Raw genomic sequence first — 61,668 nt, 5'->3', positions numbered from 1 at the left:
TTTATTTTTATTTGAAGCTTCTGAATAATTTCCTTATTGTCTGTCCATATCTGAGAAATATTTACTTATGCCATCACTTCGATAATGTCCCAGTCAAATTCTTTCTGCAATTTTTTAAAGCCAAATAGTAGACAGGAGTATTATAAAACATTTATTATTGATTGACAATTTTTCAAACTCACTACATTTCTGTAACAAACTATACTTAAGCATTTTAAGGGGTAAAAGAATGTTTGCTTTATACCTTTAATGGGAACAATAATATCATCCTACATAATAAAAAATGTTCTTCATGTCATGTTATGGTATAAAATAAAAGTGTAATGTTTGAAAGGTTTGTAAAACATTCAGCTGTATTGTTATAGTCTTATGTAATTTTAGGATTATTTTGCTACCATGTACTGAAAGTTGTGATACAATATTGCTGTTAAAGTGCTTTATCATGTTTATGATTAATTAAAGATACTCATGATTGTGAATAGTCCTATTACTTATTAAATGAGTAGGTCCAGTAAGGGCCGATTTCAGCCTCAATTTTTATATTTCATCTAATGAAACATTTTAGACACTTTTTAAACATTTAAGTGTCTATTTAAAATGATTCAATAATTTTTATGTGAAAGATTTTAACTGATTAAGTCATTAAAAACGCTCCGATTCAAGCTTAAATATGGAAAATTTATCAAATATGCCAAAAATCGTCACTTTTCAGATGGTTTTTGTCAAAAATGAAAGTGGGCCGCATCCTTGTTCATCCTCAACTTCATATATATTATGTATTTTCATCAAATACAACTTATATTTCAATATTATGAATGAACATGAATGCGGCCACTTTCATTTAAAGCGGAAACCGTCTAAAATTTAACTAAAATGCTAAAATTGGGAAGATTTCAGTAATTTAGCATGACTTAATGATGCTAGTACTTGATATATGTGCATTGTATTCTCAAACACAGCCCATATTTATGAAGTGGATGCATTTTACTTTCTAATAAATATTGTTACGATTACATTTTCACAATTTTCTAAAACTACTATATTTTGGGGCCAAAAAGGGGTCTTACTGAACCTACTCCTTTAAGTACTGATACATTATGTTTTCCAGTCTGTCTGCACCATATAAAGGATAAAGTTTTGGATTTATGTTATTTATGATGAAATTGTGGTCACATCAACTTAAAACTGAGTATTACTTGATTTATTTCACTTGAATTGGCAGGGTTTAACCAGTTTGCTTATTTAAAACCAGTCTATCTATAGTCAGGTGTGTCGGAATAAACTCACCAGAAAAGTGTCCAGTTATTTGTCCTATATCATACACTCAGTTCATTTGTATATATCTGTTTAGTGACACTGATAGAAATCAATTATAATTATAACAGCCATCATCCTTATCACGCATATCTTGAAATAGACTGTTCGTATGCAAATTAAAACATATTAAGCTCAGCTGGATCAGTTGAAATAACATTGGTAATACACATTATGATGTTTGTGTGAACTTATAAATTATGCAAAATAAGGGATATAACACATATTTTCACAGTTCATTGAACATGTAAATGTCTTAGTGCTGTATATATTGTAAATGTGTATGAATTTACAATTTATGAAACAAAGGAGTGTTTTTGTCAGATTTTCAAATACTGTAAGTATTAGACCAACTACATTTGGAGTATAAAATGATTGTAAGATTATAGGTAAAAATGGAAATAACTTGGTTAAATTAGTAATTTAAAAAAAAAATTGACTATAAACCAGTTTGATGTAGATAAACAGTAGGTAGATTACAATATTCTGAAGATTGTGCCCCTGTCAAATCTTATATGGGTTTTCAAAACAAAACTTGCATTTTACCCCTATGTTCTATTTCAGCCATATTGGCCTGGTTGGTAAGCAGGCAGTCATTGGACATTTTTTTTAAACAAGATAAGATTGGCCCAATAATGATTGTGGCCAAGGTATTAATTTATTCAGATCAAATTTTTGTTAATTTAATGATGACAACAGATGATTGACCCCAAGTGATGACAAAAACTGACTTGACCCTTTGAACTAGCTGTCAAAAACTGTTAGTACATGAGTGCTTGAAGATATTGATTCATTATTTGGTATATGGTTTTATTGTCGAGCCTGCAACTTTTGTTTCAGAAAGCTCGACATAGGGATAGTGATCCCGCATCTGCGTTAGGTAACTTCTTAAAGCTTTATATTTTAGAAGGTGGAAGACCTGGATGCTTTATACATTGTATATAGATGCCTCATGTTACGAAGTTTTTGTCAGTCACATGTCCAATGTCCTTGACCTCATTTTCATGGTTCAGTGACCACTTGAAAAACCAGATGCTCCGCAGGGCGTAGCTTTATACGACCGCAGAGGTTGAACCCTGAACGGTTGGGACAAGTATGGACACAACATTCAAGCTGGATTCAGCTCTAAATTTGGATTGTGATTAAATAGTTGACACAGCACAGGTTTCTGACACAGAATGAATGTGTTCTTATGAACTTAATTTTTTTGTTTTCTCTTAGAGCAATTCACTATGCTGTTGAATATTAATCCTCTCAAAAAAATGTTCGAAGAAATTTTCTTTTTATTTATGAAATTTTAAATGAGAAAAATTGAAGCCAATTTTTTAATCACATCCCCCTTTCCCTTATTCCAAAACTAATCTCAATTAAAATATTCAAATGGAGTTTGCAACAATAACTACTCATTTAAATACATCATAAAATATTAAGATGTAAAAAAAATGCTTGTTATCACTGAATGGTAAAGATTATTTAAATTTATCAGTTGGTAGTAAAAAGTGAATATACATTGTATATTGTATATAACAAAGATTTAAGTTGATTCTGGACAAAGAAAGATAACTCCAATTAAAAAAAAATCTTGCTATTGCACAATATTGTGCAATGAGATATTTCTTGCTTACTATTCTGGACAAAGAAAGATAACTCTAATTAAAAAAAAAATTGCTATTACACAATATTGTGCAATTAAATATTTCTTGCTATTGCACAATACTGTGCAATTGAAAAGACTTGCTATTGCACAATACTTAATATAATAATTTTAGATCCTGATTTGGACCAACTTGAAAACTGGGCCCATAATCAAAAATCTAAGTATATGTTTAGATTCAGCATATCAAAGAGGCCCAAGAATTTATTTTTTGTTAAAATCAAACTTAGTTTAATTTTGGACCCTTTGGACTTTAATGTAGACCAATTTGAAAACAGGACCAAAAATGAAGAATCTACATACACAGTTAGATTTGGCATATCAAAGAACCCCATTTATTCAATTTTTGATGAAATCAAACAAAGTTTAATTTTGGACCCCGATTTGGACCAACTTGAAAACTGGGCCAATAATCAAGAATCTAAGTACATTTTTAGATTCAACATATCAAAGAACCCAACCGATTCATTTTTTATCAAAATCAAACTAAGTTTAATTTTGGACCCTTTGGACCTTAATGTAGACCAATTTGAAAACGGGACCAAAAGTTAAGAATCTACATACACAGTTAGATTCGGCATATCAAAGAACCCCAATTATTCAATTTTGATGAAATCAAACAAAGTTTAATTTAAGACCCTTTGGGCCCCTTTTTCCTAAACTGTTGGGACCAAAACTCCCAAAATCAATACCAACCTTCCTTTTATGGTCATAAACCTTGTGTTTAAATTTCATAGATTTCTATTTACTTATACTAACGCTATGGTGCGAAAACCAAGAAAAATGCTTATTTGGGTCCCTTTTTGGCCCCTAATACCTAAACTGTTCGGACCTTAACTCCCAAAATCAATACCAACCTTCCTTTTGTGGTCATAAACATTGTGTCTAAATTTCATTGATTTCTATTTACTTAAACTAAAGTTATTGTGCGAAAACCAAGAATAATGCTTATTTGGGCCCTTTATTGGCCCCTTATTCCTAAACTGTTGAAACCAAAGCTCCCAAAATCATTCCCAACCTTTCTTTTGTGGTCATAAACCTTGTGTCAAAATTTCATAGATTTTTATTAACCTAAACTAAAGTTATAGTGCGAAAACCAAGAAAATGCTTATTTGGGCCCTTTTTGGCCCCTAATTCCTAAAATGATGGGACCAAAACTCCCAAAATCAATACCAACCTTCCTTTTATGGTCATAAACCTTGTGTTAAAATTTCATAGATTTCTATTCACTTTTACTAAAGTTAGAGTGCGAAAACTAAAAGTATTCGGACGACGACGCATACGACGACGCCAACGTGATAGCAATATACGACGAAATTTTTTTCAAAATTTGCGGTCGTATAAAAAGTTCAGTTTTTGTAATGTTGAATTCTCTCTCATTATAAGTAATAGGATAACTATATTTGGTATGTGCGTACCTTGCAAGGTCCTCATGCCCTTCAGACAGTTTTCACTTGACCTCGACCTCATTTCATGGATAAGTGAACAAGGTTAAGTTTTGATGGTCAAGTCCATATCTCAGATACTATAAGCAATAGGGCTAGTATATTTGGTGTATGGAAGGACTGTAAGGTGTACATGTTCAACTGGCAGGTGTCATCTGACCTTGACCTCATTTTCATGGTTCAGTGGTTATAGTTAAGTTTTTGTGTTTTGGTCTGTTTTTCTCATACTTTACGCAATAGGTCTACTATATTTGTTGTATGGAATGATTGTAAGGTGTACATGTCTAGCTGGCAGATGTCATCTGACCTTGACCTCATTTTCATGGTTCAGTGGTCAAAGTTAAGATTTTGAGTTTTGGTCTTTTTATCTAATATTATATGCCAAAAGTCAACTATATTTGGTGTATGGAAATATTTTATGATCTCTATGTAAGTCCTGCAGGTTTTATTTGACCATGACCTTAATTTCACGATTCATTGCACAGTGTTAAGTTTTTGTGTTTTGGTCTATTTTTCTTAAACTATAAGTAATAGGTCAACTATATTTGATGTATGAAAGCATTGTTATCTGTACATGCCTGCCTGGCATGGTTCATCTGACCTTGACCTCATTTTCATGGTTCATTGGTCTTTCTTTAGCTATATTGGTTAATGTTAAGTTTATGTGGCAGTTGTAATAAAGCTTTATACTTAGGACTATCAACATAATATCAATGATTAATTAAGAAGGTGATACATTTCAGTGTGTGCACTCTTGTCTTGCTTTGCTACAGTTACAGTTTGAATTTTGTTCCTGTGTGATAATTTGTGCAGTTATGGTCCTTGGACTTTTAACCTTCACTCACATATTAAGTTTTCTGCACTTCTTTGACATGCTTGAAGATTTTTATTAAATAATTGAGTTCCGGTATGGTTATTTTGTGCAGAGTTTAGGTCCGTGGATTTATAAGATTCACTCAAATAATTAGTTTTCCACACTTTTTTTCTTCATGCTTGAAGCTATTGATTTGATAATTGGTATATAGTATTATTATGACAAGTTACAGACCAAGTTAGAATTTTGTTTTGACCTGATGATTTTGTGCAGAAAAATGGTACAATGTATTTAGACTTAAAAAAATCACTTAAAAATCAAGTTTTCCACACTTTATTTTTGCAATGCATGACAATATTGACTTGATATTTATTCTATAGTTTACACCTTGACAAGCTATAGAATAAGTTAGCATTTTGTTTCAGTACAATTAATGTTTAACCATTAGGGCCTTTGTATTGTAATGCGATACTCTCAAAATTCTTCAACTTGCTATAGTTTAGTCTTATATTCTGTTACACCACTGTCTTAGGTAAGAGTAGGTGTTTGTGGCCAGCAAACAAGTTTTTTGTATGTGCCTGTCCAAAGTCAGGAGCATATAATTCAGTGGTTGTTATTTCATGCTGTATATCATGTTTGTTTGTTTCCTTCATTGTTTTGTACATATATCAGGACGTTAGTTTTCTCCTTTGATTTTACATTCATCATTTTAGGGCCTTTTAAATCTTATTAAGAAGTATAGGTTTTGCTGATTGTTGAAGGCTGTATGATGACCTATAATTGTTGACTTCTTTGTCATTTGATTTCTGATGGAGAGTTATCTCATAGGCAATCATACCAAATCTTATTGTCTTAATAAAATCAAGTTTGTTAACAGTTCCACAGAATTCTGTGTCTTGTCTGTATTTGTTGCTGTCAGTGTAAAAGAAAATTTTGGCTTCCAAAAAGTAATAACGTCGAACAAAGAAATTGATGTCACAGAAATTGAATTCCAGACTTTCTAAATGTTGACTCTCATAATTTTGTTCTCTACACATATTCTGTATAAAAAAGACTTCTGTCCATGTTTAATAACAATCCATCAAACAGCTACAAAGTCATTGATTTAAAAAAAATCTGTAACCACAGACTGAACCAACTCTATATTGACCACACCAACAATTGAATGTAGGGTCACTTTGTCTCACAAGCTCAACACAATCAGTGATAAAAAATATTCAGGATTTTACTACAACTTTGAATTGATGACATGAAAGAATAAGTTTATTGAAAGGAACAGTAAATCTCTATAAATTTTTCTTTATTTGCAAGCTTCAATATCATAATAAAATTTAAGGTGGTACTAAACACCTTGACTAAAATTTATTTGGCTCATTTAATTTTCATAAAATTTTGACGTAATATTTACTTTTATTTGACAAAACTATAAAAATTTCAACTTGAACCACACACTTAAAAAAAAAATTCAATGGACATATGGCAGTTTGACTAACACTAATTTTGATCATTGAGAAGCCTTATATTACCTTTTAACAATACAATGTAATTAAAACATTAAGCTGATGTTTGCAGAGTTATCCCCCCCCCTGTAGTGTTATGTACCATCTTAAAAATGCTGTTGTAATAAGATTTCTACAGGTCAAGCCAAATTTCCAAATCAAATCTTTGTATCAATGAAAGAATTTAGTAGTTTTAAACAAATTAGTTGTTAGGAAACCCCTGACTTAACAAGTTTTCAGTCATGACAATTATATTGGAATTATACTTTTTTGAAATCTAAAACTACAGACAAGGACATAGTGAACAAGAATGGTATAAATACACTATGGTACATAGACCATGATTAAATCACCTTCAAAAAAGAAAATTGACAAAAGGGAAAGACAACTTTTCTCTTTGCATCACTTAAAATATACTGTACTGTAGACTTGGTAGAGGAGTAGTCTAAAAACAATGATAGTTTATATATGAAATTAGAACATTTAATTCTGGTAATAGAAATGTATATAATTAGCAAGCTTAGGCGCTGCATTATCTTAAAATGTTACTTTTTTCTACATCAAGGATATCATGAAACAACAACATTTTACGAATAAATTTGTACATGCTTGATTGCAATAAATGTCAGAATGACAAGTTCATGTTACACAGTAACTGTTTGTATAACAGAATGGTAAAAAGCAGGAGAATAACACAGAAATGGAATGGTAAAGTATATAATACTGATCTTAAAATACGTTCATCAATCAAAACAATTTTCAGCTCTTCATACACTTTCCTCGACACAATCAGCTTCGTCAATTTTCAATGAAGGTACAGTTATAATTTGAGTATTATCAGTAATCTCATGGTCATGTGACAATAACTGTGTTTCATCAGTACTGTCTTCGTTAGCACCTTGTAGAGATTGTTCAGCAGCCAGAAGTAAGTTTGCTAGTTCCTGAGGTAGAATTGTGGGATCACCATTAGCCGATTGTTCAATGACATAATGTATTGTATCAGCTCCTTTAGATACTTCAAAGAATAACGACTGTGCTCCATTTTCTTCAGACAGAATTTGATTTTCTTTTATTTCAACATTAACAATATTGCCAACTTCTTCAGTCTATAAAATAAAAATACATTTTACTACAATCTCAATGTTTATCTAATTATGCATAAATTGTTTTTTTTTTTTTTTTTTTTTTTAAAGGTTGTATGATTGTTAGTGACTTACATGTAGTATATATGATATCTAAAATGAGACACTATAATCATTTCTTTAATAGGTCAATGTAACATGATAAGTAGGTCACAGTGACATAATTTATATGAGGATGTGAAACTAAATACAATACAAATCCCTGTCCTTATCGTAAAGATGTGACATGTCATTTCTTTGCTTTCATCCTAATTAGTTAATCAAATTTAGTTATCCTGTCATGCCTGTAATGCCTGCTATCAGTTATTTGTTTGAAAATCAATTAAGATTTAGAATTGCATATTTAAGAGAAATCTAAGATTAAATATCATTAATAATTACTAAGGCACATGAACTTAGTCGTAACATTGTTACTTAATCATAAGTAATTCATTCTACAATGAATATAATGAATGGAATCAATTATATATATACATGTATAACAATGTGCTTTTCACCCAATGGCCAGGTTAGGTTTTACCAGATGCATTCATGTATGTAGACCAAATTATATGGCTGCTATTTATTTGTTTCTGAGAGACAATTGAACAATATATTGAATCTTGTGAGTGGTTGTAGCTGTCCACTTTTATGAGTTATTTTGTCCATCATATCCATTACAAATTTGATTTTGGTGTAAGATCCTTGATATTTATTGGTTAACGTAATTCATCTCGTTATCATACAGACAAAAACAACATTGAATCTTTCTACTCTGATATATATTTGTTTGAAATAACTATGTTGAGAATTTTGGACACTATTTTAGCTATAAATACCTTCTCAATTACAACAGGTTGAGGTAAATTAAACGATTCTACTTCCAAGTCTTTCTTTTGTCCATTGATATCAATGGTTACCATCTGAAACCTATTTTTTTCCTCCTCCAGAGTTTCACCGGCAGGCAATATCTCATTATGTGCCATTAGCAAATGGTGACTAAGAAAAGATTTCTCTAAAAATCCTTGATTACAGTGGGTACACATGTATGGAAAATCTTCTCCATGAGCAGAATGCATATGTTCAACCATTTTAGTCTTATAACAAAAACTTAAACTACAGTGTGAACAATAAAACAAATCCTCTTCTGTTTTTCCATACTTGAAATGTCTTACATTCGTCTTTAAAGAATCACAGTCTACTACTGCATGTTCTTTCATCATATGCAGGCGATATAATTTTGACCGTTTAAAACCAACATTACAATCAATACACCGATAAGGAAAGATATTAAAGTGGACTTGTTGTACATGTGTCACCATGGCAGACTTCATATTAAAACCTTTACCACAGTATGAACAGTGGAAGTTTTCTTCATGAGGGCCATGTATAATTTTAATGTGTCTCTGTAAGTTGTGTTCATACCAGAAACCTCTTCCGCAATGCTTGCAACATAATCTTTTTGATTGGTCAACTCCATGTATACGCATGTGACGATTTAACAGATTTTGACGAGGGAATTTCTTTCCACAATGTTTACAAACTGCCTTCATTTTCCCTTCATGGATCTCCTCAATGTGTTGTTTTAGTGTTGTTGACCACTTAAATTTAGCTGCACAAAGATGACAAGCAAATGGCTGACCTATTACACTATGAACAGCTTTAATGTGATTTTTCAAACTTTGCACATTTTTGTAGATTTTGTTACACTTAAAACATTTGACTGATGCATTTTCTAAATGTGTTCTCTTTTCATGTTCGATTAAGTGATATCTGTTATTAAAGGTTTTGTTGCATAGTTCACACTTTTCAATTCGTAAATCTTTTAATTCTTCCAAGTAGATTTGAACATCAAGCTCTTTCATATGGTACTTTCTGACATGTTCTTCAACCCCAATATAATGATAGAAAAGTTTTTTACAATATTTGCATCCTTTGTTTTTTAAAAATCTAGTTTTTGGTTTATATTTTGGAATATTTACATCACCAATGTCAATTTTAACTCTTTTTCTCTGTCTATTCTTATTAACTAGAGAACCAAATTTCCTTTTTATATTTACAGGTTCAAATTCCTCATCTTCAGATATATATCCAACATAATCATTCACTATGTAATCAGCATCCTTATCATCATCAACAACATTTTCATCGTCACCTACATCAGTTTTTTCTCTGTGAATTTCTTCATTATTTGTGCTGACATCAACATTTTCCGCTGCCTGACCTGATTGTACCAGATTTTTAGATTCTTCTTGGATATCACTACATTTGTTAGTGTTTAAAGATTCCTTTTCTCTATAAGCTGATCCCATTTCTGCCCTCATTACAGCCTGTGATAATTTTACTCCTCTCAATCCATATTTTTTTGGTTCATTGTCAATCCCAGAATTATGAGAGACTTCAGCGTTCAAAGTTGTTTTGTCGTTTTCAAATGATTTACCCAACGGTAATTTTTTTGTTGTTCCTTTTGGTCGACCTCTTTTTCTTTTAGCAGCACCTAGCTGATTAATAATTTCACCATCAGCAGTTTGAATAGGTTGTTCTTTTTCTTCAATCGTCTTTTCAGCGCCATCCCAATCCAAGCATTGAGTTGATTCAATGTCTGCAATAGTGCAGGACAACTGACATCCTTTTAATGCTATATTTGTGTTCCTTATCAGGACTTTAAATCTGTTTTCACAAATCTGGGTACTAAATATGCATGAGGTATCACTCTCAAAACACTGGCCTTTCCAGTACAGATGGGTAACCTTAAAAATAAAATAATAAAATACTAAGAGATTGTCATACTACTCAGTGCTGAAAAGAAAAAGTGAAAATCTAGTTATGAACAAACCCTCTATACATGTACATGCTAGAGGTATAGGGGGAGGGTTGAGATCTCATAAACATGTTTAGCCCCGTTGCATTTTTGCACCTGTCCCAAGTCAGGAGCCTCTGGCCTTTGTTAGTCTTGTATTATTTTAATTTTAGTTTCTTGTGTACAATTTGGAAATTAGTATGGTGTTCATTATCACTGAACTAGTATATATATATAGTATATATATTTGTTTAGGGGCCAGCTGCAGGACCCCTTCGGGTGTGGGAATTTCTCGCTACATTGAAGACCTGTTAGTGACCTTCTGCTGTTGTTTTTTCTATGGTCAGGTTGTTGTCTCTTTGACACATTCCCGATTTCAATACTCAATTTTATGTATGGTATGTATATGGTGATTATATATGTATATGGTGATTATACCTGTATAGAGTGATTAAATGGGGTAGAAAAATTAATCTTTGTTTTTATTTTTTTAAATCGGGAAAATTTCCTGAATTTTTTATTCTACTAATGAACTCAAAATTGTATAACTTTTTTTTCAGATCTACTTTCTTATTCGGTCTGCATCTGCACACAAATGTTGTTTGCATGAGACTTTGAATAAAATGTTTAATTATCAACATATCAACAAATATAGGAAGGAATTCAACACCCAATCATTTTTAATAATTGTTTGATATAAAAAAAAAAAACTTTACCTGGATAACAGCGTTTCTTTGTTTACATAGAATATGACATCATAACTTAAATAACGTCACAACTAAATCTCTAACAACAGACTCAATATCGGAAATGTTATGGTATTTGCGTTTCTTTAATCAACATATTTGAATTTTTAAAAAAAATAATAGACTCCACGCCCATTCACAGATAATGCCTGCCTCATATTAAAATAAAGTGTGACAATGCAGCCAAGAATTTTATTTAATTAATATAAAGGAGTAAGTTCGGTAAGGGCCATATTTGGCCCCAATTATAAAGTTCATAGTTACAAGACAATAAATGTTTTAAGTTGCCTTAAAGACATGTTAGAAAGTTAAACAAAACTGTTTTTGTCAAAGTTTAATTCTTACACGTTGATTTTTACATCCAAAAAAGGTCAAAATAAGGGATTTTGGTGAAATTTGACAAAATCAGCTAGATTTCAACCAAATGAAGGACCAAGAAACATAGAGCGCAGGCGTCGACATGCTTAAGATTCAAATAAGACATGTGAAATGTCTTCACAAACATTATTTTAAAAGATCTTTGTTGTCGACGCATGCGCTCTATGTTTCCTGTCCAATAGACCACTTTCGAGTTCATCCGTCACCGTCAAAAACTCGTCAATTATACACGCCTTCATGACGTCATTTACCAGATAGAGGGGCTCGCCTGTATCCCTGCACTATTTACGTTCATCAAGCGTCTTAGTGATCGTCTTTGTGCAGGATAAACTAGAAATAATGGTTGCTCTGTAGGTACTTACTGACAATTCCCTAATGACAGCAGTGTTGATTGTCAATTTTGAGAATTCAATTTGCCGAATAATTCGTACAATATAAAATTATAGTTTTCCAACCACTCACTCAACATTGGAAGGAAGTGACGACGCCCCTAAACGCACAAATGACGATGATAAAGGCGCGTATAATTGACGAGTTTTTTCCGGTGACGGATGAACTCGAAAGTGGTCTATTATCTATGGAAATTTACCCATTTTCATTGGTTTTTCGTGAAAAATCAATATGAGTACGACTTGTGACGTCATAATGAAAAGCAGAAACGTAAAATGTTCAACAAAATGGTTTATATCCTAGCTAGTCAATGTATTAGCTGTAATTTATCGTGATATTGGTCGACAAATCTGAATTTGAAATTTACGCCAAAAAAGGGGGCCATTCTAGGACCTTATCGAACATACTCCTTTGGCAAATGTTCTGTAATTAACTTTTAATATACATAAATTTTAATATATATATTTATATTTCGTTCATAAATGCATTTACATTTTTGTACTATTGTGCACTAGTCACAAGGAGGTTGAGAGGGTATCTAAAATTCCACTTAATACTAACATGTCCAAGTGAATTTGCCCTTGGTCTCTTTTCCATTTAAGTGACTTGTACTATTTATTCCTTCAACTTATTTTTATGGATAAGAGACGAGGTGGACCTCTGTTAGCAAACTATTTCCATTCTCAATTTAATATGGGGACAAAGTCCTCAATAACAGTAGAAAAATCAATAAAAAAAAAAAATAGGGAAAATTTTCATTTAAGAATTGAATGCTTCTTTTTGTAAATTTATTGGGGTGTAAAAGCGTTGACCGAAGTACATTTTGTATGAAGCGCGGAAGCACTTCATTCTAAAAATGTATGCACAGTCAACGCTTTTACAACCCTATAAAGTTACAAAAAGAAGCATTCAATACTTATAATTACATTTTTTAGCTAGGATCATGAAAACACAATTTTTATCCAGTTTTATTTAATTCACCTGTGCACTTTATTGTGGGACCTTGTGTCATCATGCATGATAAATGTTATTGTCTCATGCAACTGTTTAAGGAATAACATGTGATGTGCTGTTAGCCAATCAGAATAACGTATTATAATGAAACATACAACTAATGTAATTGTTGTACTAATGAACTCAAAATCGCTCAATTTTTTTTATGCCATATTTTGCCTGCCTCATATTATGGTGAATTAATAAATTATTAATCTATTTTTGCTGGCACTCTGGCATGGCAGAAAAAATCAAAGATATGAAACTTTGAGAGAACTAAAATAACTTATAAATAATAACAATAACAATTGTTTTATGTTGTGACATTTTATATAATATATATATTCTATGATATTATATTCTCTTCCATACCTGCTAACTGTCACTATTTGGGGGGGATTTCCCCCATGAAAGCTCCCAAATGGAAATTTTAAAATAGCAATTTTGTCCACAATTTTATACAAAACAGTTAAGTTTACAATGGCTATATGCTTTGAAAAGTATGAAGAAGCCAAAAATCAATACTTAGATGCATTTAAAGGCTCCCTTGAAGGTTTTTAAGGACTGAAAGAGCCATCTTGCAAGTAAAACCCCCATGGGCATTTTGAAAAGTTGGCAGGTATGCTCTTCATGTGAATAGAAATTTTAATTTTATCTTCATTATATGTTTATGTGTTAAGAATCAGAATGTATTTTGACATTATCATTATGTCCTGTCAAAGGCCCTTAATTGGAAAAATTAAAGAACTTTGAACTATACATATAATAAATGAAAATAGGGCAAACGAACCTAGGGCGAACGGATACTTAGGGCAAACAGAATATCAGGGCGAACAAACTCAGTGCGAACAAACCTAGGGCGAGCATGTTATCAGGGCGAACGAACTCGATACCCTCCAGAAGCAACAAAGCAGTGCATCAACATGATCAAATGGGCAGATATTTTCTGTTTGATATTGGACGAGCTCTGATGTCCCAGGGCCTCATTGGTTTGACATTATATGGGGACGAAGTCCCCAATAACAGTAGAAAATTCAATAAAAAAAAAAATCGGGAAAATTTCCCGAATTTTTCATTGTACTAATGAACCCAAAATCATTCAAGTTTTTTATGTCATGTTTTGAAATCCCGGACCTGCGCAGTAAACTACAATGTACTTCCTTTTTCCGATTTTGTTTGTATGAATCTTTAAGTAAAATATATTTACCAATCTATTATAAAAAGGAAGGAACGCAATATCAATTTCATTTTTAATAATTCCTTAATATAAAAAAACGTAACCTGATGATAGCGTTTCTTTGTTTACATTGCATATGACGTCATAACTTAAATAACGTCACAACTAAACTCCCTAACAACAGAACCAAAATCGGAAACGTTACGGTATCTCCGATTCTTTTTTTAACAAATATTTAAGTTACAAAAAAAAAATTCATACAGACGTCGTCCCCATTTACAGGTAATGCCTGCCTCATATTAGATTGTTGATGTCAAGGTAGTCTCTGACCACCTTGGGTACAGAATTAATAAGCCCCACTTTAACTTTGACTACACACATGACATAACAATGCATAAGTGCCGAATTGACTATATAACAAAAGCCTAGACTTAGTTTCTTACATCTTCGTGTTCATTCTTTGAGGCAATCTCTTTAAGAATAGAAAAAGGAAAATTTAACTCAATTGAATTGACAAAACCTCTCCCTCTTTTCATGTTTTCTTGCAGTAATTTTCGTCTGTATTTACATGGTGATTTGGTGAAGTGTTGAGAAAAAGTAACTATTAAGAATTGAGCACCTTGGCTTTTTATTTTGTCTGTAGCACATGATTGATGATTTTCAATTTTTCAAACAAATCCGTGAAATTCATTTATATACAAAATTGAAATCCTCAAGTAAATGCAAAATTGTTTATTTGGTGTGGACCGAAATATGTAAAAATATTTCAACACTTTACTCTGTTGTCACCAGAAATTGGTCGCTCAAGTCGCCGATTTACGATATTTAATGACATTACTTTTCCTTTAAAATTTCTAATTTTGAAAGCTTCTTGGTGAACCAAATTTTTTAAATGTACTGAAATCAAACATAGTTCAGATTTAAAGCTAAATTTTGTGTATTTATGTAGCCGTTTACTTTCTTTTCATATCATATTTTAACGACATTACACGTTTTAGAGCAGACTGCAAATCCTGTAAACAGGGAGACAGATTTTCACATCCTCTCTGTCAAAGTGATTAAAAGACAAAGAGTTGTTATAAAAAATGGCTTAGTAAAATGATACTGAATATCTTAAAACGAAGATATATAAAACTTTGTGTCGAAACATGAGTGTCACAGTTTTTACATTTCGACACCTTTCGGTTTTATTAACATTTTCCTATTTCTTAAAAACAACGAACAGCAAAACCATATCAGGAACACTTTCAAGTCATTCAGCTATTAACGAATGGGGACAGTATTTAACAACATTTTGCTTTCATGGTAAATGTAAAAAAAATATGCAAGATTTGCAGTTGAACATTTTGTTTCATCCAAAACTACCTCTACAGCAATCGCTTTTTTTGTGTGTCCCTAATAATATTCTGACTTGGCTTCCCATAAATCTTAAAATCACTTTGGACACAGAATCCATAAACATGGTATTAGAATAATCCTTCTACTATTTCAGGGATGGTTTTTCTCTTAGTTCGAGATTACTCTGACGTACCACGACAACTGTTTGCCAGACAAGCTGGGGCGATGGGAAGTCAGAGCTTGTCTCATATCAAACAGTGGATATTTGTCCACCCAAAATAGATGTGCTGCTTTGTCGCTTCTGGAGCCGACTGAGGGCCTTGGAATTATATAAATCTGGCATCAATCTCTTCATTTATGTTAGTTTCACCTACCTGCCAACCTTTATTTTTCTATATTTTAACAGTTTTCACAGACACTCATCGACTTTTGCATTTTGACATTCACTTTCAAATGGACATCAAGTTACGAGAGAGTTCTAGGCCTCGAGACTCAAATATGCAAATATTTATATTTGTTTTCCTCCTTTATAGGAGATCGATGTTTAACATTTAGAAGCAACCACGTTTTTTCACCTCCTTTAAAGGAGATCGGTAATTAGCATTTAGTTCCAACCACGATAACAATCGGAAGCTCTCAGACATTTAGGTAACTTGCATTGTAAATGAACGAGGAGTTACATTAAGGTCTTTTGCACTGTTTTCTCGTGGTCACGTGATAATCTTTGAAAATGAAAGGCAAAATGCTGAAATTGATGGCTGACTGTTAAAACTGTCTAGTTATGAGAAAATAAAGGATGGCAGTTAGGTGAAACTTACAAAAATGAAGAGATGAATGAAAAATGAAGAGAATGATGCCCGATTTATATAATTCCAAGGCCCTCAGTCGGCTCCAGAAGCGACAAAGCAGCGCATTTATTTTGGGTGGGCAAATATCCTTTTTTTGTAATGGGAAGAGCTCTGACGTCCCACGGCCCCAGCTTGTATGGCAAAACAGCCGTAGGAGTCCTACGGTAGGACGTCAGTGTAATCTTGGACAAGTTTTTCTCATACACCCCTGATACAATACACCTTATGGCTTATCTTTTTTTATCTGCCATTACTGGATATCATCGAAATTTCACTTAAATTTTGACTTTCTAAAAGAAAATATCTGATGCCACAAAGGAAAAGTCATGAAAGTGATTGTTGAATGACGTCAAAGTTTAAGCGGGACCGATTCTGGATTCAGATTCTCGGGTCTAGCTGGACAGATTTTCCAGTTGAAGAATATGACCATTATGGGTTAATTTCAGGCTGGTAGTCATGGCAGTGGTATTTTTTAAAAGAATTTTATGGTAATGCAAATTATTAAGTGTATTTTGAACTACAACTTGAATGATACAGGTCATCCCTCATCAAAGTTTATTTTATTACAGGTCAAGCTTTATTGAACTACACCTTGAATGATACAGGTCATTCCTCACCAAAGTTTGTTTTGTTTTTAAATGACGATTGGAGCGATGCGTTACAAGAAGACGCGTGTGAAAATAAATTTGAATTAGCCAGGGCAGTATGTAGGTATTATTTATAAAGGTTAAATTTTCGTTAATTGTTCATTTTTATCATTGAAAAATACATGTATGCCGTTGCAAAAGTAAAGTGATTACAATGATGTCAATAAAATTCAATAATTTTCAAATGTTAAATAAATATGTGAGATGTGAGTTTAATCTTCCATTTTAGAAAACATTAATGATTATTTATAAATTTGACTTACAATGTACAGACCAAGCTTTTGTTTCCTTTCCAGATGACCCAATTTCCCAGAATTACGGCCTTCACTTCATAAAAGTTGGTCCACTTATCAGAGTCTTTCTTGTCAAACCAGTACATTTAGTTTGGTGTAAATTTCATAAATATCTGACCCAAACTATTTTTAATTTTGTTGTTGAATAAATACAATTTCATATTGAAAACATACATGTACAAAACAAACACCATCTTTTTTCCTGATCATACTCTTAAGGTGTATAAATTTTTTAATTATTACTTTGTTATGAACAGATCAAATAAAGAACAGAACTGGTAATTTTACAGTAAGTTACATAGATAAACCACACCTTTACCATGTGTTATACGTGGATGATAACACCTGTGGAGATGACAGTCGAGAGATCAAACCTAACTACATACATTATACAATACAATTACTCAATCCTGACTCCCTAGGAAACCCTACAGAACATTTTGGAGATGATGAAACAGGTAAATACTAAAGATGTTGATAACATGTGACCTGAGATAAAGGTCAATGAAACAGCATTCTATCAACACAATAAGTAGAAAGCCATCTAGAGGGCTACATATAATCTCTATTCATCGCTATTTTGTGCATTTTTTCCTTTGATCATTTTTGTGTTAATTTTTCATATGCTTCTTGCTTAAAATGGAAAATTATCGCTAGAAACTAAGGAGAGGCACATGGCCTTGCTAATGAAATTGTAATTAAATTGAAACATCGTCATAGGTAAAATAGCGATAAACAGATACCGGCTCGAGCGAGAACATCAATCTCGATGACATGATCAACGATAATCTATAAATATATGATGATGTTATACATTTCTGCATAGATATCTATAAACAAAGCATAACTGAGTGCTTTATTTCACTTTTTCTCTTATTTAACCTATTTGATTTCACTATCCATTTACTGCATTCAAATTTTAACAATTTACTAAAATTTCTTTTTTCAGGACTTCTTAGATTTTACCAGTTATTGACTTTAGCGTATTTTGTATTAGGGTGTATATTTGCTCCACGATTGTATGAAACATTAAGTAAAGGAGGCCCAATGCAGCTAGTCATACAATTACTATCAGTGTCTACCTGTCTACAGGCATTAGGGAGCTTTATTATGATGATTCATTTACAAAGGTTTGTTCTTATTTGTTTCTGTTCATAGCTAGAAAAAAATTATTCTGGTCTTAACTAAAGAAATTATGACATGTATAATGTCTTTGTGTCAAGACTTTGACTTATTTATAAAAATAAGAAGATGTGCTGTGATTGCAAATGACACAGATTCCACCAGAGACCAAATGAAGTAGAACCTAGCAGCTATAGGTCACATTTCATACTTCAACAATAAGTAAAACCCATACCACAAAGCAAGTTACATACAAAAGACTCCAAAAGACAAATGTAATACAATGAAATGAGGAAACTTGCAGCCTCCTTTCTGTACAAAACAATAAGCAAAAAACACATATGATATACTGTGGATTCATTTATTTTCGTGGGTAGCAATTTATGTGGATTGAGGAAATCTTGCATATTCATGGATATTTGAATTCATGGTTTTGTCAAAGTTTGCATACATTCCTATGTAAAACTTGTATTTTGTTGAACATTGAAATTCGTGATTCCACTGTTCCCACGAAGTACACGAAAATCAGTTTCCAAAGAATATTAATGAATCCACAGTACAGCAACCAATGACAACAACTAAATTGCAAGATCCGGACTTGTGACAAACACATACAAATTTTGGCATGGTTTAACATATTTGAGGATGAGCCAGCCTGTAGTGGTGTAACAGTACAACAAAATGCTGCATGTTTATGCCCTTTTTATTGACATAACAACAACAAAAATATGGAGAAAAAGACCGAATATATGTAATTAAGTAATTGGATAGTTCTTATAGCTTTTTATTGATATGCATGCAGACATGAAAATTAACCAATTTTGAGGTAGCTTAGTATGGAGAACTGATATGTTGTTAGGTTCAAAATTTTCAAACATTTGTTCAACGATAGGTTTAGCACATGTATTGTTCATTTTAACATTGATGGTTTGTGCTGAATCTTATTTTTCAGTTCTTTAGCATTCCCTATGCTCATGATAAAAGTCAGGTATAATGATAATATATTAAAGATATATATTTTATTTCAAATTATTTTAGGTATTCAAAAGATGGAATGGGTTCATCATTTGTAGAATTAATAGCTGAATGTAAGTATAAAATAAAGGATTTTTTTTTACCAGGAATGGTGTTTTATTGTTTCATTTTTTTGCATTGAAAAAAATAATATTAATTTCCCTAAAATTTTCTAGATAGTTGAATGATATATGTGTTTAAGGGGATTTTATACAGTTGGCAATTGTAAATTGTGTGTTTCTTTGTGGTTTTGAGATTAAATTTAGAATAGCATTTCCACTCTGTAAAATCACCAAAAAAAAACCCACAGCTTTTCATTCTCATTCTAAGAATTTTTAATTTTTAAACTAGTTTTTAAGGTGATTTAATAAACTCACTTTAAAAAGAACTCTAAAAATCTTCCTAAATAGTCACCACAATTTTTGCAGATTTTTTTTTTATGAAGTCGGGGAAAAGTTATAGGGATGTTGTATGGGGAATGCAAATGCTGACAATATCTCAAACAAAATACAAAATTAGTAGTTTTAGTACTAAGGTTTTCATGGGTACACTCATAACATCTGCCCCATGTCAATTAGGCAACAGTGAAATCTTCATCTGACCAAAAGTTTAGGATTTAATAATGATTTGTTGGCAATGATAAGAAAAACAACCTTAAACAAGCTGTTTTAAAAGATTTCCGTAAGTATATAGAACCAGAAAATTTCACTATATCTTGAATTTGATGGTATAAATATTTTTGATTTACCACTTGTGTAATATTTTGTTTCAGTTTTTGATGTATTGTCTCAGTTTGCTATGTTGTATATGTTACTCAGTCTAAGTCTTGGATGGACCTTAGGCACAAGTTATAAAGCAGTATCACATCTACATATAATCAGTAAAAAACCTGCAGCTAGAGTTGTAGGGGTCTTGGCTGTAATACAGGTATGTAACAAATAAGAGTTTAAATATAAGTTCTATATATTGGCAATCATACAACATCTCCTTATGTGTATATTTATAAGACCTGTCACTTAAAAGAATTGAATTTAATTGTTTCTGTTAAATACGTTTAGTATGTCTACACATTTTGCAATCTTTGGAAAAGCAGAACAAAGTCCACTGTTATTATATATCTATTAAAAGTATAAATTACATATATACTCAGATAGCTGTCAGGGTATATATGTAACACTCCCAAACGTGTCCTTCCCCCCCCCAAACGTGTCCGATTCCCCCAAACGTGTCTTTTCTCCCTAAACGTGTCCGAAATGTACAATATTCCCCAAACGTGTCCAATAAATGTTATTTGCCAAAACGTGTCCAATATTTAACGCCAGAACGTCTCACATTGTTTAGCGTTACTACATGTAACTCCTAAATAAAATCGCTGATAACGTTAACTTTACGGCAATTCTATGATGGTGACACAGGTTACAAACTTTTTATTTATTAGCTTTAGCTACCTAATTAAATGTAGGTTTTAAATGAATATCATAATTCAAAATTTAATCTGTAATTGTTAATTATCTTTTGACTGAAATTGCTTATTGTTCAGTTGCAAGTATTTCATAATCATTTAGAGCGAACCTACACTGAATAATTATAGAGTTGAATTAATCGGTAACTTTGTAAATTATTTTGTATTTATAAATTCCGTTGATTCTTTCTATATTTATCAGAATATTGCATGGCGGGCGTTAAGCAGCATTTTTTGGATTTTTTTTTGGTTTAAAATAGTTCTCCATCTGAATGTGTGTGTATTTCAAAATCTCATCAAATCATCAACTGGTTATCTGTTTTTTTCTAATAAATTTTAGGTTTCCAGCATCACTAAAGACACACGATCAAGAGACATAACGTCCAGTGCCAAATATTTCATGCATTGGTTTTATAGATTCTTTTTATTAATATAGATATTATGTGATCAACGCCGGTTATTAGTGGTTACCGAAATTGTGCAATTCAATTTGTACTGTATAAATTAACTTTAGACTGTTGATAGCGTATTTCCAGTTGCAAGTATTTCATGCATATTAGAGAACATACATGTTTTGATGATTTTACTGTTCTATACTGTTTAAGATATCTTTAAACTGATGATTGCGTATTGTCCAGTTGCAAGTATTTCATGCATATTTAGCGAGAACATAGGAAAGAAGTTTTTACTTTTACATTTGAACTGTATAAATTTACTTTAGACTGTTGATCGTCCAGTAGCCGGTGTTTCACAATATTTAGAGAGAACAAATTTTAATGTGCAGAGAAAGGGACACTTTCATCCATTAATTGTACAGTTTAACTAAATACGCCCCCACTTTTACCCAGTTTTTCAGCCGGTTTGAAAAAGTACCTTATGTATATTTTTAATGAAATGGTAAAATTAGTATAAATTAGTATTAATGGAACAGTATTAACGAAATAACGCTTGATATAGACACGTTTTTGGCATTGGACACGTTTGGGGTAAGTTGAGAAATGGACACGTTTGGGTGTTTATACAAATCACACGCTTTGGCGATGTTTTGATCTAGACATCTATTGCAGTTCAGTGACGTCAACAAGGACACGTTTGGGGGGAAGGACACGTTTCTGAGTGTTACATATATATTTGCCATATTTTTGAATTTTGAATTTTAAAATATGACCTCTGCTTCAACAACTATTGTGATATTCTCAACATACTGTAATTACCATATAAAAGTTCATTAGTTAGCATAAGATATTTTTATTTCTTTGTAGGCAATACTATTTATATGGGAACAGATAGAAGATACAGATCACAGAATGTATCACGCTCATCGTAGTTATGCTGGTTTAGCACTTGTAGTTCTACGTATTTTATTAGCTGCCTTATTTGCCTGGAATCTCAATGTAACAGTATCAGCAGAAAGGAGTGCTTTACGTAGGGAATTTTATAAGTCTTTCACTAAAGTAAGTATTTATTGGTCATATTCTGTTGATAAAAGTGATGATAATAATATAACGTTTATCCTAAAATTCCTTTATTTCAATGGCATCATGTTCTCAATTAGTTAATTTGTTCCAAGAGCTATATAGTCTTATAAAGGAAAATCCTGGTGAATTTTAATTCTCCTTGATTGTTTTCGTTGTGATGTGATGTAACAATTCATTTTTAAAGAAGATGATATACATGTAGAAAACACAATTTTACTTGGTTTCTATTTATACTTGGTTCTAAATTTACTTTCATTATTATATTTACACACCCCAACCATGTTTAGGTCATTTTAATAGAAAACTTTAAAAAGTTCTATAACTGTGGCTCCAGATATAATCATCTAATTTTCTCCTTAATATTTTTGGTTTTGAGTATTACTGATCATTACTAAAGAAAAAAATGCATCCCACCAAAAGGCATCGTTTCACAAATATTTTTAGCACTGCATCTTAAGTTTTCTGATAATGTGTGTCTGAAAAACCTACCCATTCTTTAAATAAAATCCTGTTTTGATTTTAATTTTTGTGTTTTTGCCTATTTCAGAGTTGTATGTTATGGTTTTTATGTTATCCTTTGATAGTGGTGATATCGTGGATATTTTATGAATACCTCAGATATAAGGTAAGTGATCTATTGAAAATTCTTGCAAGTAGGAACATATGTAATTTGAAAAATTTGGAGTTATAGATCAAGTTCATGTTAAGGGCATACGATACAGTTACAGGGGAGGTAATGACGTTGCTAACGTAAAATGTTGTTTTCGCGACATCAAACTGTGACATATCGGGAAAAGATGCATTTTTCGACTGATTTTTGTCATTCAAACTGATTTAATTTGAAAACGAGTTCATGGACCCCTATTTTTCAAAACAGCAATTTGTTTCTTTTTGCAGGGAGATTATGTGACCCAAATTTTATAAAACTGTAAATAGAGGAATTTTTTTAATTTTGATAAACATGCAGCAAAAAATGAGGTATTTTCCCCAACTCATGAACATTTGTTAAATATGAGTTATTTCTGAACAAAAAAATGCATGATGTTTTAGAATACTTATAAAATACAGAAATTACCGATTATTTTACAAAAAACAATTTGTGTTTATCTTTTATAACAAAAAATTCATGTCATCCTTTCGAAAATAAAATTACGGCCACAAATCTGAATTTTGAGAAAATATACAAAATTTCGAACTCATTTTACTCAAAAAGTAGCTCATGAAGGTATATTTTTTATTGCATATTTGATTTAATCAGGTAAAAAATAGCCTATATGCAAATTTTCACGAACTTGTAAATACAGGGTCAAAACTGTATCGTATGCCCTTAAATCTAAAATATCAAGAATTTCAGGCAAATAGGGCTCTTGGAACCAACAGCTGATTGTTGAAATTTTTGTAGTTCTGATTATTTGAATTGCAAATGTACTTTAGAATAAACCAATACTGTCAATTTTAAGTGAACTAAAATCTTTAAAAAATTTTGTATATTTTTTTGGTGCAACACTTATATACTGAACATTTGTAGGTGTCAAATTATGCTGGAATTTTTTGTCTGAAAGAGTAACATTGTGTTAAGGATTTAAGTATTCAAGTGAAATTTTTAATTTATACTCGTTGCAAATGTGATAAAAGTTAACTTGTGTTGGAAAGCTTGTTTACACAAGAGACACATGCATAATTTTTGAAGGGAAAACTATATTAAATTGGAAATAAAAAAAATCTCTATCATGATTGTTGTTATTGATAATTTCATTTAAATGTGTATTAGTATTTTAAAAAGAAATGACATTGTCAATTTAAACTTCCAATTTGAGCTATCAAGCCTTTTGTTAATACCACTGGAAGGGTATTTGTTGAATCAACATTTAATGTTATGAAATGTAGCATACTATTTAATCATGCAGACCTGCCAACTATCCTGATTTTCGCAGAATCATTCTGATTTTCATCCCTCAACCCTATATCAGGATCGTAAATCTAGTAAAAATCCTGATTTTCACAAAATATACCAGGAAAAATTATTGGTTACCAATTTTGAAGTTTTTTTTATCAATTTTTAAAATATCTATAATTTGACCTGAGGACACATGACAAGTTAGCGACCCTACGCTATTCAACAGTCACAACAGGTGTCATAATTAGTTGTATGTAATCAGATTACTTATTGGTCATAACAATCCTCAGAATTAATGCATAAACACAATTTTCGGTCAGACAGCCTTTCAATTTTAATCAATTTATCATACAAGCACAATTTGCAATATTTACTGTACATGCAGTAATTCCACAAGATGAGAACTGTAATGAACTCTCAAGAAAACATTGTTTATCTTGAACTATGTTAAATTTTTGAAACCAGACGTCATGTGTCTGTTGATCTAAAAGCGATGCAATTTTGTAATCATTTCTACTGTGTTACTGTATAAGCCTCCGCCGGTAATTATAAGAGCACCTCTGAATACAGTAAGATAACTTAAATTTTATCCATTTTCTCATTAATACTGATGAGACTTAATCAAAATCTGTATTCATCCTTCTAACTTTAGGACATGTAGATTTAGGTCTTTTGAGTCATGGTTCATAGGAAAGAAGGTCTTTGGAGGGGAGAAGGGGGTCTCTACTTTGAATGCCATTTTTCTCTATTTTTCAGTTACTTTGTAAATTTGAAATTTAATAGTACAAGAATCATGCAAATAAAAGAAAACTAAGGCCTACAAGCTCATCATTTGTATACCAAAAGAAAGCAGAAGAGAAATTATATTATTTTAGGAGTAAAAACAATGCACACAGAAACGTCGCAAAAATTGTAACCCTTAAAATCTGGTCAAACACTTAAACCCCTCATGGAGATTTTCAAAAGTTGGCAGGTTGATCATGTGATATTTCGTTTAAATATGAAGCTAATTAATACTTGATATTTTTTTTCAGTTGATAACAATGGCAGTTGTAATGAGTCAGTGTGGAGCTGTGGCCATGCTGTATAAGTTATTCCTGTCTAGAAGCCTGTACTGGGAAATATCTGCTTTATCAAGTTCTCTCCCCTTACATGTCAGAATGGATAAAACTTTAGGATACAAATTATACTCATGACAGAACAACATGGATAATTAACTTTGCCCAAAACTGTGTTCAGAAAGATGTGAAGGGACCAGTATGGTCATTATATTTGGAAATGTAACTTTGTTTAACTGATCTTCAGTGGCATTGAAAGTTCAGAATGTCTTAGCAGAAAGTATGTACGACACCACCAAGATATAAAATCAGCACAGCGGGTCATACTAAAGGATTTGATTCCTTCTGGAAATGGACAGTATTGACACTTTAGGCACTATTTTAACATGTTTTAAAAATAGGTAGTTTTATAATTTATTTCCATCCACACATATTCTGGAATTAAAACATATGAAATTATTTTTTACATATTCATCAAATTTTATTTAAATTGTAGATTTTCTAAAAATTGGTATGATGAAATAGAGTTTCAAATGGCCCAAATGTCCGTGTGAGCAATTGCTATTGTTTGGTTTTTGTTGACGTCCTCTGTCATTCATTAACCTTTCAAAAATCTTTTGCTCTGACCCTAATGGGCCATTTAGGGTATCTATTGTAAAAACATGTGTCTAGTAATTCTGCTTGCCAACAAACGTGGCCACAAAAACCAAAAACTGCCTAACTACTGATAGAAATTAATACCCTTTAATAAATGATGATTAATTCTTCTCTTTTTATTTTGCTTTTTATTTTGAGAACTGTAGTAGTTATAGCAATTGTCAATAGTAAAAATTATCAGCAAGACAAGATCTACTTGCCCACATGGGAACACATCCGCAGCATTAAACTGCACTTTTCCCCTGCATGGGAAAATTTCAACTAATGACTTGATCTCTCCACCCTGTACCTTGAGAGACCTGCAGTAGCCCACATGGGAACTTGTCTGTGGCTTCATACTTCATTTGGAAAGCAAAGCAGAAATCCTCAGTCCCCTTATAGAAGGCATTGCCCTTTAAAATTTTGATTGACATTTTAGATTTTTGGGTAAAGCTTTGTTAGAGAGAAAGTGTAAAAACCAAAAATGATCAGCAAAAACATACTTTTTTTCATGCATTTTATTATGGAATAACGTTGTAGAGTGCTTGGCCATTGTTAAAGATGCACATAGATGATTGACACAAGCTCTTTAGATTCTCTATTTTTGTATGGGATTCTTTTTATTATTGTTTAAAATTGGTTTATTTTGGGGGAGGGATGTATTTGATTCAGTTATGTTAGACATAAATATACTCTCATTTAATGTTATATTGACTGTGGTAATTAATTAACTGAGCAGATTATTTTAAGTGAGAATGTTACATATCATATACAAATGTGCTCATAAAATAGTTATGTATTCAATGTATAAATGAGAATTGTTAAGGGTAAGATGTCTTTAAAATGTTGCGAATTATTATTATAACTTTTGTAGTTATGTAACAGTAATCTTCCACTAAGTACACATATTACCTTTTTTAGTAGCAGGTTACACTAGTCCTAAGCTAGTGAAAGGTAGAACTGAATAAATATGCTACAGTCATAAGACAACAGTATTTTATTTTTCCATCCATATGTACTACATTACATTTTTTTTCTCTTACAAGCCAAATTTTTTGTACTTCATCCAACCATCTGATTTGTGATTGAATTTCTTATACTTGAGCATGGAATTTGCCTCATCTGCATATATGATAAAATTAGATGAAAATGGGTGTAAATCTGGAGAAACATGGTAGAATATCCTTTTTTGTTTCATTACAAATTAAATGTAAAGGAATAGCTTTTTATTTTCTTATGCTTATTTGAACACAAATTATAATTTTATCAATTTCAATTTTTTGTTATACTTAATACAGATCTTGATAACTTATAAATGCAAGATTCATTTGTGATGGCAAATTATGAATAGCAATAAATTTTCTTTTAACCAATCATAGAATGAAAAATTAAAACATTCCTTAAAACATTCTTTTCCAACTATAGACTAGTCCGACAAATTGTATTGGCTGTAGTTACTGTAAAACATTTAAGTAGATTTAGTTTGAGTACCTCATTACTTATTGTTTTTTTTTATTATGAGAAATACATAGAAATATTTCTAAATCTGTTACGTATGTTAGAATCATTATGGTAACCAGCTTACCTGTATTTAATATGTGTTGTTAAGTAAATGACTGATGCCAATTCATTGTCATATTGTATTTTGTTGAAATTAGCCATCATTATCTGTAGTACAAGTTTTTGATAGTCCTATAGACAGTTTTCTAGGTTCGACAGCATCATAAATTGCAAAGTATCAATCGAACATTCCTATAAATAAATTAATCACCAAAAGAGGGAGCATTTTTTAAACTGGGTTCCGTATGTTTATATGATTTATTAATGCAATGCTTTTAACAGAAATTATTGAAACAGGATTTTCTATTATAATTTATTCCCTATAAAAGAAAGAGGGTAACGTTTGATAATACACTGTAATCTGTTTTAAACTAAATAAATGACTGCTGTTTTTCATTTACCATTGTAGAAAATAATCATTCATTTGTTTCAATATTGTTAAGTGAAGAGTTAAATCATCTGCATCTTTTATTGTGGTAATTGTTCTAATACTAGGTGTTTAAGTCATCAAATGGTGCAATGATTATTTTATGTCAAAATGTAAAGTGGTTGTTATGACAACAAATAAAATATTTATTGTTTTCAAATCTTGTTTTTGTTATCATCTGTTGGAAGACATTCCCGACTATTGATTATGCAAATTGACCTTTAAACTTGCATATACTTACCATAATTACCATATCCGTTAGTTACAGTAAAAATGTCATTAAATGAGACCTCCAAACTCCTTGAAGAGAGTAGAACTATATTGGAGAAGGACCATGGGCAAGAATCTACATTTGCTATGTTTAATCTCCTCGTAGGGCTTGTAACAAGCATAGATAAAAGGCTACAAAAAATTGAGAACAGTGTCATAGGTATTGAAGAACTAAAATCTAGTATACTCTCCCTCGGTTACAAAGTCCGTACAGTAGAAAAAGACGTAACAGAAATCCGACAAACATGTGGTCAACTTGAAACAGACGTTGAAGGCCTGAGTAACATTTTTGACGAAACGAAAAAAAAGTGTGAAATAAACACTAAGGAAATAACCAAGGTAACAAAAACTATCCAAGCTATAGATGAGAAAGTTAAGTCAAAAACAAACACAAATGAGCAACACATATCGCACGAAATAAAGGCACTTCAAGAAACTGTATTAGACCTACAGTGCCGGTCGATGAAAAACAACCTTATTTTCACCGGTTTATACTATGAGAAGTATGAAAACACTATGGAAAAGTTACGCATGTTTTTGTACAAAGAACTTGGTATAGAGCACAATATTCAATTTGGAAATGTGCACCACTTTGGAAAAAATTCTAGAAATGGTCCAAAACCTATAGTTGCAAGATTCCTTTACAGAAATGACCTCCAGCATGTACTTGAGAAAGCATATTATCTCAAGGATTCGCAATACGGAATAAAAGAACAATTTCCCCAAGAAATCGAAAATAGACGACGCAAACTTTACCCAGTGATGAAAGAGGCTAAAAGGGGAGGGAACAGAGTAACCCTTGTGAGAGACAAACTGTACATTAACAATGAACTATACATATCAGAAGATAATGCGTTTACTTCAGATCTTGTAAACAATATGAATACAACAGTTATCGCACCGCAAAATACTGACAGGAGATCGGATAGTCAGATCACCCATCAAACACCTATTCGACAAACGAACGGTCGCCCAAATAAACGTCCAAGAGCAGGTTCATCTCCAACTGAAAAAAGTGGTTCATAGGAACGCCAGGGAGAACACACAACATTAAGTGAAAAAAAACATGTTGAATTAAACAATTGTCCAAACATTTTAGAGTTAGATATATTATGTTTAAATTGTTGTGGTCTCAGGAACAGATTACAATATCCGGACTTTCAAGAACTAATAAAAAAACATAGTATCGTTTGTTTTACTGAAACTAAAACTGATGACATCGATGAAATTAAATTAGATGACTATAAATTTGTTATGGAAAACAGATATAAAATTGCTAAAAGAAGGTCAGGTGGAATAGTGTTAGGTTACAAAGAAAATTTGTCAAAATATATTGAGGTTTTAGAAACTGACTGTAATTTTGTAATGTGGTTTAAAGTATGTAAAACTTATTTAAAAACTGATGATGATCTTTATTTTGGTATTGTATATGTCCCACCTGAGAACAGTCCATATTCTACAGATGATGCATTTCGACAAATTGCAAATGAATATATAGACCTCACAGCGAAAAGTATTAATGTTTGCCTGCTTGGGGATTTTAACGCACGAACGGGTAACGACGTTGATTATACAACAATGAATGATAAAGAGAGTCAAACTGAAATTTTTGGGTTTATTGAGAACGATTATGTAGTTTTAGATGAACTTAATATTCCTTTATTAAGACAAAGTTTAGATAAGGCGAAAAACAGATATGGAAATCTTTTATTAGAGTTTTGTCGGGCAAACTCACTTTTTATTTTAAATGGGCGAATGGGAGGTAACTCGGGAAATTTTACCTGTCGAAATGCTAGCGTTGTAGATTATGTGATCACATCTGTACATCTGTTGAGATTTGTGTGCAACTTTTTTCTGCACGATTTTTCTGGATTATTTTCTGATGTACACAGTCCTATAACAGTTTCCTTTAAGAACAAGTATCAAGAACATTCTGATTCTGGAAATATTTCACAAAACACAAATGAAAAAGATGAAAAAATTAAAAAGTGGAATTGGGATTTACAAAATGATTTTAAAAATAATTTGTCTCAAGAAAGAAAAGACATGATTTTTGAAAGTCTAGATCAAATTTCAAGTGATAATTTTGACCAATTGAAGGTTGATACGATTTTTGATGATGTTTGTAAAATTATGCTTGATTCTGGCAGAAATACGTTTGGTATTTTCAAACCAAAGATACGAAAAAAAATAAAACCAGTAGATAAACCCTGGTTTGATGAGGAGTGCAGATTTGCTAGGCAAAATTATAGAAAACTAAAGAGAAATATTTCATCAAAATCATCTGTTCAACAAAAACAGAACTTACGACTTACGGAAAAAAAATATAAAAAAATTTTAGATAAAAAAATCAATTTACATAGAAAGAAAATGATGAGTGATATGAACAATTTAAAATCGAAAAATCCAGGAGAATTCTGGAAATTATTAAACCAAGGGAAAAGAAAACAACAACCTGATATACCTATAGAGTCTTTATTCGATTTTTTTAAAGGTCTAGATGCTGTTGATGTTGACACAGCGACCACAGATTTACCGGGTATTGACCCAGATCAACATGGGTCAAATAATAATGATATAAATCTCCCTATTACAAGGGATGAAATAATATTATGTATTAGAAAAATGAAAAATAATAAAGCATGTGGTGAAGATAGGGTTATAAATGAATATATAAAATCTACTGTTGATGTTTTTTTACCATTTTATGAAAAAGTGTTTAACATGATATTTGACACAGGTATTATACCTAGCAAATGGTTGATTGGCAATATTAAACCAGTATACAAAAACAAGGGAGATAGACTTAATCCCAAAAATTTTAGACCTATTACTATTCTAAGCTGTATGAGTAAATTATTCACTGCGCTTTTGAATGAAAGAATTAAGACATTTGTCGAAAATTTTGATGTTTTGAATGAAAGTCAATGTGGTTTTAGATCTGGATACAGTACGACTGACAACTTATTTACTTTGTCGGCTATTTTTGATATCTTGAAAAAAAAGAAAAAGAAGTTATTTGCAGCCTTTATAGATTTCGAAAGAGCTTTTGATACCATTTGGCGTGATGGACTCTGGTTTAAGTTGCTTACTCAACATATAAATGGGAAAATGTATAATGTAATTATACATTTATATGAAAATATTAAATCAAATATTGTATATAACAATAATGTTTCAGACTATTTTATGTGTAACAAAGGTGTCCGCCAAGGTGAAAACTTATCCCCTATATTATTTGCATTATATTTGAATGACCTAGAACACTTTTTGGAAGACAAAAGCCTGCAGGGGCTCGAGAGTATTTCTGAGGAAATGGAGTCCAAGCTTCAAATTTATCTAAAACTGTTTGTAATCCTTTATGCGGACGACACAGTACTATTGGCAGAAAGTGCTGATGATTTACAGAAACAGCTGGATTCTTTCAGTGAATACTGTAATGTTTGGAAGCTTAAAGTTAACGTCACGAAAACTAAAGTGATGATTTTTTCTAGAGGCAGAATGCCATCAAAACTGCATTTTGATATAGACGGCACTGACATTGAAATTGTTAAAGAATTTAACTATTTGGGCATATTATTATCTAGAACTGGTAATACTAAAATAGCACAGAAACACTTAGCAGAAAAAGCAACAAAAGCTATGTTTAATGTGTTGAAAGCAGGCCGCATGCATAATCTTTCTATTCAATGTCACTTAGATCTTTTTGATAAAGTTGTGAAACCCATACTTTTGTATGGATGTGAAATTTGGGGGCATGGTAATGTTGAAATTATAGAAAGAATCCATCTGAAATTCTGTAAACTTCTTTTGAAACTGAAAAATTCCACACCTAACTATATGGTATACGGTGAACTTGGTAGATATCCTTTGGAGATTGATATTAAAATAAAAATAGTGTCATATTGGTGTAAGTTATTATCTGCTAAAGAGACTAAGCTATCTTCTATCGCATATAGACTATTAAAAACACTATTTACTGTTAATAATGTATGTACATTTTTTGTGAGTAAAGTTAAAAATATTTTGGATGAATGTGGTTTTTCAAATATTTGGATTTCTCAATGTTTTGGTAATGATATATGGTTAAAAAATGCACTTAAGTTGCGATTACAAGACCATTATAAACAGTTGTGGAATACACAATTACAAGAGTCTACAAAAGCAGTAAATTATAGAATTTTTAAGTTAGAATTGAATTTTGAAAAATATTTTGATATCTTGGATATGCACGAAAGTATTATTTTATGTAGATATAGAACCACAAACCACAGACTCCCAATAGAGACAGGGAGGTGGAATAATGTTAATAGAAATGATAGAAAATGTCATCTTTGTAATATTGGTAGTATTGGGGACGAATTACATTATCTGCTAGAATGTCCATTTTTTAACGACAGCAGAAAATTATACCTTGATAAATATTATTTGGCTCGTGTTAATACACTAAAATTTGGAAAACTGATGAGCAAAGTAAACAAAAAGTCAGAGTTAAAAAGATTATGTAAGCTTATAAAGTGTATAGATAAACATGTGGGTCCTCCTGGCTAAAATGTATATTATTTTGAATCCACTGTATTTTATATATGTTTTGTAAATAGATGCACATTCATGTACATATTTTGCACTCTCTCTGTACCTATGTATCTGCAATGGTTATGAGAATAAAGATATTGTCTATTGTTAAATATAAATGCATTGCAGTGTCCAATTTCTTAGTCATGTTTTAATAGGTCTTACAAAAGTATTGCACATCAAAACAAGAGTGCACACTGAAATATCTCTGTGATCCATACAAAAGAGGGAAAATTTCTAATGAACCCTGTAAAAGAGACACCTGTGCCTTACAATGATTCCATACATCAAATATAGTTAACCTTTTGCTACTTAAATTTGAGAAACTGACCAAACCAAGAAATATAAACTTTGACCAATAAACCATGAAATGAGGTCAAGGTCAGTTGAACTCTGCTAGACACATACACCTTCCAATCATTCCAAAACACCAAATAAATTAAATCCATTGCTTAAAATATCTGAGACATAGCCTTGACCATGAAAACATAGCACTGATTTTTTTAGGTCATGGTCTGATGAACCTGCCAGGCAGACATGCACACCATATAAACATTTATACACCAAATATGGTTGACCTAATGCTCAAAGTACCTGATAAACAGATCTTACCATGAACACCTTAATAATAATGCAGGAAATGAGGTAGAGGTCAAGTGAACCATGTACAATGGACATGTTAATTTTGCAAGGATCAGTTGTGTCCAAATATGGATATATATCATATTACACACAAGTGAGAAATTCATGTCGCTGATGCATGGAAATGAGGTCAAGGACATGTGACTGACTCACACTTTGCCACAAAAAACATCTGTTTTAGCAAGCTATGAAACATTCTTGTCTTGTACCTCTTGAAATAAGCTTTATACAAATAGGTTAGACATACTACTTAACTACTTTCCTTGTAGGTGACAAACAAATTGAATTGCATTGAATTTTCTATTAAATTCTTAAATGTAAAACTTCACCTTTAGGGTTTCTCACACAACAAAAATATCCAGATTTGTTTGTAACCTGTTGTTATACAGCTATCCATAAGTCCATAGTCTGTATCTGCCAGTGTCCAATGGTGTGGTTGTTATTTGTTGCTGTTGGTTGTAAGGTTAGGGGGGTTGAGCACTCACAAATATGTTTAACCCTGCCACATTCTTTATGTGCCTGTGTCAAGTCAGGAGCCTGTAGTTCAGTGGTTATCCTGTGTTCATGTCTGTCATAATTGCTTATCATCATGATCATAAACTGCTTTGTTATAAATAAGACTATTTTCTCAATTGAATTATTTTTGTTCATGTCAGGGCCTTTTACAGTTGACCACACAGTATGGAGTTTTCCCCTTGTTTAAGGCCATCAATTGCCTTTAATTGCTAAAATCGACTTCATTTGACCGTTGGTAGAGAGTTGGCTCATTAGCAATCATACAACATAGCCTTATTTTTATAAGCCCGTCAAAATTTTTAAACGGTGTCTGTCCGTCCGTCTGGCGTAAACATGTGGCACCGTAACTTGAGAACGATTTATCCAAATTTCATGAAATTTAATATAGTTGTTTCTTATGATGGTCAAATGATCTGTATACTTTTTGGTGAAAATTAGATTTAAACTTTTTGATTTACGGCACTTTGTAACTAAAACAGGGGGGTGTTTTTTTCACATGTCGCACTGTTTCTCAAAAACGATTCCTGATTATGGCTTAAAACTTTAAACACTTTTTAGTTATATTAATCTTAATATCTGTATACTTTTTGGTGATAATTCAAAATTTCATGTTTGAGTTATTGAGTATTTTGTAAAAAAGGGGGAGGGTTTTTTTTACATGTCGTGCCATATCTCAAAATCGATTTATGATTATTGCTACAAACTTTACACGTGTCTTTGTTATATTAATCTAAAGATCTGTTTACTTTTTGATGATGATTCAAAATTTCATTTTTGAGTGATTGAGTATTTTGTAAAAAAGGGGGAGAGTTTTTTTACATGTTGTGCCATATCTCTATAACAATTTATGATTATTGCTTAAAACTTTACACACTTCTTTGTTATGTTGATTTAAAGATCTGTATACTTTTTGGTGATGATTCAAAATTTAATTTTTGAGTTATTGAGTAATTTATTAAACAGGGGAGTTTTTTTTACATGTCGTTTTGATTCAAAATTTTATTTTAGTGATAATTAGTTTTTTGTAAAAAAAAAAAAAGGGTGGGGGGTTATTGCTTAAAACTTTCTCAGAAACTATTTTTGATTATTGCATGCAACTTCCACATAAGACGTCGGGCGTATCATGCGCTCATGGCGCAGCTGTTTATTCTATTATTATTAAACCCTTATTTTTCCACTTTAGCTTTGGGTCAGCAGTACTTTGACAGTGATGAGTTGTAAAGTATTAGCACATTTTGGAACTGTTAGACAAATGCTTCTTTGTTTGATTAATTTGAATATTTCTATACATGAATGCAATTTTTCTACACAATTCTCAGGTACTAATAAAATTGAGAATGGAAATGGGGAATATGTCAAAGAGACAACAACCTGACCATAGAGCAGACAACAGCAGAAGGTCACCAACAGAACTTCAATGCAGTGAGAAATTCCCGCACCCGGAGGCGTCCTTCAGCTGGCCCCTAAACAAATATATATACTAGTTCAGTGATAATGAACGCCATACTTAACTCCAAATTGTACACAAGAAACTAAAAGTTAAAATAATACAAGACTAACAAAGGCCAGAGGCTTCTGACTTTGGACAGGCACAAAAATGCATTGGGGTTCAACATGTTTGTAAGATCTCAACCCTCCCCCTATACCTCTAGCCAAAGTAGAAAAGTAAATGCATATATATAATGAACACAATCAATTCCTATTTAATGAGCAGCTTGACAATTGTAATGTTTAACAGCTTTTCAAACCTGTCTGACACCTAACTCCCCTTAGCCACCAATCTGTCAACATTTTGTACGACTAATTCACTTTCACCATTCTCTTGTTATTTTAACACAACATTGATGGAAGTTCCCTTTTGATTTTGAAATTGTTTGGCTTCATCATTACCCACTAACAGGAGTTTAGTTGTAAATTTCTGTTTCATTTGGTCTCATGACTGTGGAGAGTTGTCTCATTGGCAATCACACCACATTTTTTTATATTTTTTTATATTCAACCATCAAGTTAAGGCAGTTTTTGACATATTGAGCACTTACTCCTGTATGCCTGGATTGATTTCCTAAAAACTTGACTTGATTGTTTAAAAAATTGATAAAAAGGGAGCTCATTTACAAAATTTTTATATTCTGGTTTGTCGTTCCCAAGTTATTGGACTTTTCACAAACTGAATAAAATTGAGATTGGAAATGGGGAATGTATCAAAGAGCAGAAAACAGCAAAAAAAATCCCACTCTACTTTTGGAACTACTGGTTTATACAGAAATGATAAAAATTGCAAATATAATCATGATTGCTCAATAGGAGAATGTAACCTCACTCATTTTCATTGAAACTTGAAATCATAGCCAGTTGGTGAGATGGGCTGATTTGTTGTAGAACTAAAATATGAATATGACTAAAATTTATTTGATAAATTGATGATGAAATACTCAATAAAATATTTTTACTATGTTTACAATTATCTATCTCTTGACCTTTCTCGTCTCCTTGGTGATGAATTACTTATGTCCCTTGACCTTTCTTGTCTCCTTGGTGGAGAATAACTCCTGTCCCTTGACCTTTCTTGTCTCCTTGGTGGTGAATTACTTCTGTCTCTTGGCCTTTCTCTTCTCCTTGGTGGAGAATTACTTATGTCTCTTGACCTTTCTGGTCTCCTTGGTGGAGAATTACTTTTGTCTCTTGACCTTTCTGGTCTCCTTGGTGGAGAATTACTTTTGTCTCTTGACCTTGCTGGTCTCCTTGGTGGTGAATTACTTATGTCTCTTCCTTTATTAAACGATCTGTTATTTGGAGACCTGCTCCTATCTCTTCTATAGTCTCTAGAATTGTCTCCCCTGTTATACGACTGTTTGTTATTGTAATTACTATCATTCTCACTATATCTACCTGGATTATTTCTGTTAGAGCCATTTTGAAAGTCTGAGTGGTATTTGTCTTTAGATTCATATCTATTGTTATACCTATTTCCATATGTCTCAAAATCTCTGTTAGATTTTTTTGAATCATTGTCTAAAGAATGTTTTTGCGGTCCTCTATTCTGTTCCTTGTTATAAGATTTCTCATAATCTATATCATGTTTTTCTTTTTTAATTTTTACTGTATCTTCTTCATTATCACTGTCACTTGAAGACTCTGATTTTTTATGTTTCTTTTTCTTTTCTTTTTTCTTCTTTTTTGACTTCTTTTCTGAAATGAATGCAAGTTATTTTAGATTCAAACTAGTGTACATAAAATTGAGAATGGAAATTGAGAATGTGTTAAAGAGACAACAACCCGATCATAGAAAAAACAACAGCAGAAGGTCACCAACAGGTCTTCAATATAGCGAGAAATTCCCACACCCGGAGACGTCCAATAGCTGGCCATGCCAACATTTTCAGGGAGTAAAACAGTTTTTAAGGTGGATTTGACCTATAAGAACATGATGTTAAGACCTGTTTATTATTGAAAACTATTGGACAATATGAATAAAAGGGTTCCCCATTAAAATTGAACCAGTCATAACATTATATTCTTATTTTACAATCTCCTTTGTTGAAATAAAATGTGAGACCAGGGGCAATTAATTTGCCACAAACTAAAACAATCAAGGTTGGATACCGTTCCTTTCAAAATATTAAGCACCATCCTTAGAAGTGTAGAACATGTATGAATTTTATGCATTCCTATAATCGACAAAAGTAAACATGTTTTTTCTTCAAAAATACTTAGTAAGAATCAGAACAAATACAGAAGTAACACAGAACGCCATCACGAGTTGGTTGACTGTTATGGAATAACCGTTTCACAAATGATATTGGATATGTTCGGATATCATTATTTAGTCCTGGTATCTATGATGAGTTTATTCCTTACGTCCTAAACACAATCCTCTTCCCTTTCATGAATGAGACCTACCGAATTAGACTATTTATCGGATTTGTTATCACATAAGCAACACGACGGGTGCCACATGTGGAACAGGATCTGCTTACCCTTCCGGAGCACCTGAAATCACCCCTAGTTTTTGGTGAAGTTCGTGTTGTTTATTCTTAAGTTTTCTATGTAGTGTCATGTGTACTATTGCTTGTCTGTTTGTCTTTTTCATTTTTAGCCATGGCGTTGTCAGTTTGTTTTAGATTTATGAGTTTGACTGTCCCTTTGGTATCTTTCGTCCCTCTTTTATAAACAATGCATTGTCATCAAATACATACTTGGATCTACCTAAGCTTAATATAGAACTTATAGATCAGTTTTGAAAGTTTTCCGTTAAATAAGTTTTAATTCATTACACATGCACACAATACTATATAGTGATAATATATACATTCTGTGGATCTGTTTACATCTTTATATAAAAGTGTTAAGTTATGATCAGTTTAAATATAGTTTTGATATTTAACTAAAATTATTTAGGTTTGAGATAAAAGTTTCAAAATATCTATTCAATATCTTATTTTCTGGTTGACAGGACATTGTCTGTCTGTCACATTCCATGACTAAAAGTATTGAGTTACAAGAAGGTAGAAAGTTTGGTTTAAGGTACCGGTAGTTGGTGGTAATGTCCACTTTAAAATTTTTGTCAGAGATACCAGGCTAATAACTTTTAAGAAATTTTTACCCAGATTTCAATGTCAACTTAACATGGAAAAGTGGAGCATATCCTTTGAACTTGTCTTTACCTTTTTTAACTTTTTTCATAGGTACGACAAAATTGTCTTCCTCTTTCTCACTATGGTCTGACTGAGGTAACTGGGGTGCACATCCTTCTGATCTCATCTGTTTTGTAATATCATCCTCATCTCCAAACTCCTTAGGCTGCTTATAATTCTCCACATGGTCAACTCGCAGTGTCCTTCCAAGCACCTTTTATAAGATTTTTCTCATCAGTAACATTCCATATAATTTGATGATTATTTACAATTTTTTTTTTAATTTAAGGCTTTCATTATGACATATAAAACGTTCTCCTGGAATAATGATTTGAGCAGCTGTCCTACTACTGATCCTAAAGTACTAATATGCATTTAGCATTTGGAAATTGAACATAATTACAATATGTCCAATATATTTTCAACAACCAAATAAATAATTTTGTAAGTAGCTGTCCTTCTTTTCTTGTTAAAGCACTAATATGAAACAAGCATTTGTACATTGAATATGGGTCTGATTTTTTTCAACAACTGACAGGCCATATTTCATAATTTGCTGTCATATCTGTTTTGCATTTTATTCCGCCAACAAAATTTTCCCAATGAAATCTCATCCATTTCTTTACTGAAGTGGTTTGAGTTCCTAAACTTTCAATCAGACATAATGCACTTCAGTGACTTCACTGTTACTCTGCATATTCATAAACATCAAATAAATCCTTGCTTACAATTTCATTGTATTGTTGTTGGATTAACATGTGACCTGTACTTGATTACAACTTTCTTTAATACCCTTCTGTTTAAAATTAATGACTTTTTCCTGGGTTTGATATATGTTTGTCATTATTGATTCAACTTGCTGTAAGCATACCTTTGCTCCATTTAAATTGTCTACTGCTAAGATAGTGCTTCTCTGATCCTCATAACACAGGAATCCATATCCCTTGATCTTTCCAGTCTTTTTATCTCTTACTATATTGATATTAACAATTTCTCCATACCTTCAATACAAAATTTAACTACATTAATCAGAAATATACATATCTTCCACAATAAATACATTAAATGTAAATCATAATAAATTGTAAAATGTTCCCACTGTTTCACATGTCAAAATAAGAACAACATATTAAAGATTGATTTGTATGAATGAAAAAAGAAACAAATGATAAATTTTACCATTGCTGTAATTTTGATTTTAGGCTATATCATGTACATGTATATGGTTAGTATAAAACTTCATGTGAAAAGTTTTTAAATACTTGAAGTTTCAATACATTATATGTTATTTAAAAAGAAGTCTTGATAATGAACTGGAGGCTCCACTGGTATTTTTGCATATATTTGCACATACACATTTTTCTTCAAACATGATAAAGCAATAACTTACTGTGAGAAAACACATATAACATCTCCCTCAGTTAAATCATAGGGTAAATTACTGTGAGAAAACACATATAACATCTCCCTCAGTCAAATCATAGAGTAAATTACTGTGAGAAAACACATATAACATCTCCCTCAGTCAAATCATAGGGTAACTAACTGTGAGAAAACACATATAACATCTCCCTCAGTCAAATCATAGGGTAACTTACTGTGAGAAAACACATATAACATCTCCCTCAGTCAAATCATAGGGTAACTTACTGTGAGAAAACACATATAACATCTCCCTCAGTCAAATTATAGGGTAACTTACTGTGAGAAAACACATATAACATCTCCCTCAGTCAAATCATAGGGTAACTTACTGTGAGAAAACACATATAACATCTCCCTCAGTCAAATCATAGGGTAACTTACTGTGAGAAAACACATATATAACATCTCCCTCAGTCAAATCATAGGGTAACTTACTGTGAGAAAACACATATAACATCTCCCTCAGTCAAATCATAAGGTAATCCACCAACAAAAATCCAAGCACTTTCTTTATATTTATCATGCCAGGATTTCTTTCCCACAAGACCTAGTTCAAGCTCTTTTTCGTTGATCTTCTGTAAATTTTTCACATTTCTGAAGAAGAAAAAAAATAACAAATAAATGTTTATTTTGTTACAAATTGTATTGCTTTTCCATCTTTGAGCAGATTTATAACCTTGTAAAAATTTCACCTAGCTGTATTACATTGAGCAATTTGGTCTGAGGGTTAAGTTTTAATTTTGGCAACACTCTATTTATAGGTATGAACTTTTCAAACCTTTAGTCTTTAACTTAAGTTGATTGTCATAGAAAAATAGCTTACACTTGATGACCTTGGGACAAATTAATTGAACAAACATCTGTGCTTATTTACATGTAGTAATGACCAAGTACTGAACCTTGAACAATGATATAAAAATCATTTGAAAAGTACATGTAGCATACCTTTATTTTCTTCAGTTATATCACTTCTTTAAGGGGGCTCCTGGGTATAAATCAACTTTTTTTTCTAATATAGGATTTGGCTATATTTTTTTATAAATGACCTTAATCATATACTTAAAAGAAAAATGAAATAACAAAATGGGGTCACCTTTCATTTAAGCTCACATTCTGCTTCCGGAAGAAGTATACATTTTTGTTAATGTTCTTTTTTTCTGTTGAACTAATAGGAGAAATAAAGGTAATATCGAAATAAAAAAATAACCTAATTACAGAAATCGCTTAAATTTCACAATTATTTAGTTTTCATGTAGGTACAGCTTATTTGAAAACAATAATAAAAAATTTAGGTCACCAATGATTTAAAAAAGATATTTCAAATTTAATGCCAAAAAATGGCATTTTTGCACCAAAGGGTGATAATTTGGAGCTTTTCCAATGATATTAACATTTTAAAAGTCATCTAGGGCCAAACCAAATCAATTTTTGGGGTTGATTTTTGTACCATATCATAAAGTAATAACTAATAGTGTAATGAATAAAATTTGTAATGAAAAAATAAAGGTTTCATTTTTTGCTGAAATTTTTGTACCCACGATTTTTGTACCCACGAGCCACCTTAATATCATTTCTTTCAAATATCCCCTATTATTTCAACCAAGGGTCCAGAAACAGTCATGTTTGCCAGACATGACCGAATCTGAAATCGATATGTTCTAAACGATAGATTTGTATTTTGGACAATTTTATATCTTCACAGAAATAATTACGGTCATTTTGTTAAGATCAGGTTTCTTAAAAATTAAGACTGAGGTACATCTTTATCATTTGAACTACCACACAGACACATGCCATGGCCTGTGGTAGGCTATTTTTGTTTTTTGCTTTGACGCCTTTGCAGGAAATTGTGAAAGCAAAATTAAATAGCCCTGCAAGATGTCAAAATTCTTTGGATAAGGCCTGTACCTGTCGAATATATTTTTTGGATTCTGTGTGTTGCCAGAATTTGTACAAAACTGTTTCCGACACCACAGTATCCTAATAATTAGTATGATGATAGGTAGTCCAAATAATTATGACGTCTGGCAAGGCTATTTTAATGCCAGACGTCATAATTATTTGGACTAGATGATAGGTAGCTGTGGAACCGTATCTCTAAGGTCCTTATGATATTTTTGGAAAATTTGCCAACCGGTATCTTCGGTTCCGCAGCTTAATCATAGACATTGAATGAAGTTAGACATGGGCATGGGATAGGGAATGTTTTATAGTTTTAGTTCAACTTCAAGTATAAACTGTTAAATTGTTGTGAAAAATAAAAATCGTGTTCCATTCTTATAATTTAAGCATAATATTTACGTTAGAGGATTCATTTCCAATTGCAAGCTAATCAATATTTCTTTTACATAGAGTTGCTAAAACTTGCTCAAACAGCGAACGACAACGAAACCACAGAAATTATTTTTGCTTTCTTTACCGTTTTCAGCCCTTCTTAAAGAAGAGTCCAGCAGTCATTTTCGTCCCAAAAGACATTCGCCACAATACTCCGTCATGTCACCTAACTCATACTCAACCTTTATAAACGACAGTTTTTTCCTGGTTTTCACATTTGTTGTACATTTTTCGACAGTTTTTTTTAATTCCAGAAAGATGTATAGTGAAAAAAATGTATTTGGCCCTCAGATTTAAAACTATCGTGTAAATTTGGCCCAAAAAAACAGTCGCCCCAACTTCGTCTCATCATCAAACCATAGATGTAATACCCATCTATGATCAAACAAACACTTACTCGGTATAAACAGAGACATATTTTACATGTTTATGGTATAAAATGATGAAGCCTTCGTATTTTTGGTTTCATCATCTAAATCTATAAAGTTTGTTTATTTATTCTTATTTTTGTGCATTTAGTTGAAAGTTTAAAAAAATCATTATGTAAATCTAAATATGGTTCAAATTTATAGTGAGATTCAACAAACAAAACAACTATATACAGTACACAAATTAATATTTTTTGATATTCTAACATATCAGAAACTTCTCGTTTTTCCAAATTTTGTTACATTCAATTTGAAATATAAAAAGTTTTTAGATTTATATTTAATTTTGATAATGTTTAAGCAAGGATTTGTATAGTCACTTTTTTTCTTTGAATACTTGAAAACATGTAATTATCATAGGTTTTTAATTATCGAATGCTTTGCAAAGTTTGAAATATGATTTAACCAGTTTGGTAAAGGGATTCATATTCCGACTTTCTCATATAGAGCCGCCGGACCCATATTTTACAAATATTCTGATACTAGTAGTCTATTAAAGAAATAATTCATGGGGGCTTGAATATATCGTTATTTTACCACGGGTGGGCCCTTTATGACAAATATTTTACCCTGAGCGATAGCGAGGTGTAAAATATCGGCATAAAGGGACAACCCGTGGTAAAATCTAGATATATTCAAGCCCCCGTGAATTATTTCGTTTCTAATAGGACAAATACGGCATTTTTTTTGGATCGAAGCGCTCTAGGTGGAGGCCATTATTTGCTGTTCCCATAATTTTACGCACTTTTAGATTGGCGTAAAAGAACAGAGCAAACAGAATAAGTGACATGCTCAAACTATTCACAAAACTTATTCAGATAGATTTGGATGAATTTAAATGATAATTTACTTATATGTCTTCTATGTATAAAAAAAAATGGGCTTATACCACATTTTAGCATCGTTTATATACGTTTCCTTGTTGTGATGATTTTCGGTATCAAAAGCGTGTATTTTCCCGTAAAATACTTTAATTATAACGTCATCATTCTATGACGTCGGGTACTTCATTCATAAAAATAAATATGAAGTGGGAGTACGATCGGAACAGCCAATGCAATATATTCATATTTTACCACGGGTGTGTACTCAAAGCGTTTGAAGGACCTCATGTTAGAATTATCTTTATACAACGGATGTCTGAAGGCCATCAGCTGATCATTTGGAATGAATAATTTACAAAATCATTTAAATAGGAGAGGCTGTTTGAATCAAGTGTTCTTTGCCTGATCTGTGGTCGCTTTTAATAAATTTGGATAACAAAGTCTTTTGAGCACGCTTTGGGGAAAGGGGGGGGGGGGGTATGAGAAAATGACAAATAAACTACTAATACAAAACTCATTCAGTAAAACTTTCGGCATAAATTGTATTGTTGTCAATTAAATGATTATCCAGAATATCTCACACAGACGATTATTCATCAAGTTCACACTCCACATTAGTTAAAAGATACATTTGCCTAGTCACTTTTGGCATATACAGTTCATAGTTCACGCTAGCAAAAACGAGACATTCATCTAGTTTTGGAATATACAGCTAGACCCAACATCAGCTAAAAGAGGCAATTTTAAAGTGTTGGAATATACAGCTCACACTCAACATTGCTAAACAGAGACATTTATTTATAGTGGTGGAATATACACTCGCACTCCACATAAGCTTGAAAGAGACATTTATCTTGTGATGGAATATACTACCAGCTTACACTTTATACCGATACTTGTTTGCTTGAAAGAGACATTTACCAAGTGGTGGAATATACACTGCTCGCACTCCACATCAAGTTAGCTTGAAAGAGACATTTATCTAGTGATGGAATATATAGCTTACACTCCACATTATCAAAAAAAGACACCCATTAATGAAGTGGTGGAATATACACCTAGCATCACATAAAAGCTTTTAAATTTTTTATCTAGTTGATGGAATATACAGGTCACACTCCACATTAGCTAATGAGACATGTATCTATAGTGGTGGGATATACAGAAAATAAGACATTTATCTAGTTGTGGAGTATACTTATATAGCACTCTTCATTAGCTAAAAAAAGAGACGTGGAGAAACACTAATTCAAATTTAACAGCTCTATTTTAAGGTCTACTTTTGATCCTAGCTGATAATAAAGACTTCGACGGTAACTCCAGACAAATCAGAGCATTTTTTTTTCTATAACCACTTATACAATTGTGATTGAAGATATCAACCGACATACGATACTTTTAAGCAAACAAAAGTATTTAAGATGAGATAACAGAATCAAAGTTTACATTGATAATATGTATAATATATAGTAAATTTTAGAAAGGTGTAGAGCACAAATTTACGAGATCATATATGTATGTTAGAGGCCATCGCAATGGCTGAAAGATTGAAACAATTTAGAGAAATTGGGAAGAAAATAGTCGCAGTCTGCCGAAACTACAAGTTAGTGTTACCTTCTATAAAATCATTAGTATACGTCTGTCACACAGGCACTTGTCTCAGAAAAAAATGTCCTATATACCTTATTATAACAGATTCCCCCCTCCCCCCTATATACCTTATTATAATAGAAAGCAATTCCTATATACGTATATAGGAATTTGTTTTCTGAGACAAGTGCCTGTGGTCTGTCAGTTATTTGATCCCACTCCACAGGTGAGACAAAGGACCATGAATAACCATACAGTTACATGTAGTTGCTATTAAATTTCTCATATTTGGTCCACTTTATTCTGATGCAAAAAATATTTTTTCATATGTTTTATAAATTTCAAATGAACAGAATCGGATGAACGAATATCTAGAAGATAACATTTTTAGACCACACCAGAGATCACTTGAGGGAGTGATAAAAGAAAAAATCACCTGCAGAAAGCAGAACTTAACGTACCTGTTTGAAGGTGTTTGAAGCGAAAAAAAAATGGGAAATATAGCTTTGAAACCAAACTTACACATAATATATTTAAGAAATTGATGTCCATATTAAGATTATCAGAACCAACAAGTAACCAAGTAACAGTAAACGATTTATTGGACTAAATCTGTGAGAATATTTGAAAGGTAAATAAAATGCATACACTTTTTTTTAGACTTATCTTGTATACTAGTATTAAGTTTGATTTTACAGAGGTCTTACTGCTGCCCAAGGGATACCCAATCCGAAGACTCCAAGCTTGTTTGCAAAGCCAACAACTGCATACATCACAGAAGGACAATCAATTCGTGTATGTAATTTTTTTTAAACTACAATAACCACAACAACTCTTTCATTAATAGCGCCAACGATGGTTTTTAATCATCATACGTTAAATGGTTGGGTAGAAAAAAAGCGGAAAATTTAAATTTTCGTGAACTTATTAATTAATTTAAAATTTTTATATTTAGTGAAGACTTAATTTGTTATATATTATCAATGTGGTGCAGGGGACACTACTTCGGAACAGTATATTTTGGGCTTTTTAGGTGCGAGTGGAAGTGACATGCTGGTCAGATGGAACTCTGTATATATATATATATATATATATATAAAAAGATGTGGTATGATTGCCAATGAGACAATGAACAAAGTCCATACCGCATAGCTATAAAAGGCCCCGATATGACAATGTAAAACAATTCAAACGAGAACACTAACGGCCATGTTTATATATAAAAAAAATGAGCGAAAAACAAATATGTAACACATAAACAAACGACAACCACTAAATTTCAGGCTCCTGACTTGGGACAGACACATACATAAATAATGTGGCGGGGTTAAACATGTTAGCGGGATCCCAACCTCCCTTACAACAGTACAACATAAGAACGAACTATATAAATCTGTTGAAAAAGGCTTAACTCATCAGATGGACAAAAATACAAGTGGACGTGGCCAGGTATTTGTACATCCTGACAACAAAAAAGACACTGGGAAACAGACCTGAGAGTTATCTGACAGCTAGTTCAAAGCCGCTAACAACTAATAAAACAAATCATGCATCTAAATCTAAATTATTAATCCGCACACATCCAACATCCAATGGATTAAGTGTAAAGACGTCATAAACAGTCGGAGAAAAACACGACCTTCTGCAATGTTTATATTATCAACATAATATGCACTTGGCTGTAAACTAATATTCTCTTTTTCTACAGATTCCTGAAGGATGTAATTTATTGTACCATGAAGTTGAACTAGGAGTTGTCATAAAGCAGAAATGTTCCAACATCGCTGTCTCAGATGTCGATGCTTACATTGGTGGATTTGTTCTGGCTCTAGATATGACCGCTAAAGACTTCCACAACGAGGCCAAAGCTAATTCTCGACCATGGTTTCTTAGCAAAGGTTTTGACACTTCCTGCCCAGTTAGCGACTTTATTGAAAAAGAAAAAGTTCCAAATTATCAAGATGTAAGATTATGGTTAAAAGTAGATGGTGTTATAAAACAGGACGATAGTACCTCTGACATGATATTCTCTGTCCCAGAAGTCATTTCTTACATCAGTAAATATATAACTTTAGAGGAAGGAGATGTTGTTTTGACAGGAACACCTGATGGTCAAGGACCAGTGACAGACGGACAAATCGTGGAAGCAGGACTCGCAGATATAGTGTCAATGAAGTTTTCTGTTGCAAAATGAGTATGTATTTATTTCAGACATTTATAATCTATGTATACTTGCAAAAAAAATGTTAAATATCAAAATAATTACATGTTGCATGATTTGAAACTAACATCCATAGACCGAAAGGACTGAGACATACTACCTACCTAAGTCTACCTAAGTGTTTCCAAACGCAGGAGATCAGTTTGCTCCTCTATATTTGGCTCTGGTTCATCGTCACTAACTACACTTGTGCTAGGTAAAATGGTACTACATGGATTTCAACGATAATCTCCATTGAACATAAGTCACAGACTGCCTTCAACTATGATCAAAACCTTTACCATTGGCATATAGTAATCAAAATAAGACCACGGTATAACACAATGCATATAGGACTTTATTAAGATTGATCGATTGTGTAATAATCACTTCAGAATAACTGCGCAAAGAAGAACAGTCGAGCCGAAGTTCATTCGTAGAGATTTTGTCTTTCCAAGACTTATATTTTTCAGTTTTTCAGTTAAAGATTAGCATGACGAAAAATATAACACCTTCTTTGCAAAGAAAAAGATGATGTTCATATGTCCAATGGAGATTATCGTTGAAATCCATGTAGTACCATTTTACCTCGAAAGCTAAAAATCAAAAACATACGCATCATAAGAAATAAACCTTTTTTTTCTAAAGAAAACTCAGAGTTTGTTATTGTTTCCTATATTTTGTTAAAAATAAAGAAATAGAAATAAAAATATCCCAGTTTTTTTATATAGTAGATCTACTTCACATAGTACACAATTGAAAACCAAAAGTACTTGAATTTTTCTTCTATTAACAAAAAGATTATAATAACTTAACTAAACCTCTTTATTTCAATCGAAAAGTATCTAGTGTCCATGCATGGTCTTTTGGGAAGACAGAGAGTGCAAATTTAATTACACAAAAGGTGAATAACCGAATAGTTGGCTCCTGGAACATTCACAAGTATTTTATATACTAAGTCCTCTGTATTTAAGGACATAAATAAACGAATACAGATCAGCAAAATTATTTATGCATATTTCAAATGTTAACGATCTGCCTCCTAGTTACACTCGTCATCCTAAATAGGTGCAGCTTTGTGAAGCTCTTGTCAACTTCTTACTCGTAGACTGAATTCGGTAGATACAATCTAAGGAAGACCAAGATTTTCGAATATGTTTCCATGGATGAATCCAAGTTCTGGAAGAAAGCAAAATCCAAGGTAAGAAAAGAACAGCCAGACAAATATAACATGACTAAGCAAGGAGCTGAAGCTACATATTATTTGAAGTTTTTCGAAAAATATTTGTTACGAATTTTAGAGGCATAGATTGTTTGGAAAATGATGAGCAAAATAAGAAAAACTGCTCGAAATCAAGTTATTGATATGAAAAAGACACCCATGGAATCTTCAAAGCACATCAAATGATTGAAATGGTAAATAAAAACTAATTTGCATCAACACTCATCAAAATAATAAATAAATAGTAAGTGAGGACAACACAACTATCAGTTTTTAAAAGAATGACGTTTTTAAAATCAGAGTGAATGTAAAATACCAGTACGATAGATCAAATAGATACTATTGATGTCACAAAGTTGAGATATGTATGCAGCATCTATGCACCCCAAACCAAGCAGTATGAAAATTTGATCGGTTGGTGTTTAATAGATATAAGGAGATGTGGTATGAGTGCCAATGAGACAACTCTCCGTTCAAGTCACAATTTATAAAAGTAAACCATGTTTGGTCAAAGTACGGTTAACGTAGCTCAGCATTGTTGGTTATTTTGTGGCGGACAGCTTTCAGAAGAAAGGAAAGTGAAAAGACAGGTGAAAACCACCGATTATTCGACAGGCAAAGTGACAATCCTAGTTAATTTAGATTGGAGTCGAAAGTACCTGCCACGAGCGGGATAGGAACTCTTAACCCCATTGTTGTAAACTAGTGATACAGTTGTTTGACTTCTTAGAACACATGGCCACCGTCTGAGGACCTCATCGTGAAAAAAGAGACGTTGTGATGAGAATCAGAGTTTTTTCGAACTTAATAAGAATAAAGGTGTGAGTAAGTTATACTTCCTTAACACAAGTCATTACATGTCCCATTACTCGGGACATTTGTTTTGTTGTACATGTAGAAGGCATACACGAACAAATCCGTTTGAAAACAACCACGCCCAATTGAGGACATTTACTCCAAAGATATAAAATAAGAAGTGACAAATTACACTTTACTCGAGATCAACCTTGCGAAAACTTTGTTGGACCCTATTATAATTATTGTATCTATTATAAATGCACACCACTAGACTTCATGTAATCTGTTGATATAGGAACTTGTTCTTTCAGAATTTTTTTAATTGTATTGCACGTACTTATTTTTGTCGTCTTCCGTGTCAATAATAAAGTTCTTAATTAGCGTTTTGTAGGTTCCACTGTATTCCTTTTGCTCTTCCTCTAACTAATATAAAAAAAAAAGGTGCAAGTTCTGACTTCTTGTTGAACGATATAGGGCCTGTATCAAATCAGGATCTTGATAAGGATTTTGTTAGGGTATATCTTCAAGTTTTCTCCTTTAAAAATTGGTGTAGATGCTGGACGTATCGTCCTCGAGGGTATCACCAGACAAGAAGTCAAGACCTTCGGTTTTGACATGAATATCAATTATATGGTTGGTTTTTTTTAATTTCCTGTTACAAAACTTTGAATTTTTGGAAAAACTAAGGATTTTCTTATCCCACGAATAGATGACCTCAGCCGTATTTGACCCATCTTTTTGGAATTTTGGGTACTCAATGCTCTTCAACATTGTACTTGTTTGGCTTTATAACTATTTTGATCTGAGCATCACTGATGAGTCTTATGTAGACGAAACACGCATCTGGCGTACTAAATTATAATCCTGGTACCATTGATAACTATTAGTATGTGAAATACTTTGCTGTTGCTAAATTACTGTCTCATTAACAATCATTCCCCCCTCTTACAACCTTTGGCTACAGTGACTAACGCACTAAAGGCACAAAATTAAAAAAACAAAAAAAACCCAAAGCAACTCTATATGAAATATATTAAAACAAAACATGAATAGACAGATATGGTGACATGCCAGCAAAAGCGGAAACAAAACTGGCACTAGTCTTAACAGTGCCATGTGTTACATATTTTTTTTCTTTATTTTGTTTACATAAATAAGGTCATTAGTTTTCTCGTTTGAATTGTTTTACAGTCATATCGTGGCCTTTTATAGCTGACTATGCGGTATGTGCATTGTTGAAGGCCGTACGTTGACCTATAGCTTTTAATTTATGTGTCATTTTGGTCTCTTGAGTTGTCTCATTGGCAATCATACCACATCTTCTTTTTTTATATGTACTTGGAATGTAATTTAACCAAGATTGACTTTCTAAAGAATTAAAGATTACAAGTTATATATTTGTTCGCAGTCTATTCTAACTTTGGTAGATTTGAAGCTTGACTCCGATTGAATTATTAGCTGCTATATATGTCGAATACTCAAATTCAAATTCAAATTCAAATTCAAAGTTTTATTGCCATATAAACTTTACAGTTTGTGACATATAACAACAACAAAAACAAATAAAGACAATAACTAAGTAATTCAATATATATATATACAAATACTGTTGCGTTTCGATCGTTTTGCATTATTCCACATCATCTTTTACTCCTAATCAACAATATATTAGTTGAACACATATATTAGCATTTTTCTTAGTTTAAGTATGCTCTCAATTGAACAAATTTAATTTAATTTACCAGGTTTTTTTTATTTTGTTTTCTAGTATCTACTGACTGCTTCCTTACCAAGATTTTGTTAATGCAGATCATGCATATACCTTTAATAAAAACACCCGTTTTCATGTTAAAGTTATTTATTGCTTTTTTCTTAAATACAAAAATCTATTTATAATATTGACTTACACAACTGCGGAATAAATGATTTTACATTTTTACCTACAAACATTCATCGAAACAATTTAGTAATAACCTTCATTCCTACACACCTACATAAGTTTAACATACTTGGATACAACAGTGACTTTAATTCAATGCATTAAATATTTATTTTACAGCCCATTTAAGCGAGCATTTAAGTTTAAATCGCTACAACATTCATTCTTTATAGTGCATATGATGTTACTCAACTGTGTCCATGGTACGTTATTTCAATAGCTTCTGTTTTTATGTTATTCAATTTCTTGTGGTTTACTTTTAATATAAAACTACTCCATAGAAAATTTTGAAACACATATCTTTTAATGGATATTACTAAGCTACAAACATAAAGTACTCTCTTTTGATTCAGATGCTTAGTGATAAGAACATTTCTTAATAATTAAGACTGTCAGTACAACATGAGAACATATAAGCAGAGTGATACCAGTTTTCATTTATTTTTTTCTCTTATTGATGACGAAAAGTTATTTTACACTGTAAAAATGTTGCTGTGCTGTACACACAAAGAAGTTGTCAATGTGAATGTATCTATTGTCTACAATACGCTGAAAAAACTGTCCCGGATTTATTTTATTTCAATCGTTTTATGAATTTCTAACAGCGGTATACTACAGTGACCTACAATGGCCTTTATTAAACTATGTCGATTTCTTTGAAAAATAAAAGACAATAATTTAGATTTTAACAACTAAGGTTTCAGGTGATGGGTGTAAATTTCATGATAAAAACAATATTTCTGATGAAGGTATATATTTAGGTTTGTTTGTGTTTTTTCGCACTGAGCATAATTTTTTAAAGGTTCATTATATATCAAATAAGGTTCTTTTGTGTATTTTAGCACTAAGCGTTTTCAGATATATCTAGTTTTTTGTTTGTTGTATTAAATATAAGCGGGGATTTGGTCAAATTTGTCAAAGTAAGCTAAACAATATCGCTGATGTATAATTGACTTGCAAGCCAAAAACTTTCAATCAAACGAATCGGTCCTCATGTGACCTAAATTTTACTGACCATTTAGCTATAGATGAGTAACGCATAATCTAGACGTGTTCAGCTATTAAAAGAATGAAAATGTCTACATTGAAAGTGAAACAAGGGAGAACCATATAACTGACTGGTCTTACCCCCCCCCCCCCCCCCCAAAAAAAAAGTTTTATATAGGTAAAAAAGATGACTTACTGTATACCATATATTTGAACATTTTATAGGAATTCAAATAAAACTAGAAAAATATGTTCTATTATTATTACATAAAACAATACGATTGTGATACAAGCCTCGTTAAAAAATAGAAAAGGGATAAGTACTAAAATATTTAGAAACAAACATGAAATCCGCATGTTTCAAGGATCTTTCTTCAAAACATCGTACAAATGATATAACCCTTGTACATGTATATTGAGTAATCAAGATTAAACCGTTTTCAGGAATACATTTGTATTAAAACAATGCACATTTATTTAATATCACAGTAACTTTACATTAGTACTCTATTAACTATTCCATACTTTTTTTCAGATATGATACCAGTTACAAAAATTTCTATAATGATAAGGCCTGTAGAAGCTGCACATACAAACCCAACAACAAAAGTAATTACTTGTACAAAAGCTATGACCAACCCTACCAATACAAGACAACTACAAACGCCTTTGTAAGTCCTAGAACAACGACATTCCGATCACCATCATATTACCCGTCCACTCAACAAGCTTGGGAGTCGTACAGCTCCTCTGGTGGAGATGACTTTAATACTGGAGTAACTAACCTGAGTTACTCAAAGTCAGGGGGAGGTAATGACTATGGGATGAAGAGAACGATTAAGTTAGAGGACAAGGCTGAGCTACAACATCTAAATGATAGGTTGTCTGAATATATAAACAGAGTAAGACAGCTTTGGGAACAACGTGGACAGATCGATTCTTCGGCATTCCTCAAATCAACTAAAATATTGGAAGACGAAGTCTTAAAACTGAAGGACTTATATGAATACGAACTCGCAAACTTAAGGTACTGCTGATTAGTGCGATTCAAAGCATGTATTTCATACTTTAAAATATACGGGGGGGGGGGGGGGAACAAATCCAATTGACAAATATATATATTCCCATTTTTGTTGTTGTTTTACTATATTGCAAATGAAATTAAACTTAAATTTTTTGAATTTTATTGACGTTATAAATATTTGTTTCACTATTTCCTAAGAAAAAGGTAGAAGATAATGAGGAGGAGAGTAGAAACAAGGGCGTTTATACCATTTACATAGATAGCTTCTTGACGATCTAAAATCACTAACTTTGAAGATCTTTGAAATGACAAAAAAATAATCAATTCATTTTTTTTACTCAGGATCCTATTATGTTTTCTTTGCTAAAAATACCCATGTACAGAGAGAAATTGTTTAAAAAGCTCTAACGTAATATGTTGATTTTAATTTATCAAACTCGAATTATTAAAAAAAAAAATGGAAATTGATTTTAAAAAGTTAAACAGTTTCAATCCAACTGATGCAATGAGCATTACGTTAGATGTATGACTTTAATAATAACAGCTTGATTTAAGTTTAAATATTAATTGAGATATTTCAAAGCCATACATATACATATAGTATATAATTTAACGGATATTGAACCAGAACGAAATATAAACCTTTGAACATTTGGGTACAATTCAGTGAATTAATAATATATAAAGAAAGCCTGAGGTAATAGTAGTTAAAGCAAAATAACTTCCAACTTAATTCCACGATTCACTAAGAATCAATTTGATCTCCATGTTTCAAGAAAATTATCATTAGTTAAATTTACTTACAGAGGACAACTGCAAGGAAGTGTACAAGATAAACACAGTTTGGAACAACAGTATGGAAGCTTTATTCAAACCTCTAAGGATTTGGAAAAGAGGTAACACAACTGCATGATGACAAAAGAAAAACACATGCTTTTTTAATCACAAATCACTAAAGTGCCTTTCAGTAATGTCCATATAAAAAAGAAGATGTGGTATGATTGCCAATGAGACAACTATCCACAAAAGACCATAATGACACAAACATTAACAATTATAGGTCACCGTACGGCCTTCAACAATGAGCAAAGCCCATACCGCATATAGTCAGCTATAGGCCCCGATAAGACAATGTAGAACAATTCAAACCAGTTCCTTTCTCTCTCGTTCTTCAAACAAAAGGAAATAATTCAAACTGAAACAGATTTTTTTTAACCTCATGAACTTATGACCTCTTGTAATTCGGGAAAGGGTAGAGAAAAATGGTAATCCCTGGATTTCTCCTGCCATGCAGTGAAATCCTTGGTAAGGAGGAGCATTCATTTGGGTTTGGGGAATGTATAAAGTCGTAACCATGTTCGGTCGGAATGAAAATGTCAAACCCAATTTTCGATGCAGGGAAAGTGACATCTTCTATTTAACCGTTAAAACACTTTTAACAACTCTCAAAGAGTCCACAGTTTTTCTCTATAATTAATAACATACTACTAAGTAATAGCAAATGAATATTTGTCATTTGAGTTGAATGGATTATACAAAATATGTTTTTTTTAACGAATATGATATTATATTATTAAGTTAAAGAATCCATTGAAATAACAAAATAAATCTATTACTACAACAGATTAGCACTAGAAGTTGACAAGAACCGTGAGCTAGTTGGAAATGTCACTAGCTACCAGCAGACGATAAGCTGTCTAGAACAAGAAATAGCTAAACTCCGATCGGCACCACAACCACTGGATGAAGGTCCAAGTCTTAGGAAAGAGATAGCAGATCTAAGGAGGGATAGGGAAGATTTCAAAGGAAGGTAATAATAAAGTTAGGTTATCTCTAAGAGTACAAATGTCAAATGAAGGTGGTACCTAACACTGTAGGGAGATAGCAATGTAAATTCAGATAAACGTTTTGATAACGTTGCGTTGTAAAGGGAATAAGTAGCTTCTCACAGATCAAAATTGGTGTTTGTCAAAGTGCTATATAACCAGTGTAATTTTTCTGACAAAACGGTTGGTTCAAAATTTTTGAAATTTTTATATTTTTGTTACAGGGTCAAAGTAAATACGTTGTCAAAATTCTATCAAAATTAAACGAGCCAAATTAATTTTAATGAAAGTGTTAGGTACCACCTTAATTTAAGTGTAATTTTCCTTTCAAAACCATCAGAACAATGCTTGGGGAAACAATTAAAAATCAAACGGCACCAAATTTCACCACTTTTACAGATAGTACTAGGATTTGTTTTCTATATTTCAAAGTTGTACCTTGATTTGTTTAAGGATGTTTGCTTCTCTGTTTAAAAATAACAAGCTTTTCAAAAGACTGTTATGAATTGATAGTATATAGATAAAGAAAAAATAAAAGCAGAAAAATTTGGAGGGTCTGTGTGCTTGTTTTCGAGATATAAGCCATAGAAAATTTGGCGGGAAATAATTCTCTCTAGATTTTTCATACATTTAACATAGACACTTTTCTGTTTCAAAAACTATGAAAAAATAACAAGGATTTTATAAGATTTTGAAATATGGCTCTTTGAACTTTATGTAACAAAATTATGAATAGAAAAGAAGGGGTTAATGGGCAAATTTTTGAATGGCAATACATGGATAAAACAAGAGGATTCCGAAAATCTGGCAAAAATTCAAAAAGAAGATAGCAAACATCCTTAAGAAAATAACCCCCTTTGTTTGCTTTAGAATACATTTTATTAAAATTGCATCAGAAAAGCAACATGTTTTAGCTAAGTTAGCACATTGGTCTTTCATATTCTAGTTGTTGCTTGTGTTGACTATGCTTCCTGTTTGTTTGTTAATTTCTTTTTCTGACTGTTCTACGTTACACTTTCACATTGAAATAAAAGGTCACTTTTTTGTAAGAGCGGTGTTCGACAGTCCATTTATATTTTAACAGGCGGATAATTTGACAATGTGGAAAAGAAAACAAGTGTTACAGTATTTGTCTATTTTTTTAAGGTCTTGTGGTTTTTTTTTTGTGTTTTTTAAATTAATATTTTAATATTTGACCACCCTGAGCTACTTATGATTAACCCTTTGTCTCATTAACTTCGTTATTATCTAAGTTTAGTTTAGGCAGAGACATATAATACAATTGTATTATATGTCTCTGGTTTAGGGCAAAACATAATTGGTGTATATTGAAATGTATCAGATGCTAATATATATTACACACAATTTTCTTTTTAGATGGGAAAGAGAACTACAAACTAGAAAAGACGTAGAGGAAGCCTTTGCTGCTTCAACAAAAAAATACGAATTTGACAACAACGTCCTTAGACAGCATGTCGCTGATCTAAAACAACGATTAGAGGCTACAACCGCTAATATACTGTCACTGGAGACACGTATCCGTCAACTGAGTAAGACTGATACAAATATCCCAGACATCCTCAGACAAGTAAGACATGCAGCGGAAGACGAGTTGAAGAAACATCAGTCGGACATTGAATCTAGATATGGTAAAAGCGTAAGTTTGTATACAAAGTATCCTTCCCTTAATATTTTTTTAAACACCTCTCCGCTAAAATCTACAATATGCATCGGAAAGGAAGGAAGGCAATAAAAACCCATGTATGTGAAAAGTTTGAGTAAGATACAGTATATAACTATCTTTCAATATCATGAAACGATATAATTTTTTTTGCAGATTTCTGTATTGAAATCCCAGATGGAGAACGACGCCGACACTATCGGACGATTGGAAAAGGAAAAGTCTTATGCTATGGGCAGTGTCGGAGATTTTAAAGCTAAAATTGCTGCCTTAGAATCACAAGTAAGATTTTTACATAATAAAAGTAAACCTGTAGGTTAAAAAATATTGCCGAAAGAGTATCTTAGTTATTATTTTAAACACAGAACAGTTGTATGTGTTATACATTTTTGGGGGTATCTGTCTTGTATGCTATTATAACTTCTACGTGAGATGTGTTTGCCCCGAGTTCATTCGACTATCTTGTAAAAACATACTAACAACAATATGCTTGACCCGAAATTGATACTGTTAAGTTTAATTCCAGTTTTTGTCCTACTAGTTTAAAAACAACAACACCGGTGTAATAATATGTGTCCCAATGTTGTAATGTTTGTCCCGATGTTGTAATGTTTGTCCCGATGTTATTGTTAAATCTGGATTCCTTCCAACAATAGTTATTTAAAAAAAAAATCTTGTATCTCGACCATGGAAGTCATAAATACAATCAGATTATCAGAATTAATACCAATAAACATAAAACATCTTCTTCAGTTTTTCCCTCTATCTCTCTCTCTATTTTTTATAAATTTCTTCTGAAACTTCCAGTCAGTACATAAAATCACAACGGATCAATATTATATGCAACCAGTGCGCAAAACACGCAATTCTGATAAAGGATCTAATTTCTTTTAGGTAGGTGCAATGGCACAACAAAAACAGTCATTAGAAGCTTTATTGGCACAAGAAAGGTCAAGGGCATTTGGACAAATTCAAGAGATGGAGAAAAGATTTAAAGAGATTCAACATGTACTGTTTGTTAAGTTAGAAGAAGCAAAGGTTTCCAAGGATTCCTATATACCACTTAAAGCAGAAATTGAAGCGATGAAAATGTTATTGGCAGAAGAAGAAAGAAGGTATAATGTATTAAACATGAAATAGACTATGAGGGACAACTGGAACCGTTTAGAAATAAAACCATGCATGTGAATTACACATCAAGTACATTGGAGAAAAAATTACAATAACGAAATTATCTGTTTTGGCTTGTTGCTGTTTTGAATGGGTTAGAACGGACTCATTACATGTACCTAATTCCAAGGAATATGCCGTGTATGTTACTAGCATACATGCGATATAAATCTAATTATTCAGAATTTACATTTGTCAATAGATCAAAAAAAAAAATTGTGTCTCTTTAATATCTATTTCATAACTGTTTTTTTGTTCTGTTGTTTGTCTTTTTGTCGTTTATAACGTGGCGTTTTCAATATTGTCAGTGTTCTTCGAACATTAATTTTGATTGTCCCTTTGGCATCTTCCACTTCGTTTTTATGCTGTATTTTCATTTCACATTATTTTTTCGTTTCAGATTAAGTGCACCAATAAATTACGAAAGCACTGTATCAAATGTGGTTAGTTACAGCCCAGCAATGACACGAACACACGTGGCTAGTTACGCTCCTGCAATGACGAGTACAAAAGTGGCTAGCTACCACCCCGGAATGACACGTTCTCAAACGATGAGTTACACCCCTGCAGTGTCACGTGCACAAGCGTCTAGCTACAGCATCCCTGCAGTTACACGTACTTATGTAGGAACCGGTGGACATAAAAATACCTATCACCAAGCATCCTACAGACCTGGGTACTGCAGACGCTATCACAACAAATATAGATGTAAGTTTTTTTGTTCTTATTACAAGATACAGTCGAAGTGTTCTTTATTCTACTAAACGAATAATGTATATAAATAAAGGCAACAGTAGTATACTGGTGTTCGAAAGTCATACTTCGATTGAGAGAAAAGAAATACGGGTTACAAACCAAAATCAAGGGAAACACATCAACTGTAAGAGGAAAATAAAGGAAGAACAATAACTTTAAACATTGAAATAGAAACTAAGTAACCGACGAATTAATAAACTCTATTTTATGCCCCACCTACGATAGTAGAGGGGGCATTATGTTTTCTGGTCTGTGCGTCTTTTCGTCCGTCTGTTCGTCGTACCGTCCGTCCGTCCGTCCGTTCGTCCCACTGCAGATTAAAGTTTTTGGTCAAGGTAGTTTTTGATGAAGCTTAAGTCCAATCAACTTGAAACTTAGTACACATGTTCCTTATGATATGATCTTTCTTATTTTTAAAACCAAATTAGACTTTTGATCCCATTGTCATGGTCCACTGAACATAGAAATCAGAAGTGTGACTTTCGGTTCAAGTTTTTTGTCAAGGTAATTTTCGATGAAGTTAAAGTCCAATCAACTTGAGACTTAGTACACATGTTCCCTTTTGGTTGATCTGTTAACTTTTAAGGCCAAATTAGATTTTTCACCCAATTTCACGGTCCATTGAACATGGAAAATGATAACGCGAGTGGGGCATCCGTGTACTTTGGACACATTCTTGTTTACTATGATGTCGAAACAATAACATTTTTGATGAACTAAGTGATACATGTGGATCCACATGTCTTATATAAGAAGATGTGGTATGAGTGCGAATGAGATAACTCTCCATCCAAGTCACAATTTGTGAAAGAAAAAACATTTAATTTATATGTCAAAGTACGGTCTTCAACACGGAGCCTTGGTTCACACCGAACAGCAACCTATAAAAGGCCACACAAGTTGCTATAGTGTCAAGTCATCCACAAGTCTAGTACAAAAACAGATGATCATACATTGCTACTTTTTATTGTATGGTATATTGACTGTGAAGAAGATCAATTGTTCTTTAACAATTTAACAGTCATCGAAGACGAATGATAACATTTCAACATTAATCCACAAACAAATAATTAATGCATTCAAATTCATTTTGCACATGATTTGTTCTTTTCACAGATTGAGAAGAATGCATATTAAACAGTGAGAAATCGAGCGAAACTTCACAGCACCAAATTAATTGTATAGATGTAAATGAATACATGAACTTCCTGACATGCAATGTAGAGCTTCTTCTTAACAGACTTATCTTTTCTTTTAAATTCAAAAAACAGTTATGTAAGAGTAGTAAATATGACATAAATTATTGTAATCCGTCCAACTATATGAATTGACTTATCTTATGATTAGATGATATAAATGTAATGCTTTAGAAAATAATTGGTATTCTTTCATTCTGTGTTCACTTTTATATGCCATTAACATTCAAATTGCATCCCTAAAAATGGCATGACTGTCAATATTATATAATACCACTTGCTTCGTGGCTAGTGCTTCTGTAAATATACTACTACTATAATTAGTCGGTTAACTTGTAAACATTTGGTATTGCACTACAAACAGTAATATGATCAGAAAACGTGATGTGAATTGTAAATCAGCATAATGACCAATTGAGTTGCTTTCAAATTGATATCAACTGTGCATAATGATATCTCAAACATATATCACATTTTACGATACTATCCTTATAGCTTCTAGTTAAAACTACTAGTAAAAATAACTTAGTTCATAATCATTCTTAGGGTATCATAAAAAGGAAATATTTAAAAAAAATATGACACAAATCAACTCTATAACACAAATACACGAAATCGTCATTTAGAGATTCACCAGTAGTTTACCCAAATTGGTGGTTGATAAAATTGGCCATAAGATTTTGATGACACTACTGATCAGGCCAGAATACTACAAATTTCACATAGAAAAAGGTGTGGTATTACTTTTAATACCAAAACTTTTGGAACTTTGACTCCATAAGTATATGTTTTTGTGTGTTGTGACGTTAGTTTTTGCTGAAAGGAGTATGTTCAGTAAGACCCCTTTTTGGTCCCAAAATATAGCAGTTTTACAAAATCGTTTAAATGTAAACTTTTAGCTTTTTATTGGAAAGTAGAATACTTCTGCTACATAAATATGGACTGTTTTGGACAATACAATGCACAAATATCTGGTACTAGCATCATTAAGTCATGCTAAATTACTGAAATCTTCACAATTTTAACATTTTAATAACTTTCAGTCGGTTTCCGTCTCAAAATAAAATGGCTGCATGTGTGTTCATTCTAGTAATATTCATATGTAAGTTGTATTTGATGATAATACATCACACATATAAAGGTTGAGAGTGACACGGATGCGGCCACTTTCATTTTTGACAAAAACCATCTGAAAATTGACATATTATTGCATATTTGATAGATTTTTTTCATATTCCAGCTTGAATTAGAGCGTCTGTAATATAATCAGGTCAAATCTTTCACATAAACTAATTGAATTGACGGAAGTAGACGCTTGTGTGTTTGAAAAGTGTCCCAAATCTTTCATAAGAGGAATAATTTGAGACCAAATCGGCTCTTACCGCACCTACTCATTTTCAATAAACTCAACAGCAGGTTTATTTGTAATATCGCCAGTGGCAACTTTTTATCACAGAACATTTGTGATCCATGGTTGCGGCCAAGGTTGTCCTCAAATTTTTAGGTTCCAAAAATGCACA

The 61,668-nt window shown here is 32.1% G+C and overlaps 5 protein-coding genes across 6 annotated transcripts; 3 read left to right on the top strand and 2 right to left on the bottom strand.

Moving 5' to 3' along the window:
* Positions 1-5,619: 5,619 nt before the first annotated feature.
* On the bottom strand, positions 5,620-14,936 carry LOC134712555 (zinc finger protein 91-like). Its single transcript, XM_063574239.1, has 3 exons — positions 14,775-14,936; positions 8,687-10,597; positions 5,620-7,832 (listed from the first exon to the last, which is right to left on the bottom strand). Exons 1-3 carry the CDS (start codon positions 14,865-14,867, stop codon positions 7,494-7,496), a joined length of 2,343 nt encoding a protein of 780 aa, XP_063430309.1. The 5' UTR covers positions 14,868-14,936; the 3' UTR covers positions 5,620-7,493.
* Positions 14,937-15,272: 336 nt separating this feature from the next.
* LOC134712556 (integral membrane protein GPR180-like) lies at positions 15,273-28,271 on the top strand. Of its 2 annotated transcripts, none has more exons than XM_063574240.1 (9): positions 15,273-15,636; positions 17,087-17,224; positions 17,715-17,915; positions 18,407-18,587; positions 19,618-19,667; positions 20,366-20,520; positions 22,318-22,509; positions 23,081-23,158; positions 25,465-28,271. In XM_063574240.1, exons 1-9 carry the CDS (start codon positions 15,480-15,482, stop codon positions 25,624-25,626), a joined length of 1,314 nt encoding a protein of 437 aa, XP_063430310.1. In that variant the 5' UTR covers positions 15,273-15,479; the 3' UTR covers positions 25,627-28,271. The 2 variants fall into 2 exon arrangements, with proteins under 2 accessions (XP_063430310.1, XP_063430311.1); XM_063574241.1 differs by lacking the exon at positions 15,273-15,636 and adding an exon at positions 16,460-16,592.
* Positions 28,272-36,507: 8,236 nt separating this feature from the next.
* On the bottom strand, positions 36,508-42,601 carry LOC134712554 (RNA-binding motif protein, X-linked 2-like). The gene is made up of 5 exons (XM_063574237.1): positions 42,475-42,601; positions 40,609-40,767; positions 39,620-39,749; positions 38,779-38,962; positions 36,508-37,303 (listed from the first exon to the last, which is right to left on the bottom strand). The coding sequence occupies exons 1-5, from the start codon at positions 42,486-42,488 to the stop codon at positions 36,576-36,578; spliced, it is 1,215 nt and encodes a 404-aa protein (XP_063430307.1). The 5' UTR covers positions 42,489-42,601; the 3' UTR covers positions 36,508-36,575.
* Positions 42,602-45,228: 2,627 nt separating this feature from the next.
* Positions 45,229-47,549, top strand: LOC134709756 (acylpyruvase FAHD1, mitochondrial-like). The gene is made up of 3 exons (XM_063569905.1): positions 45,229-45,362; positions 46,048-46,144; positions 47,058-47,549. The coding sequence occupies exons 1-3, from the start codon at positions 45,277-45,279 to the stop codon at positions 47,541-47,543; spliced, it is 669 nt and encodes a 222-aa protein (XP_063425975.1). The 5' UTR covers positions 45,229-45,276; the 3' UTR covers positions 47,544-47,549.
* A 1,071-nt stretch (positions 47,550-48,620) lies between these two features.
* On the top strand, positions 48,621-60,287 carry LOC134709755 (lamin-A-like). The gene is made up of 9 exons (XM_063569904.1): positions 48,621-48,750; positions 53,031-53,522; positions 54,326-54,415; positions 55,144-55,329; positions 56,723-57,002; positions 57,183-57,308; positions 57,921-58,141; positions 58,597-58,904; positions 60,069-60,287. The coding sequence occupies exons 1-9, from the start codon at positions 48,704-48,706 to the stop codon at positions 60,071-60,073; spliced, it is 1,755 nt and encodes a 584-aa protein (XP_063425974.1). The 5' UTR covers positions 48,621-48,703; the 3' UTR covers positions 60,074-60,287.
* Positions 60,288-61,668: the final 1,381 nt, after the last annotated feature.

Source organism: Mytilus trossulus, chromosome 3, assembly GCF_036588685.1.
Source record: "Mytilus trossulus isolate FHL-02 chromosome 3, PNRI_Mtr1.1.1.hap1, whole genome shotgun sequence".
In the NCBI taxonomy this organism is placed as follows: domain Eukaryota; kingdom Metazoa; phylum Mollusca; class Bivalvia; order Mytilida; family Mytilidae; genus Mytilus; species Mytilus trossulus.
The sequence above is the reverse complement of the archived record's forward strand: the minus strand, read 5'-3'. Positions and strand labels throughout refer to the sequence as shown.

What these genes read in the sequence shown, in the direction of transcription:
- LOC134712554 (XM_063574237.1), bottom strand. An exon ending in GTTATATGTGTTTTCTCACA is followed by an intron (nt 39,750 to 40,608) that starts GTAAGTTACCCT and finishes TTTGTATTGAAG; the next exon opens with GTATGGAGAAATTGTTAATA. An exon ending in TATGAAAAAAGTTAAAAAAG is followed by an intron (nt 37,304 to 38,778) that starts GTAAAGACAAGT and finishes CATTCATTTCAG; the next exon opens with AAAAGAAGTCAAAAAAGAAG.
- LOC134709755 (XM_063569904.1), top strand. Translation starts at nt 48,704, where the DNA reads ATGTTTCCATGGATGAATCCAAGTTCTGGAAGAAAGCAAAATCCAAG. An exon ending in AGGGAAGATTTCAAAGGAAG is followed by an intron (nt 55,330 to 56,722) that starts GTAATAATAAAG and finishes TTTTCTTTTTAG; the next exon opens with ATGGGAAAGAGAACTACAAA. An exon ending in TTGCTGCCTTAGAATCACAA is followed by an intron (nt 57,309 to 57,920) that starts GTAAGATTTTTA and finishes AATTTCTTTTAG; the next exon opens with GTAGGTGCAATGGCACAACA.
- LOC134712556 (XM_063574240.1), top strand. Translation starts at nt 15,480, where the DNA reads ATGAGTGTCACAGTTTTTACATTTCGACACCTTTCGGTTTTATTAACA. An exon ending in AACAACATTTTGCTTTCATG is followed by an intron (nt 15,637 to 17,086) that starts GTAAATGTAAAA and finishes ATTTTATTACAG; the next exon opens with GTCAAGCTTTATTGAACTAC. An exon ending in ATGAATACCTCAGATATAAG is followed by an intron (nt 23,159 to 25,464) that starts GTAAGTGATCTA and finishes ATTTTTTTTCAG; the next exon opens with TTGATAACAATGGCAGTTGT.
- LOC134712555 (XM_063574239.1), bottom strand. Translation starts at nt 14,867, where the DNA reads ATGAAAAGAGGGAGAGGTTTTGTCAATTCAATTGAGTTAAATTTTCCT. An exon ending in CAAAGAATGAACACGAAGAT is followed by an intron (nt 10,598 to 14,774) that starts GTAAGAAACTAA and finishes TTTATTTTTAAG; the next exon opens with GTTACCCATCTGTACTGGAA. An exon ending in AACCTGTTGTAATTGAGAAG is followed by an intron (nt 7,833 to 8,686) that starts GTATTTATAGCT and finishes TTTATTTTATAG; the next exon opens with ACTGAAGAAGTTGGCAATAT.
- LOC134709756 (XM_063569905.1), top strand. Translation starts at nt 45,277, where the DNA reads ATGTTAGAGGCCATCGCAATGGCTGAAAGATTGAAACAATTTAGAGAA. An exon ending in GCAGTCTGCCGAAACTACAA is followed by an intron (nt 45,363 to 46,047) that starts GTTAGTGTTACC and finishes TTGATTTTACAG; the next exon opens with AGGTCTTACTGCTGCCCAAG. An exon ending in CAGAAGGACAATCAATTCGT is followed by an intron (nt 46,145 to 47,057) that starts GTATGTAATTTT and finishes CTTTTTCTACAG; the next exon opens with ATTCCTGAAGGATGTAATTT.